At 33.7% G+C, this 72089-nt stretch overlaps 1 protein-coding gene and 2 pseudogenes across 1 annotated transcript; 1 reads left to right on the forward strand and 2 right to left on the reverse strand.

Moving 5' to 3' along the window:
• Window positions 1-3389: 3389 nt before the first annotated feature.
• LOC111094488 lies at window positions 3390-9288 on the reverse strand (annotated as a pseudogene).
• A 7931-nt stretch (window positions 9289-17219) lies between these two features.
• Window positions 17220-36510, forward strand: LOC106558345 (glyceraldehyde-3-phosphate dehydrogenase-like). The gene is made up of 2 exons (XM_038586433.1): window positions 17220-17226; window positions 35805-36510. The coding sequence occupies exons 1-2, from the start codon at window positions 17220-17222 to the stop codon at window positions 36401-36403; spliced, it is 606 nt and encodes a 201-aa protein (XP_038442361.1). The 3' UTR covers window positions 36404-36510.
• A 30966-nt stretch (window positions 36511-67476) lies between these two features.
• Window positions 67477-68825, reverse strand: LOC100855446 (annotated as a pseudogene).
• Window positions 68826-72089: the final 3264 nt, after the last annotated feature.

Consider the following 72089-nt stretch of genomic DNA (forward strand, 5'->3'; position numbering starts at 1 on the left):
CTAATTTGGTTATGTTTTTAAGTGCCATATTTTGTATTTCTAAAATTTTTTACATGCAATTATTTATTTTTGTTGTATTTTCTTAATAGAAAATAAAGGTAGAATAGGTTTATGCTTTGGGACCGTGGTGAAGGAGGAAGTACTGATGTTCTGTGTTGCTTTTAAGTGAACTGATGAGAGGAATGAGTGATAGTGTAAGTCTATTAGGGATGCTATAAGAAAAATATTATCTATTGGGTGGCTTAAACAGCAAACACTTATATCTTACAATTCTGAAGGCGGAAAGTCCAAGATCAAGATGAAGGCAGATTCGTATCCAGGAAAAAAAAAAAAAAAAAAGATTCATATCCAGGAAGGGTCTGCTTTCTGGTTCAGAAATGGCTTTCTTCTCCAGGTGTCTTCAGGTAGCAGAAGGGCAAGAGAGTTCTCTGGGGTCTTTTATAAGAGCACTAATTTCCTTTATGAAGATTCTGCTGTCATGATCTGATCACCTCCCAAGAATCCTACCTCCAAATACCATCACACTGGGGATTAGGTTTCAACATATGAATTTTGAGGGGTCACAGTCTCCAGAATTCTGCCCTGGTCTCCAAAATTCATGTTCTCGTCACATGCAAAATAAATTTATTCCATCTGAACAGCCCCAAAAGTCTTAAGTTATTTCAACAGCAACTCAAAGTCTAAAGTATGAAATTTCACCAAAATCAGACACAGGCAAGACTGTATGTATGACTCATCCTGAGGCAAAAAAAAAAAAAAAAAAAAAAAAAAATTGCTTTTCAGATGTGAATCTTGTAAAGCCAAATACATTACATGCTTCCAAAATACAATGGTAGGACATACATAAGAGAAACATTTCCATCTCAAAAGGGAGAAAGAAGAAAGAAGAAAGAGGTAAAGGTAAGTTTCAAATCTAATGGGGAAAATAATGAACCTCAAATCTCAAAAGTGACTCTCTTTAGCTCAAAGCTCTGTCTTCATGACCCTCTGGGGTTGCAGGGTCACTCCCACGCCTCCGGGGGACAGCCCTATCATGGCTTTCTGCCTGGCTCTCCCCAGTCTGACAGGTGGCCTCATCTTTTGAAATCCAGGTGGAGGCAGACATGAGCCTTGGACTTTTACACTCTGCTCTCTGGTGATGATTGTGGCTGAAGGATGATGCTGAATTGCTTGCTGTGCACTCCTGAGGGGAGGCCATTACTGCACTAGGGCTTACCAAAACCATACCTGGGACAGTGGAGGAGCCTGGTGCCAGAGAGTGAAGGGAGCGTGCAAAGATAAGTGGCAACTGGCATCATGCAGGGAAGTGTGCTGCTGGATCCCAGAAGCATGGCTCCTCCTTTGAAACTGCATTGTTTCCCAGGCCCTTGCATTCTGGGCCTGTGATCCATGAGGCAGCCCTGATGATCTCTGAAATGCCTTTGGCATCGTTCTTCCATGGTCTTAAACAATAGCTCCTGGTTTCTATTGAGATGGCTGACTTTGTATGAGTACAAATCTTCTTATCAAATGGTCAACTGGCCACACCCTTAGTGTTCTCATATTTTGCAATATGGATAGATTGAGAATTTCCCCCAATTTTAAGTTCTACTTCCTTTTTTTCTTAACAATTCAATCCTTAAGTCACTTCTCTCTTCGCATAGTTTACTATAAGCAATCAGAAGGAAACAAGCCAACCTTCAACATTTTGCTTAAAAATAGCTTCAAATAGCCAACCTAATTACCCACAAGTTCTACCTTCCACAAAGTAATAAAAGGCAAACACAAATAAAGTCTCTGATGCTCTATGACAAAGTTTGCCTTGCCTTCACTTTCCAATAATATGTTCAACATTTTCGTCTGAGACCTCACTGGAATGGCCTTTACTGCTCTTATTTGTACCAATACTCTATTCAGGATTACATAAATATTCTCCACGTTTGAGGCTTGAAGAAGCTGTCACCAGGATTGCCTTTAAAGGTGTAGGTCCATGGCAATATAGGCTTTTTCTAGCATAACTACGAAACTCTTCTAGGTTCTATCCTTTCTCTAGGCCCAATGCTGCCTCTTGATCTCTAGTTATTGTTTACAGAAGTATTCCACTTCTTAGAACCAGTATCTGTTTTAGTCCATGTGGGTTACCATAACAAAATACCATAGACTGTATGGATTAAATAACAACAATTATATCTTATAGTACTGGAGACTGGAAGTCAAAAATCAAGTTGCCCATAGATAGAGTCAGTCTATGGTGAGGGCCACACTCCGGTTCATAAATGGCTGTATTCTTGCTGTATCCCCACATGGCAGAAGAAGCAAGGGAGCTCTCTGGAGTTTCTTTTAGAAGTACACAAATCTCATCCATGAGATTTCCACCCTCATGACTTCTCAAAGTCCCACCTCCAAATATCATTACATGGGGCATTAGTTTTTAACATATGAATCTAGGGCAACACAAACATTTTTTTTAAAGATTTTATTTATTTATTCATGAGAGAGAGAGAGAGAGGCAGAGCCATAGGCAGAAGGAGAAGCAGGCTCCCTGAGGGGAGCCTGATGTGGGACTCGATTAGGACTCCAGGATCATGCCCTGAGCCAAAGGCAAATGCTCAACCACTGAGCTACCCAGGCATCCCCAAACATTTGGCTTTTAGCAAAGACAATATTATCTGGCTAGTTACTTACTTTGGTTAAGAAAAAGTCCCTTTAAGAGGTGTCTAGGTGGTTCAGTCAATTAAGCACAAGACTTTTGATTTAGGCTTAGGTCATGAGTTTAGAGTTGTGAGATTGAGTCCCACCTTGGGCTCCAAGCAGAGCATAGAGCCTGCTTAAGGTTCTTTCTCTCCTTCTCCCTCTGCCCCTTCTCTTATTTCTAAAAGGAGAAAAAAAAAGAAAAGAAAAGAAAAAAAAGAAAGAAAAGAAAAAAAAGAAAAGAAAAGAAGAAAAGAAAAGAAAAAAGAAAAGAAAAGAAAAGAAAAGAAAAGAAAAGAAAAGAAAAAGTTCCCTTAAGATCTGTAAAGTAAGGCCAAATGTAATCCATGATTAACCAACACATTTTCAGGAGAAAGTAAATTACTTAAAAATATCACAAACTAGTATTGTAAACTACTGTCTCTGTAAGGGAAGTTGTATATTTGTAAGAAGGTTATCAGAATTCTATAGTTTAAAAGAAAATAACCCATTAATTCATGCATTGAATTATCAATTAATGTAATTGTTTTTTAAAGATTTTAAAGACTTCAGTTTTAAACATCTATAAGACATTCACCAATGTATTTATTATTTTACTTTTAACATTATAAATTTAACTTCAAGTGACAGAAGAAACAAGTTTATGTAATGAGATTATATTTTAGCAGTATGTCTTCGAATAGGGAAACCAAAAAAAAAAAAAAAAAAAAACCTTACTACCACCAAAATAAACCAACCAACCTAATTTATTAGGCATGTCTACATTTTCCTTCACATGATTTTTTTGGGGAAATTTCAGTTTCAAAGAATCAAGTCCTTGGAAACAGAGCAGCTAATCTTTCTAAAACTAAAATCCAGTATCTTAGATGCTCAAAATTCACAAACCCAATTGAAATGTCTGGTTGTCAGCCAATAGTGTCATGCTCAAGTCAGTTTCACACCACAGGGAATAATCTATAACTAATTTTAGTATGTACATTCCAATTCTAAACATAATTAGAGACTACCATTGCTATTCCTGACTGTGTTGGCAATTGTCTTATTGCTGAATTGTATACGATAAATTTTCTTTGGCAACTTTTTATACTATCAAATAACACAACTGGACAACTATAAAAGTTTGAATTAACTAAGTATTTGAAAAATTTAAGACTTCATTGTAATTATTTAAATGTAATTTCTTATAGATACATCTATAAGAAACATCCTAATGTACCATAATGACAACAAAAGAACAACTAATAATCATTACTAAAACTTTTCAGATATATGTACAGGTATAGGATTGAACTCAAACACCAGTGAAAATATTATGATGTTAGCTCTAATTCACTATCAGACTTTCTGTGATAAAGGATAAACATTAAATTTAAAAACTAAAATCTGGGTATCCAACAATTTTTTGGAAGGCTACTTTAAATGGATTAAATATGACCTAAAAATTGGCCAGAATATTTAATGAATTCTCATGATAATACCTCATAAAATTAAGTATACTGAAACTTAATAATTTTTCATTCTTGTTCTATGGAATAAACTTATTTTGGAGGCTTGGCAAAATATTACCAAGAAATTTAAACATGAAAGTCAAGACAACATGCATAAGAACAAAATCACCAATTTAAATAACACATGGTTTCCATTAAATATTACCAGTCCAAAAATCACACAATGTAAATTAAAATAGGTATAGCAGAAAATGCACTCAAGCATGTTCCCATTTCAAAGATAAATGATGGAAGTTTAGCCAGCAAAAATTCAAATTGGCATATATGCAAACAATTGTATGCAAACTTTATTGAGTAAGATATAAGAAATGACTTGTTTCAATAATTTTATGTACAGCTTGTATACATTTTAAAACAAGTAAAACTGAAAACATTTCTATGCAAAAGTCACAATAAAGTCCAATGACATACTAAAAATACTTTAAAAGTCTCACAAAATGGTCTCTCAAAAGAATAACTGAATATGGTATTCAATAAAATAACTGAGTAAGGTGTTCTTCTTGATCGGTCCTTTCTGTATTTTTGCTTTTTTTTTTTTTTTTTTTTTTAAGATTTAAGTTATTTATTCATGAGAGACACAAAGAGAGGGCCACAGACATAAGCAGAGGGAGAAGTAGGCTCCCTATGGGGAGCCTGATGCAGGACTTTATCCTGGATCCTGGGATCACCACCTGAGTCAAAGGCAGACGCTCAATCACTGAGCCACCCAGGTGTCCCAATCATTTCTGTTTTAACTGAAAAGACATCTGCCAATTTATTTTTGGAATTTCAGAACTTCTGACTTTCAAGGCATCACAAGCATTCTTTGCTTTGGCCAAACTGTGTTTCAAAGTATACAACTTCTTAGAAATATCACAAGATCCAATGAATGAAAACCCATTATACCCATTATAAACGACATAAAAATGGGCTCATTTCAAAGGGGGTGTCAATGCCCCATTCCCCATATTGTTCACACACATCTCCATCAAATCTCCAGTTAAAATAGCCATTCTCAGAACACCTTCTGGGAATGACAGAAGGTAATCAACCAGTGTGATTTTCAGTCTTCATGTTCCAAAGTGCTTCCCCTCTGCATCAGAGGAGGGGGGTCTTATTTTCTTTTCATATTCTTCTCTTGTAAATAACAACCATTTAATTTCATCCATACTGATAAGTGACCATGTTTTGATGAAGTGCTGATAGGAGACAGCCTCCACATATTCCTGCAGTCCTGTAGTAATGTCTCTATGGATTTGATGCATGTCTTCTCCTGAGAGCTCCTGGGGGTACTTGTGGTATCTTTTGCCTAATACCATCCAATTTACTTACCGATTCAGTCAATATCTCTTCCATATCAAGAGCACTTGTAACCCTATGTAGAAGAAAAATCAAGCTTTTACTTTGAGTAGTTATATCCCCACTAAGTCTCTCCTATTTGTTGTGTTTTGCATTAAGTTCCTGCTGAAATGATCTGAAGGCCAACATCCCAGGTGAAGATAAATTAACACCCTTCCCTTCTCTTCTCTGATTATATGGGGAATTGTCATGCTTCCTTTCCCTGAACCTCCTGATCCTTTTTGCTGATCATGTTATCACCACCTACAGTGAGATGAGCAGAGAAGGGCCTTGGAGCCAGTGGCGTGCCAAGGTACTGGCTGGAGAGCTTGCCCAGTAGCCCTTTGCAGCTGGCCTAAGTAAACAACTCAATTTATTGATTTACTTGTTAAATAACAAGTACACACACATATACTTGGCACAACTCCTAATGATATAGTGTATTCCTATGACAAATTTTGAAAATCAATAATATTAACTTTAGGAACTGTAGTAAATCTTGGTGTTTGGTTTTATGTTTAAAGGCGAAAGGCTCCTGGTGTTTGGTTTTATATTTATTTGGCTAGGACTTATGCTGTGTTTAATATCTGCTTTAGCTGCAGATGTCAGAAACTAAAATTTCTTCTGCAGCTTTTGTCTCTTTTGTTGTCTTGGATTTTCCTTGACACTCCTTTCTGAATAGGGTGCCCTATCAGGTTCTGGCCTCATAGAATGAATTTGGAAGTTCTCCTTTCTTTTCTATTTTTTGGAATAATTTGAGAATAGGTATTAACTTTTCTTTAAATATTTGATAGAATTCGCCTGTGATACCATATGGTCCTGTACTTTTGTTTGATGGGAGATTTCTGATTATGGATTCAATTTCTTAGCTGGTTGTTGGTCTGTTTAAGTTTTCTATTTCTTCCTGTTTCCGTTTCAATAGTTTATATGTTTCTAGGAATTTCTCCATTTCTACCGGGTTGTCCTTTTTGTTGGCATATAGTTTTTTTCATAATATTCTCTTATAATTGGTTGTATTTCTGTGGTGTTGCTTGTTATTTCCTCCTTCCTCATTTGTGATTTTACTTATTTGGATCCTTTCTCTTTTCTTTTTGAAAAGTCTGGCTTGAGGTTTCTCAATTTTATTAATTTTTTCAAAGTACCAGCTCCTGGTTTCATTGATATGTTCGATTGCTCTGTTGTTGCTGTTTTTGTTTTCAGTTTCTATATCATTCATTTCTACTCAAATCTTTATTATTTCCTTCCTTCTGCTAGCTTTAGACTTTGTTTAGAGGAAAGTCCTAGACTTAGCAATTAGACAACAAAAAGAAATAAAAGGCATCTAAATTGGCAAGGAAGAAATCAAACTTTCAGTAGTCTCAGATGACACGATACTCTATGTAGAAAACCCAAAAGACTCCACCACAAAATTGCTAGAGCTGATGGTCAAATTGAGTAAAGTCGCAGGATACAAAATCAATATAAAGATATCTACTGCCTTCTATACACTAGTAATGAAGCAGCAGAAAGAGTAATTAAGGAATCAGTTTCATTTACAATTGCACCAAAAACAATAAGATATCTAGGAATAAACTCTTAATAAAATAAAGAGGTAAAAGACTTCTACTCTGAAAACTATAAAAGACTGATGGAAGAAATTGAAGACAACATAAAGAAAAGGAAAAACATTCCACACTAATGCACTGGAAGAATATTATTAAAATATCTACACTTACCCTAAGCATTCTATATGTTTAATGCAATCCCTATCAAAACTTCATCAGCATTTTTCACAGAGCTAGAACCAGCAATCCTAAGATTTGTATGTAACCACTAAAGACCCCAAATAGCCAAAACAACCTTGAAAAGTAAAACAAAGCTGGAAGCATCACAATTCCAGACTATAAGTTATATTACAAAGCTGTAGCGATCAAGACAGTACAGTAGTGGCACAGAACAGACACATAGATGAATAGACCAGAAGAGAAAACCAAGAAATGACCTCACAACTATATGATCAGCTAATTTTCTTCAAAGCAGAAAAGAATATCCAATAGGGGGAAAAAAAGAGTTTCTTCAATAAATGGTGTTGGGAAAACTGGACAGCAACATGCAGAAGAAAGAAAGTGAAACAGTTTCTTATTCCATACAGAAAAATAAATTCAAAATGGATGTGAGGCAGGAAACCATCAAAATCTTAGAGGAGAACACAGGCAGTAACCTCTTTGACACTGGCCACATCAACTTCTTCCTAGATAGGACTCCTAGGGCAAGGGAAACGAAAACAAAAATAAAGTACTGGGGTTTCAACAAAACAAAAAACCTCTGTACAAAGAAGGAAACAATCAATAAAATTAAAAAGCAATCTATGAAATGGGAGAAGATATTTGCAAATGATAGATCTGATAAAGGGTTAGTATCCAAAACACATAACGAACTTGTGTGTTCCCCCAAACCAAATAATTCTATGGAATTAAAGAAATAAAAACAGCGGGGTGCATGGATGGCTCAGTTGTTAAGTGACCAACTCTTGATTTCAGCTCAGGTCATGCTCTCAGGGTCCTGTGACTGAGCCCCAGGTAGAGCTTCATGCTCAGTGCAGAATCAGCTTCAGGATTCTCTCCTTCTCCCTTTGCTCCTCCCCTCATTTGTGCTCTCTCTGTGTCTCTCTCTAAAAATAAATAAATAAATCTTTAAAAAAAATAAAAATAAAAACATCACAAGGATCAAAATATTCTGTGTAATCCTCTTGCTTAATATTTAGTTGTATTCATTTGGCCCAATCAATTTCTAGTCAGTCCTTTGTTTTCTCGGTGAAATAGAAATTATACCACATGTTCATTCAGTTTATTACACTGTCAGAATTAAATAAAATGTGTTCAAGATGTTAAGTTGTCTAAATAGGGAAACTGAATTTGCCAAGTATAGCCTTCTCAAATGCTCCCAAACTGAACAGTAGTGCATATATTAATAGTGTTGACATGATTAAGATAACATGTGAAAACACATAGAAAATTATGAGTTTGAAAAATAACTGATGCCATTTTTTTAATCAAGAGTTGTGTTACTCTTATGTATTCTGTGCATATACATTCTTTTGATTGTGAATCAACTTTTAATTAACTACAAAAGAATTCTCTAGTTCTAGTCATGAATCCTGATGAAATAACATCTTAACCCCAGGGGCATGGAAATAAATCAATCTCGCTCCAATGTAATAATCAGAGGAACAACAATTTCTCCACATAGCAGTTAAATCTGCTGTACTAAAAATCTTGTGTGAGGTTTATACAACAATCCTTATTCCCAGCACACTGGACCAAAATAGATTATTTTAGAACTAAAATTTCTCCACACTATATAAATCGGATTTCAATTTAAATTCATTCTAAGCCCATCTATAACTTTTAGATCACTGCTTTTGGGGAGTGTTGATGCAGAAAATCACATTATTTAAAGGGAAATGTTTTAAGATGACTTTAATTTTAAAACTCAAAATCATATATCTTAACAACAGATACTGGATACGAAGCTTATCTCTGTACTCTGGGAGTTATACATTTTCCCTATCTCCTTTTAAGTCAGGGCATTCATTTAACTAGTCAATGTAAGATGTAGTAAAATTCCTGGCTACAATTTATTCACAACCATTCGAAGAAGAATGGTTGATGGATTGATATATTCTGAAATTGTGTATTGAGCTAGAAGAAAACAAATCTGTAAAATATATAAATCTTTTGTCAGGCTTTACAAGTTCAAAACCATTTGAAGCTTTTCTACATCTCCTGATGTTTAAATACCTGTGTGATGACATATTGAGGTTAGAGTTCTCAATGAAGCAGTTCTGTGTATTTCAAAGCACTTGCATTGATTTTATCACTAGATAGCAGCTATGTGACAATTGATGGATTGTAGGGACCACAGTCCATTAACTCTACATGCCTATCTGTTATCAGCAGACTTTTAAAGTCTCCTTATTTTTGATTTGCACTTTTGATATTTACTAAAAAAGGCACACTTTTATTTGACCAATATATTTTATGCTCAAGAAATCAATGATATTAATTACCTAGAGTAGACTTAAGTAATATGTATCCAAATCGATTGGTGTGTCTTAGTACTTTATTTTAACCAATAACATAAAATAAATGTTGATTCCATAAAGAGACAGAGCATTGATTTTTATTTTCTGTTGAATTCTTAGTTCTTAATAAATCATCCTGTTTATTGATAGTATTGCTGGACATGGGGGAATTGTCGGTTGATATGTCATTAACAAATCTCAGAAGGCTAAATCCACTTCCTCACCAGCCCTCTATAATGTCAGTTGAATCTTTAACACAGAGGAATTATTTTATAATAATATAATTTACGAAAAAGATCAATAAATCTAAGGAGGCTGAAGGAACATTTTAAAATCATATTGTTAGGAAGTTTTGAAAATCTTAAGGTTTGGTTAAGTGTGGACAGCACTTTCTTCTACATCATCTTCTATTTCTTCTATCATCAGCAGTTTGATGGCTCTTTTTATACTAAATGCACTTAAAAGAAATCCACAGGATCTAGTGAGAAGGTAGTCAAATTTACATGGTATAAAAATCTAGATGGAGATGCTTTTACTATTATATACTAGCTGAATTTTTTAATCTTCTTAAATCCCAGTTTTGTTATCTGTATAATATGGGTAATTATAGCTATCCTGTTGTGAGAGGTACAGGCTGAGAGGACATAAGGTAGATTCACTGCAATAAGTCAATCATTTCATAGACCATAGTTTCAAGCAAAACTAATTTGGACATTTGATGTAACTGATAGATGTCAAAATAAGATCAGGTAGGAAAGAAAGTCTTTATTGTGGTCACAGAGACATAGTTAAAGCTTTATGAAGACCGAAAGGAATTTTTATGTGTGTGACAGCACAAACGTTCTCAGCTGAAGGATTAGACATATCTCAGAAAAAGTCTGGATTACATAACATACAAAATATAAAAAATAAATAAGGGTGCTATATTTCTTCTAAATTTCAGACATCAGATCTTAATAGTCTCATTAATTGATGAAATGGCATTAATGAGATGTAAATAAGCAAGTATTACATTAGGGAATTTGATATATTTGTATTCTATTTTTTATTAAAGTAATTGTAACAAAACACTATTATTGACAATAAAATATACTTTTAACATTAACCTGGACAATGGCCTATAGTTATATAAATTATTTTAAGATAAAATTACATATAAAGTCCTGTAATAAAAGGACATACAAATCTCACAAGTCTTATGAACTGTGAGTTAATATTAAAAATCAAGTCATTAGGAAATGTTTTTTTAATGTAAATTTTGTATTAGGAAAATTTTTTAAACCATAAAAATTATGGATGCTTTGATGAAAGAAGACCAAACAATCTGATCACAAAAAATAGAAATGTATAGGTCAAGACAAGGCAACCAAAAGTATTTTTGTTCAAAACAAAATTGAAGGACAAATAGGAAACTCAGTAAAATGTTCTCAACAAATGATACATGCTCATTTGTTATGTAGAATATACTTGAAAAAATATCAAACTATTCTTTTATTATTGAACTCACAAATATTATTTTTTGGTAACATGGTTTAACTGAAAAAAGATAATGCTGACAAAGCAGATATCTTGACACATTGCTGGTAGTAGTTTAAAATGGCATAATTCTTCTAGAAAATAATCATGAGCTTTAAACATATTCATGTTAACCAGGCAACTCCCACTGTAGAATCACTCCTAATTAAATAATTCCAAACGTCTGATATAGATGTTTTTGTAAGAAATTGTTAATAAGGGATCCCTGGGTGGCGCAGCGGTTTAGTGCCTGCCTTTGGCCCAGGGCGTGATCCTGGAGACCCGGGATCGAATCCCACGTTGGGCTCTCGGTGCATGGAGCCTGCTTCTCCCTCTGCCTATGTCTCTGCCTCTCTCTCTCTCTCTCTCTCTCCGTGTGACTATCATAAATAAATAAAAATTAAAAAAAAATTTAAAAAAAAAAAAAAAAAAAAAAAAAAGAAATTGTTAATAAAGCCCAACATATTAATGTATTCACTAGTTCTAGGTAACCTCAATTCCTTGAGGAAATGAAGGCAAAATTCAGCATTAAAATTTTGAGGGAAAAGACAAATATTCTAAGTGTTAATTGTTGTTGTTTTTTTTGATTCTTCATTTGTTATGTGGCATATGCAAAATTATCCCATTACCTGATGTTTGTACCTTTTTTTCAAAAAGACATTGATTATATAATGAATAATATACAATTTTAAAAAATAATTCACAGTCTATTATAGGGTAGCAATGAAATCATCTTGTGCTTCGTTGGTCTTACTAGTGACTTTTTCGAATATTTATCATAGTGAACAGTACCTTATTCTATTTGCAAGATGTAATTATTTACTGAACATTAAGTTCTGTGAAGTTCATACTTAGAGCTTCATGTTCAAATAAGAGGGAAAAAATATCTGGAAAGAGAATACAGGGACTGATACATTTACTGATAAAATCTATTTAATGATAGAAAATCTAATGAAAAACAGGTAAACACTGAATTTCTCTTCAAAAATGGGGCTAAAGTTTAAATAATTGATTTCTAGATATCTGCTTATGAACTAGTAAAATACAATATGCATCCAGACACCTTTATAATTGGTGGAAAAATAGCCTTAAGGAAGCACGCTAATACTCTTGTAATTCCTCCATCATTAAATGATACAGATACAGAAAGTCCATTTCTTTCATATTGTTATTCCTTATTAGAAAAAACTTTATTAATCACTTCTTCAGGATATCTTTTTATTGAAGTTCCTATCCACCATTTAACACACTCAGGTTGGAGGTTTGGGAAGCTTTTTCCAATCTTCTGTGTATCGGTTTGAATCTATACTATTCAGTTATCTCCCCATCCTCTCCCAATATGCTCCTCACTGAGATGGAGTACGTGTACCCCAAGTGAATGACACTTTGCTCTATCATTCTCCCAAATTATAGTCACCATTATCTCTCACCAAGACTGATCAAACAGCTACTCATACTGTCTCACTTTCAAGCATGCACTTTCTTTTTTTTTTTTTTTAAGATTTTATTTATTTATTCATGAGAGACAGAGAGAGAGAGAGAGGCAGAGACACAGGCAGGGGGAGAAGCAGGCTCCATGCAGGGAGCCCGACATGGGACTCGATCCCAGGTCTCCAGGATCATGCCCTGGGCTGAAGGCGTGCTAAACCGCTGGGCCACCGGGGCTGCCCAAGCATGCACTTTCATGACCTATCGTCCACAATTTACACCAGTATAATTATCCAGGGATATAAATAAGATTATATCTATCATTTGAATGCTTAAAACATTCCAAGGGCTTTGAACTGCATGTGGAAAATACGTAAACATTTTATATTTGCCTCGTAGTCTCTCCATGCTATAACTCTGACTTCTCTCATTTTATCAACTACAGACACTCTTATTCACTATGAGCTTGTCCTGGGTTGCCAAATTTAACAAAAAAGTAAAGAAAAAAAGAAAACATATACTTAAATTTAAATTTTAGATTTTAAAAACCCTCTTTTTAAAATTTAAGTATATGCCATGCAATAGTTGGAATATAGTTCTAGCAAAAAAAAGAAAAAGGTATTTATCTTTTTATTTAAAATTCAATTTTAACTGAATATCTTGTATTTTATCTTGCAATGATAATTCTAACTCCCAAATTCCTTTATCATCCTCAAAATTGTCCAGCTTATATACAATCACAGAGTTTTTTAACATGCTCTTCTCTGTATCTGAAATGTTCTTTCTCTAGGTTTTCACACATAACAAATGTTAAAATTTAAATGGCAATTAGGCCCCCAAATAAAACATATGTGAAAATTCAAAATATAAGGTTAAATAACCATATGCAGTTTTTTTTCAAAGATTAAAAAAGCCAATTTCACAAGTCTAGGACTCCTCCATGACCTCAAACATATAAAAAGGGACAGACACACACAAAAAGGGAGGATTTTGTGAGGAAAAATTCCTTGAGGAAGGAAGAGAAATTCAAAGCAGACAAAAGAGAACAAAGCACCTGTGGTAGCCTGAATAATGACCCTCCAAACATGCCTATGTCTTAATCCTGGGAACCTATGAATGTTAACTTTTTACAGCAAAAGATGTGATTGAATTAAAGATCTTGAGAAGGGGAGGTCACCCTGGATTCTCCAGATAGGTCCAACGTAATTGTGACGGCCCTTATCAGAGGGACCTGTGAAGAATCAATCAGAGAAGAGAGCAATGCAATGAGAGGGGCAGAGACTGAGAAGAGGTACCACATGAAGGCAGAGGAAAGGGCAAAAGCCAAGGAGTTCAGGCAGCTGGTAAAAGCAGGAAACTGCAGGGCAACGGATGCTCCCCTCAGAACCTTCAGAAGGAAGCAGCTCTGCAGATACTTTGATTTTAGCCCCATGAGACTCAGTCCTCAAGACTATGTAAGGATTAAATTTGTGTAGTTTGAAGCCATTCAACTCGAGGCAATTTGTGAGGGCGACCACAGGAAGCTGATACACCAGCAAACTCACAGTCCCTGCCCTTTTCTTGTTACATCTCCCAAACTAAAGCTGTCCTGCTCTTGGGGGAGAGAAATATCAGTTATTGCTAAATCAGGGTCACCATTTATAGTTAGACCACTGGATGTTTTAATTAATACGTTTTCAACTGAAAGTGAATTAAAGTTTATCTTTGAACCAAAATGGATCAGGAGAGTCACTGGATTTGCAAGTATTCTCAGAGTCTTAGAGTTGAACTTCCAGATCAGTGACTGTTCCTTTTAAAGAAATTCTATTCATGTTGGTCTTAAATTTGACATTCTGCGAGTGGCCCAGTTAAATTAATTCTCACTTAGTCATTCTTCTCTATTACTCTGAGTTCATCTTAAAATTTTGGTGGGGAGAGTGGTTTCAATCCTCAACCTCTTTTTACAACAAATATGATTAAATATTTTGGAATCTCTTAAAAATTAAGCTAAGCAAAATGCATTAAACCTTTTTAGTTAGCCATTGAAACAGTCTTGTTGACCAGAGAAGGTGCTTTTAGGCATTCCTTGAATGATAGATAGTATGTGTATTTCTCTTCAAAAATCAAGCACATAAATAAATGCATCTGGTAGCCTCTCTAGTCTGTTGCTAAGAGACGGCAAATTACGTGGTTTTAGAATTGGGGAACAAAGAAAATTACTATGTTTAAAGCATGTTCTAAAAAGAAGAGAAAAAAGAAAATACAACAGGATTTTTATCAAACACAAGCACTGCAAACATAATAGTATTCATCAGTATAAGATATTTCAATATGAGCACCCTTATGATGAGGGACAGGAGAGGAATGGTAATGATAAGCAGGATGACAAACAGAACTGAGAACATTAAGAAATTCTTATCTCTTTCAAAATCCAGAGGCATAGTACAAGCTTTGCTTTAATGTTAGGAAGACTGGGATCCCTGGGTGGCGCAGCGGTTTGGTGCCTGCCTTTGGCCCAGGGCGCGATCCTGGAGACCCGGGATCGAATCCCACATCGGGCTCCCGGTGCATGGAGCCTGCTTCTCCCTCTGCCTGTGTCTCTGCCTCTCTCTCTCTCTGTAACTATCATAAATAAATAAAAATTTAAAAAAAAATAAAAATTTAATGTTAGGAAGACTACTTACTTGGTTAATTTTTAGCACATTAAGCCAATTTCTTAAAATAGCATGATAAAACATCCTCAACATACCAATTCCATAGAAGTAAGTGAAAAAATTAGCACCTTGAGGAAAGATTCATATTTTGGCTACAGACAAGTGTCTAAAGTTAGCCTAGTCACTTTAAAATTATACAAATACAACATAAAGAATGCACTAAGGATAGGAAAAAAAAATACCATTGCAATTTGTCTGCAGGCTACTATTCTACTTCTATCTTATAAGTATTGGCTAATGCTCAAGACTCTGCCTCATTTGCTCTTTGTATTTTATACATTCTCCAAAGAAAGTCCATGTAAAAACTTAAAGTCAATAATTCACATCTCATTTTATCTCACTTAATACTAAACTGTATTTTTATATACTTAATGAAACACTAAACATCATTTTCTGAATGTTCATGATCATTTTCAATGCAATCCAAAATTAAGCACCTTCAAGAATCTCCTCTTTCTCCTATATTTCTACATTGATTAATAACATTCTCCTTAATCATTTGCCCAAGCAACAAACCAGAAACTATCCTACATGCCATTCATTTTCAATATTTAATCAATTATTAGTACTCTGTTCCCTCATATTCATCCCAATTCTGCTACTTACAAGTTCATCATCTACCTTTGAGGTTATCTCAAATCACTCTTTATTGATCTTATTAACTCTCCTTTTGCTTCCCGTTATTATATAGGACTATTGGCATTTACTGGAAACTGAAATTCTTTACCAAATCCCTAACAATGACTTAATGAAATAGAAACATTTTAATACATGATTTCTCTCTCCTCTGAAACCTATATGTCCACTGACCCTGCATCACTTTAAATTATATTCATTTTCTCAACTTTTCTTCAGTCTGCACTACTCCTATAAAGCCTTTCTTGATGCCTACAGTCACAAGTAAATTCTCCTTTCTCTGTATTTCCACTCTGCAAGTAAATTCTCCTTTCTTTGTATTTCCACTCTGCCTTATTTAAACCTCACATATCATTCAGAGTTTCTGGTTGCAACCAACAAAAATATTATAGCCATTACCACTCTAACACTGCATGGTATTTATCTTGTTATTTCATACTGCACCATACTAATTCACTGATTTCATATTTGCCAGCCCCTGAGAACTGTAATCATTAAAAATACTGGGACAAAAAAAAAATAATAAAAATACTGGGACAGTATTGAACAGAGTTCATGGAAATGCAGTACATGTTCCTTGTATGTATGCTAACTGCATTTTAAAGTTAATCACATGTAATAATTTAGATGAAATGCATTTATGTGGTTCATAATAAGATTAGGCAGAAAACGATTCAGTGTTGGTGGCAGTAAGGTGAACTGGGTACTCTGAGCCTCATTGCACTAAAGTGAAAGTATAGGCCATGTAAATTGCAACAGGAAGAGCTTAATATATTATGAACTTCTCGAGCTGAACTCCAAAATAAAAATAAAAGCAAACTTGGTTAAAAAACAGAATGGAAAGCAGTATACCAAAATAAGAACAAGAACACTAAGGCAGTAAGCAAAAGGATAGCCCTGAAAGCAAGTAACCATTTCATTACTGTTTTCTGAAAATTAAGGTTAAAAAAGGCAAACCTTAGGTATAGTCCCCAGGTATTTAAGATATTGAAATTATTAGACATGAAAAATAAAATTATGTAGGAAATACATGTGGAGACCGAGAAAATTAAGGCCATTCCACTTTAAGTTCAGCATTAGCACAAGTACAGCCATCCCAGGCCCCTGTGAATAAGAGCTAAAATTTACATTACTGCAGTTACAGGAAAAAAAAACAAAACAGCTTTCAGCTTAACGACCTAGAAAGCCCCATATTAGAATGAGGACAGAGCCCAAACCAAGGGCAGGAAGCCCCATATTAGAATAAGAACAGAGCTCAAAGCCCTTGAAAGCCCCATATCAGAATGTAAACAGAACTTGAGAAATTCCTTCCCCCCTTCTGGAGATCCCCTAGACCAGCCCTTAAAACTCAGCTGAAACCCACATCGGGGTCCAAGTCCCTACTCCGCTATGTCGGGTATACTTGGACCCAAGCTCGAGCTTGTAAATAAACCCTCGTGTGTTTGCATCGGTGTTGGCTCCTTGGTGGTTTCTCGGATAAGTAATCTTGGGCACAACATACATACAAAATAAAAAAAGGAATCACATAAAAAATGAGCAAGGAACAAAAGATTATATAATGGCCTACAGAATTTGAAAACTATATAGATGTATTTTATACATGTGAAAAAATTGTTTCTAAGTTCTAAAACCAAAAACTGTAGATAAGACACACACTAGGTAGCTGGAAGTTCTGATGTAACTAAAAAGAAGCACAGAGAGATTTAAATATAGAAAGAGTCAACAGATATTATAGGACATGGAGGATAGAATGAGAAAATGTAAAATTAGCTAATCACAGTCCTAGAAGAGGAAATAAAGATGTTGGAAGATAAACAGTATTTTAGAGATAAAACCTAAGACTTTTCCAGATTTGTTGAAAGATGTGAATCCTCAGATAAGCTGTCACAACACTTTTGGCCTACTTCCTACTTGAAGTTGAACAACTTCAAGTTTTGCAGGCCACAGTTTACTTTTTGTGTTATGACATTACAATTTTTGGTGAGACAATCCCTTAAAAAAATAGCCTATTTGTTTCTGGCCACTGCAATGTACAAGTAGCTACAGTAGTCTACAACTACAGATCCTGTTGTTAAGCCTCAGGGCTTTATCTTATATTTAGCAGTCTCTGTTTCCTGCTCATCCTTCAACTTGTTGTTTTTTATGAAACAAACAACTAGGGTTGGACCTTGTGCCCTTTTACATACTGACTCATTCTATGCTGGCCTCCATCACAGGGCAGAAATTCATGACAGAAGATGTGTTCTAGAAGAAGGTTGGGCCAAATATTTATCTTTTCATAAGACCAACACTTCAGGGTCATAGATTCTAACTCTTGTGCCTTGTGATTTAGAGCAAAAGGCCTCAAACCTCCCAATTCTCCATTTAAGTGGACAATAAGCCACAAGCAACTGTAGCACAACTTTTTTTCCATCCATTACAACTTGCCGTCAGCATATGTCTAGCCTATTCACATTTCTTTTGCAATGTTTTGTTTACAAAAGAGGATCAGCAATGACTTACACATTTTCTTAATTTAACCTAACATTCTCACTAACATTACAGTGTGGTAGGTATATGGTTTGCCTTCCATGATAAAATCAACAAAAATTAGCCAAATGTTTCACCAGGGATAACTCAATACTATAAATATATCAACTCCTCCCAAATAATTCTATAGATCCATTATACCATTGCAAGATTTTTCCAGTAATTAAGTATAAAATTTAAATGAGGAAGTCAATATCTAAAAGTAGTTTGAAAAAGAATATGTTGGGATGGCTAACCTTACCAAATGTAATTTTTAATACAAACTCTCATACTTAATATGGTGCTGTTTTGTAGATTGACCAATTAAAATATCAAGCAATATAGAAACTCCAGAAAGAGATGAACAGATATGATGAACATTGCTTTATTACAATGATAATATTATAAGTCTTTACAATAATTGTTCTGGAACAATTGCTTAAATATCCATAAGGATAGGAACTGCATTATTATATGAAAGTAAAATTAGGTCCTTTTGTGTAATTTATACACAAAATTCAATTCTAGATAAACTTTAAAACTAAAGTGAAGAAATTATAGAACATGTTTATGATCTCAATTTTATAAAGAGCTTCTACAAAGCACACAAAATGAATAAATCAAGAAGGTGAAAATTAACAATTTTGATTGTTCTGAAATTGGTAATTTTTGTTGATAATGGAAGGATAGAGCAGTGTTTCAGAGAAAAGATTTGAAAAGCATAGTTCAGAAAGAATGATATCCAAAATGTTCAAGAAATGCACGTCATTAAGAGAAAATGAGACATCCCAGGAAAATGTGGCCTGAATATATAAAACTACTACTGCACAGAGAATGAAACATGAATGGCAGAATGTTAAATCTTATTAGTATTAGGGAAAAATGTAAATTTTGAAAACATTGAGATATAATTTTTTCCTCTCTAGATTTGTAAAAATTGAGAAATTTGTTAATACCAAATTTTTGCATAGATAAGTAAATAAATACTTGTTTAGTGGGAGTGTATAAGTGATAAAAACCATTTGGAAGTATCTTTGTATTATCTAATAAAGATGAAAACACATAAACTCTAAATACCAGGTATTTCACTGCTGAATAACTTTTGCAGAAATCTTTGTATGAGTATAGGGGCATACAAAAATATACAATGCAGTGCTGCTTATGATAGGAAATACCTGGAAACAAATGTTTTTTAACCAGAGACTAGATAACTGTATTAACAGACCAGATATTCATACCATAGGCTATTAAATATCAGGACAGATAAGTATACAATAGTTACCTAAAACAAAATTAGTAAGATTTAAAAATGCAATACTTTTTAAGAAAGGCCAGCTATGGATGAATACATAAAGTAAGATGCTGTTTGTAAAAGACTGAAAAAGAGGCACAATAATAATTTAAAAACCCATTGTTTATGAATAAATGCCTTCAGGATTAAACTATAATAGGAAGGTAAAATTTGATAAGCAACTACATTTGGCAAAAGGCAGGAATATGGGAAATGGAGGAGTACAGAGATGCATGCAAACTCATCACTAATGTTTTTTTTTTTTTTTTTTAAACACTTTATTATTTTTTTTTAATTTTTTTATTTATTTATGATAGTCACAGAGAGAGAGAGAGAGAGAGAGAGAGAGAGAGAGAGAGAGGCAGAGAGACACAGGCAGAGGGAGAAGCAGGCTCCATGCACCAGGAGCCCGACGTGGGATTCGATCCCGGGTCTCCAGGATCGCGCCCTGGGCCAAAGGCAGGCGCCAAACCGCTACGCCACCCAGGGATCCCATCACTAATGTTTTTAAGTGGAGTTGTGCCTCATAGTATAAATTATCTTATTATACTTCAGAACTTCTATGTATATAATGCATTTTGTTTTGTATCATGAAATACTGCATATCTCTACTGCAATCTTAATATCATTATTATCCTATGATTAATTCTTGTCCCGGCTAGGTACAAACACTGATGAATAGATTTGAAAAGTTTCATGACTTCGCTCTCCTTGATCTCTGCCCTACAGCATTGCAGCGGTTCATCTTTGCCTCTCTTTCACTCCTTTTTCTTGTGAAGAGTGAAGAAAATAAAACAGACATATGGGTCAATTTTTTTTTAGGAATATCACTTAGATATTGCGCCTATGGGAGGGTAAATGCATGAAGAGAGTACACAGAAGAGTTTTGTGTGTAAAGGAGAGAGGATTTACAGTGATACAATGGCAAGAAAAGAGTTCAACTGATTCGAGAAGTCTTTTGAGAAAAGAGAAAAAGAAGATTCCCTAGAACTGCACGGTTCTAGGGATTCAAACAAAGGATATTTTCACCAGAGGTGACTTCAGACTATTTACTCCAACCCCACCAAATGTTTTTAGCAAAACATATTTCAGAGTGCTCTTTATACATCTACTGCTTTGAGATTCCAACACTGAGCTCTGGATTTTCACACTTAATAACAACAAACAAACTGAGAATGAGAACTTTGTTAGAGAAGGTATGTGACTTTCATGAGAGTTCTAAAGCAATTAGTTGTAGACATTTATCAGGATTTTATGGTTACCCAATATTTTTCCTGCTTGCCAATTATTCCACCATGGGATTCCTGCCTTATACTGCGACAGTGATTCTTGGACATCAGCCCTGATTGTTATCCTCTAAGCGAAAGTAGAGTAATCTGCAGCACTGAATGTTCTGTGATGACAGCAACAATGTCCTCACTAGTTCAGTTCTGAAGTTTCAATAGTTTTGCTTTCTTTTTCTTTGTTTGTGTACTCTCAGTGCAGAAGTTGGGTACTGGGGTGGACGACGAATTTATGGAAGATTCACATTTATAGACATTGCAAATTGAATTCCTCAAATTCTATTTCAACCTCCTTATCCTTTGTGTTATTATTCTGAGAATAAGAGGCTGAGAAGTAAACACCCAACATCCAGTCTTCCCTTGAACCTAAAAGTTTCTGTGTTCACAGTTTAGGCTAGTGAGATAACAAACATTTGGGTAGATGGTTTTCCCTTCCCAGGGAAAGAAAGGAAGAAGGAAGCAAAGGAGGATGGGAGGGAGAGAAGGAGAAGGGAAAGGAAAGGAAGAATATGGGAAGGGAAGGATATGAGAAGGAGTAAAACATGAAAAGAGAAGAGAAAGGGAAGAAAGAAATCTTTCTTTGTTGTTGTAGTTCTCCTCTCACCATTTCAACAGCAAAAAAAATGTAATAGCCAGATTGAAACTTTGAAGTTTAAAGTCTTAAGCAAAGAATACAGGAATATAAAAGAAGCTCATTGAGGGAATATACACTGGACACGGAAAGGCCTCCCAACAGATATCTTGTCATGTAAAAAAAAAAAAAAAAAAAAAAAAGAAAAACTTATTAATTATTCAGTCATGTAAAAAAATGTACTTATTAATTATTCAGTCATTGTATATTACTTTTTCCATTGCCCAGGGCCTAACTGAAATAGTTCATGGCACAAGAAGAATAAATATCATGGAAATTGATAATGTTTGACTTTTTATTATATTTAAATAATAATGAGCAATTATATTATTACATAACAAATGGGCACACTACAAGCAGAATGAATTCTGAAAATTACAAATATGTCACCAAGTTTAAATCAAATATCAGATTAAGCCTTCACATTAAAAAAAAATAAACCTTCACATTTAAAGAATTAATAATCCTCACTGTGCTTTGTGAATAGTCTTGATTGATTAATATGAATTATTCATTGTAATTAGAATTATACTCATATTCTCAATCTAAAGTTTAATTTTTATCTACATTTCAAAGTTGTTTTCCAATTGTTTTTAATCCATGCCAACACCAGTAGCTTTTCCTGTTGACACATCCGCTCAACAACTTTGGATTTAAAATTGATATTATAAATATATTGTCTTAGTCTCAATCTGCTCTCACAGACTCTCAAAATATCTGCCTGCCTATCTCAGGTATTCCTCGGAATCAGCCGAGTTCTATCTCTATGGTACTCATGAGGAAGCAAGACCCTGTTTTTCTGCTTCACTATCTTCCTGGTGGTTTTCCATGTGGCTTCTGCCTGAGAAGAACACTGTTCAGCATAGCAGAGCTGTTGCCTGCCGGTAGTTTCAGGAGGCCCTGGGAAAGAGAACAGTAGCTGTCTCTCAGCTCCGAGTTAGCCTTTGGCATGCAGGCACTGAAGATAAATATTGCTTAAACTCAAATCTCAGAAAATATTTGTCAGCTACTTCATATCTTATGACATTAATCCCTAAAGATTTCAAAGAACGGTGTGATTCTGTTGATTGCTTGAAACGGACCTTGCTAACAATTTTGCACCATGTAAATAAGCTTATGGCACAAATCAAGTTCAATTTATGATTCCTTTTGAGGAGAATGTGGTGGTTAAACATTTGCCTGACACCACTGATTCAAAAACCTTTACCAACCCAAACAAACAAAACAAAACTGAACAACAGAAACAAAGAAACCAAAACTATCACTGAGTTTAGGAATGGGAAGGAGATAGCATAGACTTTTGCCATCATTTGTCCATTTTTTTTATCAGAATCTGGTACACATAGAAAAATTAATCAAATAAACCACAACAACAACCAAAAAACTCTATACCTTTGCCTCTAGCCAAAAAACAAAGGATCTTTTTGTAATAACTCATGAAAATGAAAGTCTGAATGTATTAACTGCCCCCAATATCTATAAACAACTACATTCTGAATTATTTGAAATTTATGATATAAAATCAAGAGGTTTATCGAAATAGAATCTGTTTCCCTTTTTGATATTTTTTTTGTAATTAGTCAAATTTTAGGCTGCAACACTGCTGTTGATCTGCCCTTCTTCTCCACATCAGACAGGGCAAGCTGGTAAGAAAATCTGGGTGCCCTCTACTTTGATAGAGGCAGGGAGTTCAGATCTTTAAGCGCCAGCAGGTATGTAGGGATCATCATTTCAACCCTGTGTCCTAATTACCACAGAGTCCCAGAGCCACTTCCCCTTCTCTAACAAGCCATTTTCTGATTTGCTTGGAACCCTGCTCCCTCCAAAACATCTTATTATATGAGTGATAAATACCTTTATATTCTTTTGTTTTGTGTATAGCACCTTTAATCATGACATCTGAATCAAATTAAGGGGGTATCCTATCTGGATGAAATAATGAAAATAATTACAAAGGCTATTTGGGCTGTACTTGATCCAATGGGAAAGAATAGCTAGGGGAAAGTCCATAAGGAAATGTTGACTAGAATGGTATTTATTTATATGGAATCTAACAATCTGTGGGAGAATGCTAATATTATAATTTGTCCATATTCTTTGGTGTAGTGTAAGGTATTCCTTGCTTTTAATGATGCCATTATTTAAATCCTGTGCCTAGAGTCCAGCAAGTGGGAAAAGATGCAGTACAAATAACTGTCCAATCATTAGCTGCAATGTAAAGCAAGAGGCTGTGTCTGACTTGCTGCAGCATTCTATCTTCTAGTATCTGAAACAGTGACTCTTTGAGCAGAATATACAGAGCACAATAATATTAGAAGTAACCATACATATTTTAGGCTTATTTAGAATATCAAGGACTATCCTTTGGCTGAGAACAGAGGGGAAGAAAAAATGTGACAAGGACTGCATTGTATAAGAAGAAACCTTTGAACTAAGACTTGAGAAATGTTTAGGAATTCCAAGAGTAAGGTTGGTAGAAATGAAGTTGAAGCTGGGAAACAGCATTTTAAACTCTGTATATCTTAAACAATAATAACGAGTTGAGAATTCAAGCCAGACAGAATACAGAAAAAGTGTAAGCATAAGCAACAAACTGAATGAATCCCATTAATGTAATGTTTAGGAAAAGTAGACAGAAAAAAAGTTTACTCAGTATTATTTAAGTATAAAATTCCAAACAGCCTTTGAGCAGTTTGCAGTTTGGATCCTGGTTATCTTTGGTGAAAGCAGCTTCATTAATGCAAGGTTCATAAAGGGGACTTCTGTACTCCTAATGTCCAATTTCTTGATCTGGGTGGTGAGTAAACAAGTATATTCAGATAATGAAAATTTACTGTGCTACGTATTATGATTTGTAAAATTTTCTATGTGAGTAATATACTTTAATAAAGCTTACTTTCAAAATTAAAATAAATATCAATAGATTCTGAGTAAAAATACGAGAATGATAAAGTTTGGTTAAGGATTTAATTAATACTGATCAACAGTGGGATACACATTTGGAAACTGGAATGATATTGTGATAAGCTATAAAAATGGTTCTAAGAAGTTTTGATATGTGAAAATTATACACAAAAATACAAAGAGCAGCACAGATATGGTTTAATTTTACCAAAAGTTATCTGTAATTAATGTAGATAATGAAAGGTAAGCAGTAAGTGGTGACAGCACAGTTAGGAATTAGAACAGCTGATAAAACAACCAGACAGTAGTTTATGCGGCAATGCATTAGCATGAGAACAGTGGGAATATATCCTTACAAATCAGGCACTATACGTACTAACATATCTTGCAATTTAATAAGGTTAAGCTAAAAAGAAAGTGTAATATAAAACTACTAAACCTCCTAGCTAATGACACTGAAGATGCTCATAAGAGGAATTTGAGGCCTTAAAAGTTGAAATGAAGGACTGTCAGGACATGCCTGAGTTCTGCTTTTCCTTGTATTTTAGGAGAGTGAGAAAAATTGAAACTGCTCTTTGTTTGGAAAAAGTTCAATTAAATCAATGTCTCAGTGCTTTTGGGGAAAGTCAGCCATTCACTGGATGGTGCTTGGACTCTATTTCAAAGTGGCCCAAAGGTGTTATAAGAAGTGGTAATTAGGTTTATCAAACTGATTTGTATAGACTTTTGCCTGAAGCTATGGCTTATTTGTTTCAATAAACTCAGTGATAACAGGCTTAAGCCTTCCTTATTTTCGAAGGAAAAGTCTCTTGACCTTAATACAACCTGGCATGAAAGGAGGCAAATTCTTCAGCTCTGATCCATTTGAAGTATAGAAATATGCAATTTGAGGTGGCAGTACACTGATAGATTAACTGTATTTCAACATGGACATAAGCACTCAACCCCAGAAAAGACTGTCTTCTCCTTGGCATTGGCAGGAGAGGGTACAGTTTGTAAAATCTGGATGATTGCAGTAGTCTCAATGGCTGCTTTAGGGCTCTTATACTAAGTATTAGTCTTGCTACCTGAATACATACTGCAGTTCTCTAAAATATTTGAGTGCTGTTTTAGGGCCAGTATTATATATTATTTTGTTCTGCATGCTTTGCCTCCTCTAGCAGAACAGTGCACACAGGAAAATCAGATTATGGGGCTCTCTCATAAACCCCACCAATTCTACCCAGCTAGAATTGGGTAGCACCCATCTTTCCTTTTCCTCGTGTCAGAGCAAAAGAACAAAATGTGTGCCCCCTCTTCCTAACTACCAGTTATCTGCATTATCTGCATATAACCTAATTCCTATACATATCTATCTCTATTGGGCATCTTCTTTGGCTGTGCACCCTATTCTACTTGTCCAACCTATGAATAAAATTTATATTTTTATGTAATTATAAACTGTATATATTTATATTTATCTATTTTACAAATGAGAGGAAACAATGTATAGAGATTGAAATTCATATGCTTTCAGAATCAAAAGCAACTTTGTCCAAAAATAAAATACATAAGAAGAAATGTTTAAAAATCTTAAAAATGTATATAAAAATAGAATCTTATTATTAATTTCCTTATGTTATTGACTCTTAAAAAAAAAAAACTTGTATAGCATTGACCTATTCAATAGAAGATAAATTCTACTCACAGGAAGAATTAGGCACCTATTATATATTTTCTTTTTAAAGAAAGTACTATAGTATTATAGTATTATATTATATAGTATAGTATTATATATTATTATATTATATATATTATATATTATTATTAAAGTATTATAGAGTGTTAGTGTGAAGAAGTCCCTGGGAATACTCATCACCCTCTCCACTGTCCCCATGTCCATCACATGCACAAGATACCTAATATTAAGACAGAAGGATCCGCATAGCTGTGGTTAGTTGTGTCACTAAGTACATTACTCATGGGAAAAGACCAGTGTCTATTGAGAGACACTCTCTCAACAAACAAACTCACATCTTCATGGGTTCCAGTTATCTGGGAAAATTGTCACATGCCTTACTTTTTGACTCCTTAACTTACATTAATAAAAAACACCTAAATCTTATAACATCATAAGGCAGATATATAAGCCACTGACAAACATCATGGAAGGAACATTGGAAATCATAAGGGAAAGGTCACCTACAATGATTTTATTTAATCCTTTTACACTGAGTTGCCTTACTGAAGGGTCATAAAAATCTCTTAACCAGTTCAGCTTTAACACTAAAGCTCTACATTAAGAATTTAAAGAAAATTAGGCCATATTATTTTCACATGGATATTATCTGAATATTCTCTGAAACATACATGTATGCATACACACATATAAATATATACATACATATATATTTATTTATTTTCACATAACAACTAAATTGCTTTATAAGTCATATATTATTTTTGAACAAATGTTCTTTCAATACCTACAGAGTATATGAAAATCAAGTATTAATTCATTTATTCACCAAAACATGGGACAGTACTAGACTAAATGTTGAGATTTACAAATATAAATAGAATACTACCATTATATTAGTCATGCTGATTAACTCTGATTATTGTAAGACATAATCAAAATAACTCATTGTGTTAACAAATTATATATTTGTCTCTTATAACACAGTCTAATTATAGTGTTCATGGGAAATATTCCATATGATGTTTTAGAATCTTGGCTTCTAAATTTTGACAACACCAGCTTCTAGGGCTATGTTCTCTGCTATTGTAGCTATAAACCTAAACCTGCTATTGTAGTTATTGTAGTTTATAGCTACAATAGTTTAAACTCATTAAGTTTAAACTAATTTAACTTAAAAATTAAGTTAATCCACTGCACTAGCACATTTTAATTTCTCAACAGCTACCTGTGGCATGTGGCTACTCTATGGGAGAGTACATTATTATCTCTTCTTGAGCCTTTCATTGATATATACATATATGGCAAGCAAAGAAAGACAACAAAACAGAAAGATCATTCAGGAGGTTTTAGAATTCAGACTGAAAAGAACCATTTTACTTTTTCCCACTTTATACTGGTTGGAGTTACATCTGGGCTCAACATAAAAGAATCCCTCTTTCATAAAAGAAAGAGGGATTGTTAATATTTTTATGGCCATATGGCCATAAGGAAAATTGAATCTGTTCCATGAACAAATAACATAGCTACTGCTACAGTCAACTTTTGTAGTCACTGATCACTTACTTCATTTTCCTTCAATGGATAAACTTTACTCACATACATACTGCTCAAGAAAGATATCACAAAAACCATATTGTCTCTGCCTAAAGGCCACATAAGGTTCAGTCTAAAGCCCACACCTGTTACAGAGACAAGTATCTATAAAAATAAGCATCTATCATAACAGGTAAATTAGCTGTGTTTTCTGACAATGTCCTTAAACCCTATAACTATAATTCAATAAGATGTTATGAATTATATTAGAAAGGAGATTACAGACCAATTAAAAATGAAATCATTATTCTTCATTAAAGATATGAATAAAGATTTCCACATAACTATAAACAAAGGCTGACTTTTATTTAAAGTAGAGGGACAGCTCACATTTATTAATGTACTCCTTTTCATCCTCCTACATCTGTAGGTCATGCTTGTAAAAATACTGTTTAAAAATACTACACAAACGTACAGAGAACTTGAGGAGGCTTTTAGATTAATCAAATGAATTGTTGTATAGTGTTAATTTCCTCAATCATCTGTCAACTTTGATGTCTACATTTATTTCTGCTGTTAAAGCCAGAAAAGTTAGACTATAAATTTATTAGTGTATCATGCCTTTGCCTCAGTAAACACATTCTATTATTATGAATTAATTATAAGAAAACAGCATATATATTGTTAAAACTTTTAAGACAGTGATTTTAAAATTAATACACAGAATGGAATGAAACCATCATATTTGCAATTGGAATCCTTATATGAGGAAATATCAAAGAAAAAATTAGGCTCTTTCTTACCAAGCAACAATGAAAAATGCAAAGATAACTCCTCTCAGTTATAGTCCACAGCTGCTCTTGCACATCCTGCAAAATAAACAGTCTCAATTATAAACTTGGCACAAAGAATAACGTTTGTGTGTTATAATCAGTGTAACTTACATGAGCTGATTTTCTCAAGCTCTACGACCAGTAATCTACAGGTAAATAGAATATTCTACATTTTAGGATGTAGTTCATAATTTAGAACGGATTAGCATTTAATATACAAATAACATTACTTAGTATATTTACTTGAAATCTGGAAATATTCAAGAAATAAGAGAATAAATAAAAAGATGAACTATATATTTACATAATTACTAATTTAGTTTCATTAATTCATGGTACTTTCATAACTGATTTCGCATATTACCAATGTAAAATAGTCATCTAAGAACAGGTAATTTTTATACAAATGTAGTCCTTATTTTCTGGAGTTGATTATTTTTTAAATTACACCAAAACTTAATGGTAAAATAAATAACTCTTCATTTAAACTATCTTTTCTTTTTTTTTTTTACTGAAACAAATTCAAACATAGAATAAATTTGTAAATGCAATCACTAAGAAGCATGAAGATTCAAACAGATTAACATGAAATTAATATTATATTGTATATTAACTGGAATTAAAATAAATACTCTAAATGGGGGGAACAAAAGTTCAATGGTATACATTTATTTTCCCCTAATAATTTTACCTCTGAATATCCCTGCTGGACAATATCAAGAATGACATTATGAAGGGCTGATACTACTTACTTAATTCTCTCTTAGCTAGGTCAATGTAATGCTTCTGACCAAGATGTTATGTTTTGGTGAGTGGAAAAGCTCAGGGGATTTTTTTTCTTTTTTTAGCAAATGATGTTAGTTGTCTTCAAATATCTGTTCTCCCCATTTTTATTTTAGTAATGGAAACTATCAACTCAAGTTTTAGTGGCACCAGAAAGCCAGAAAACCTTGAAGCTCAAAATAACCATATAACTAATTTTTGTCAAATAAAATGTGAACAGAAATGGTATGTGCAACTTCTGTGCTATATCTGCAGGATAAACTTGTACACCTTTCCTTGCCTTTTTCTCTCAGCCCAACATCTGAAGCCAAATGTGTTAGTGGTCAGCTCTTTTGATACAATGAACAAAACCCATACTCTGCAAGAACTGTGGGCAAAGAGATGGAGAAATCGGATCTACACTCTAAATAACTTCATGAAGCAGAGCTGTCCAATTTCATCACAAGGCCTCCTCCTGCAAACTTCCTATAAACTTACTTCTCCCAGTCTTAGCTCCACACTCTTTAGTGTCTGTGCCTTCCTTTTCTCCAGACAGTACATTAGCAGCACATACGAAAACTGTCTAGTAAAGCATAACTCACCTAAGAGGAATAGATGAGGAATAAACTAATAGGGAAAAATCAGAATTATCTTAAGTAGGCAAGAGAGAGAAAATTTTGCAATTCAGAGGAAAATAAACACTTCTATAACTAGCAGGGGCAAAATACTTAGAGTTCAAAAAAAATAGCTATCAATTTAAAAAGAAAGGGAATACAGGTAAGTTTTGACATTATACAAGGGATTGGACTTAGAAAACATACTAGTAAAAGTTATTAACAGGGAGGATTCTTAATTTAAATCTACTCAGTGATTATTGTGTATATTTGAAGTTGCAATAGAAAGATTAATTACGGATGGAACTTCAACTAGTATTCCCTCCCTGTGAGAAACTTGGATAATCTTAACTAATTCACATTGGTGCTTATATGAAAATCCTAGAATAGCTACAATTTTGATCACTATGCTTATATAGTAATTGATAATTTTCAAGACTCAAAATATATGTTGAAGTATTAAAGGATAAATTACCTTATATTTTGCCTTTGGCTATACCTAAGTTACTAAATTGGGTCTCTCTTATCCCATAGAGTAAATTTAACCCTCAATTCTTAATTGAAGCATGTACTTGAAGTGTTGAGGCTTTTTATTTAAAGCTTATTCATATCACAGAAGTAATTGTGATTGACTCAAGTCTTGTGGCTTCTCTGAAATTCTGCTTCCGTGTTATAGTAACAGAAGTGTGACTTCAATTTTCTCTTTTGAATTGAGAAATAATTGAGGACAGTTTTGAAAAGGAGTCAAGTGCTTGTTTTCTCTGAATAATCCTGCAATTTTGTGTTTTGAGTGTAGCATGGTGAATGGTGTGTTTAATGCTGATGAGCAAATTGCATTTAAGCCAGAAATGTAAGAAGGGTTTGCAGATAAAAGAAATACAGTGGGTAAAAGCAGATAGAACTAATTAATGTGGATCCATTCCAGTGGAAATTTGTGGTTCTGGCAGTGATTAAAGGAAATATATGGATTAGAACTCAAAAAACTCAAATGACAGAGATGAACCAAGATACGAAAATAAATAGCAACCATAAAGATAGAGGCATGCTAAGCTGCATAACTAGTTAAAATTATTATATGCATTTTATGAAAATGTATATTAGGTTTCTTTTTTGAGCAAGGTATCAGGTTAGAGTATTATTTAACTATAGGCAAATGAAAAGACTGGTGAATTAAAATATTATAATGGAAAAATTTCAACTACAATTTCCTCATTATGTATATACTATATTATTATTTCTAAAACTATCCAAGGACACCTGGGTGGCTTAGCGGTTGAGCATCTGCCTTAGGCTTAGGATGTGATCCTGGGGTCCTGGGATCAAATTCTGCATCAGGCTTCCCGCAGGGACCCTGCTTCTTCCTCTGCTTATGTCTTTGCCTCTCTCTCTTTCTCTCTGTGTCTCTCATGAATAAATTTTTTAAAATATTAAAAAAATAAAACTACCTAGAAAAATCAGATTAATCCCTTAAAGATGTTTCCCCACATCCTTATGATAGAAATAAAACTGTTCATATTTCAAAATTAAAGAATACACAAATAACGAGAAAGAAGTAGCATGTAGTATGTATCCATGCTTTGTTTCTTCATTTTTCTTTGTGAAGATAGGTATGTCTTATTAAGGGCACTGAAGTGGCAATACTCTTTTGAGATACAAGACATTAATTGGAAAATTGATTTGTTAAAAATCTTTGAATTCTTTAATTTTCAGATGATTTGCAATCCACCAAAGAAAAGTAATTGAAATGAAATGCAGAAATATATCAATGACCATAAAAGTTAACTTGAGACTCTCTTTACGACTACCAGATTTATTTTTACCAGATTTTATCAAGTATTTAATTTTAATATATGCATCCCTTATCAAAATAACATGGCCAAATTATTGTGTTTCCTCTCCTTAATCTTACATGTTATATCATTTATCAAACTTCAGAAAAGAATTTTAGAGCAAATAAGCAAAGACGACAAAATGGCTGAACTTTACAGTTAACTGGTTGAGCATTTATTTGAATTAAACATTTAAATGTGGCTAATTAACTCATTAACCTTTACATTAAAAATTCTATTTCACACTGTGTACTACATCAAAGTTCAGATGTGGTTCAGCTGTTACTTAATTGAATCTAAGGCCAAGATATTTTTTCAAAGATTCTCTATTAATTCATTTATTACAAGACCATAAACTTTCAGAACAATGCCTAGATATATTTTACTATTATTTTATTATTAAACAAGTTTCACTCTCAATTATATATTTTTTAATACTTTTACCAAAAACACAAATCCTTTTCTAATGAAGAGGCATAATTATGAAAGCCCCACAGCTTTCAAATATAAACATGATTGAGTCAACAGATTCTTTATTATATAAATTATACAAATTATATATTTCCACTTCAATTTTATAGTCTTGTTTATGTTAATTTTTAAATTATATTCAAGAAAATATAACTAAAGTAATGATATTCCATATAAACAAATATTCATAAATCAGAAGTTTTCTTCAATATCATAAAATTTCATATATTATTATGGTTACTATATTATTATATGGTAAATAAAAACTATTCTCTTTCATAGTTTAAAAAATAGAAATATTGTAATCACAGTTTGGCTTCTACCAAGCATAAAGTTATCTATCTATCCATCCATCCATCTGTATCATTTATCTCAAATATCTAGTTGCTTTTCAGAGTATCTTTTGCCTATATATTTACTATGTGACTGCATCATTCCCTTCAATCTTTCAATAGTGAAAGCATTTAGGATAGTTTTCTTATAATATTTACACTTTGTTATGTTTCGAAAAAATGAAAAAAATAAAATAATCTTAAGGCAAAGATTAGGAAGCTTTTTCTAAATTTACAAGATGAATGAAGTCTGAAAAACACAGTTCTTAAATTAGCTAAATTGGCAGTACAAAATGTGAGAACAATGATATTTACTAGCAGAAAGATACATAGAAGTCTCCCCTCATAGAATATTTTAGCCATACATAATCTACCTAAATTGCTTATTTTTAATAAGTATAGAATGTATGAAACCTAGTTGAATGAAGGATAAATGTAATCAGTACCAAGCATTTCATTATTTTTTTATAATTATAAATGAAGAATCCCTAAATCTGAAAATAGCTACATTTTAAATGTGTCTGCACGTATTCAAATCTCATAACCTGATGCAGTGTTCAAATCTCATAACCTGATGCAGAAAAAAATAAATATTTAAACAAATATTTCTCATGATTTTAGGTTTCAAAGTTTTTAATTTCAGGCATATTTTATCTATGATTGATTCTTGGTGTTTAGCCTTCCCAAGTTCAGTGTTAGGTAAGAGCTAGCTTCTATGAATCAACTTTTATCTTAACACAACTTGGTAGCAGTAAGATTGTTTTCCAGACCTATGGTTCGCTTTTTCAACAAAAAAGAGAGAGTGAAAAATCTGAAAACTAAACTTATTGTGATGACCTCCTAGGCATCCTTGGGATGCCGTAATAAAAATAAAAGTTTACTGGATAATTTTCAAGATATGAACTTAGAACAGGGAGACTGGCCAAAGGAAGAGATAGATAATGAAAAGCATTAAAATAAACAAAAGTAAGCAAAAATTACTATTTCCTCACTGTTCTTGGCATCCCCGTTGAAAAATTTATAAAAAGGAAAACTAAAACAGTCTAAGAGAAAGTAAATATATTTGTTTTCCTTCTGTTAAAGAGAACCTTTTTAATATTTTTCTGGCACCTGATTAGATGTCATAAGTAAGAACCCTACATGTGTCAAGAAGCCAGGCTATCACAGAATGCAGAGGACATTCTATTAAGACATGAGCTTCAATGTACCATTATTCCCATGCAGAAAGACAGGGAATCTTTAAAGCCCCCAAAGCATAAGTTAGAAGATATGGAGATTACTGGAAGTTACAGTAGAGAGTTATAAAACAAGACTGCAGATAAGTCTGTCATTTTAACCTTATATAATAAGGACATGATGCCAGTAACATAGGTTATGTGTAAATGAAAGATTGTGACTTACTATTCTTATATGATATCCACCAAATCTCTGTTTCATCTGGTTTTAATTGTAATTTTAAATGGGAACTTTTGGAATTGCTAAAGTACTCCCATGCAGTAAAATTATACAATGTATTATTCCAGGAGGACAGGAAGTCATTGGCTGAAGCACTTCTGATTCCCTCTAATCATTTTAGTAGCTTCATCTTTTTAGAATATCAGGTCACGGAGACGGACACAAGACTATAGGGATTATTAGGGTAATTCCCCAAGCACTTCAGTTATATCTGATATAATAAAATCTACACAAAAGCCACAACAAACAAATGATGATTGGTAATGCCATAATGAAATTGGCAAGCATCTTTTCTCTTCAATGTCAAAGTACAGCCAAGCATAATTGTAATTTCATGAAAATTAAAATATTATACTAACTTAGCTATCAAATGACTGTCTAAAGTTTTAATTAACCATGGCAAAAAGGCAAAATAATAAAATCTAGTCAAAATATTTAGATTTGTTTTAAATAACTCATATATTATCAGTGACACTATGTTTTTAAATATTTTTCTATTAATCCTTGTTAGTATTATATGTGTTTGGAAGAATTTAGAACACATTTTCAATATTTTGATTGTGAGTTCAAAATTCAATGAAGATTAGCCACAGACAAGATGGAGAACACAGGTTTTCATGTCTAGACATTCTCTAGACCTTCACACGTGGCCTATGTGGCCAACTTTGTCTTGTAAGATCCTCCTTCTCTCAATATGATCTCACTTTAATTTTCAAAGCTCTAGTGAATATGTTATAGTTGCTCTGCATCAGAAACAGCTACCTCTTTCTTCCTCTTTCATAGAGAATTCTATGGCTCTTGGTGATATGAGAGTCATAAAATGCAAGGTGTCTGCATCTTTGAATGTCTGCATGGAAGAAAGCCATCCACCAAAAAGAAACACTTGAACTATTATGTGAGTCAGAAACACAATTTATTTTGTTATGGGAATGCAAACAAAATTTGATGCAGCAGCTGGTTGCAAATGGGGTTCCTAGAATATTAAGTACTTAAGATATGGAACTGGATTTGTTCAGACACTCATTTTGAGTTCAATATCTGGCAGGACCATATCCCTTATGTTCTTTTGAACAAATACTTTGAAAAATATAAATTCATCATACATAAGCAAATATGTATTTGACTCCCATTATATTCAAATACTTAACTTTTTAAAAATGTATATTGAATGTTTTTTTCAATATACATTATACAATTTCATTGCAAATAACCTTTTATACTTTGTTTACTTATGAAGTTAAAGCTCTAATTTTCCTGTGCATTAAGAAGCAATTCCTATAAAGTGAAAATGAGGGAATATTGAGTTATTCTAATCCAAAAGGAAACTTGTGAAAATTGATGTGTTGTGAACTATGGTGTCATAGTTGGTTGCTGGTTTGTGGACACACTCATCCTCTTTTCCTGTAGTAAAATTTCAAAAAAAAAAAAAAATTAAAAGCCATGTGTAAAAAGTGCAAACACATAGTATCCCTTTTATTTTCCAAAGATTTTTTATTTTTTTAATTATTGAGAATTTTTTTGTCCCTCAGTGTAGCAGGTATGTCTACCGATGTGAACCCTCAAAACAGTGAAATTCATTGATTCCTTTTTCCACATTCTCCTCTTTGATGCTGCATGAAGATTTTATCATTATCCTCTTTTTTAAGTTTGATAAAAATATTTCTATTATTACTATTGATTTTTTATCAAGGTGAAGTGATTCTAATGCAGTGAATCAGTTGCAAATAATTATTCTTTCTTAAAGGACAAATCACTATCTGTCTAATCAAAACACAATATTGAGTCTCTCTGCTCCGCCCTGTTCGACCAACCGCCGCTTCTGGTGCAGTGCAAGCCGTGTCCCTGAGACACAACGGTGAAGGCAGGAGTGAACGGATTTGGCCGTATTGGGCGCGTGGTCACCAGGGCCGCTTTTAACTCTGGCAAAGTGGATATTGTTGCCATCAATGACCCCTTCTTTGACCTCAACTACATGGTGTACATGTTCCAGTATGATTCTACCCACGGCAAATTCCACAGCACGGTCAAGGCTGAGAATGGGAAACTTGTCATCAATGGGAAGTCCATCTCCATCTACCAGCAGCGAGATCCCACCAACATCAAATGGGGTGATGCTGGTGCTGAGTATGTTGTGGAGTCCACTGGGGTCTTCACCACTATGGAGAAGGCTGGGGCTCACTTGAAGGGTGAGACCAAGAGGGTCATCATCTCTGCTTCTTCTGCTGATGCCCCCATGTTTGTGATGGGCATGAACCATGAGAAGTATGATAACTCCCTCAAGATTGTCAGCAATGCCTCCTGCACCACCAACTGCTTGACTTCTCTGGCCAAAGTCACCCATGACCACTTCAGCATCATGGAAGGCTTCAGGACCAACGTCCGTGCCATCGCTGCCACCCAGAAGACCGTGGACAGCCCCTCTGGGAAGCTGTTGCATGACAGCTGAGGGGATGTCCAGAACATCATCCTGCTTCCACTGGCGCTGCCAAGGCTGAGGGCAAGGTCATCCCTGAGCTGAACGGGAAGGTCACTGGCATGGCCTTCCATGTCCCCACCCCCAACGTGTCAGTTGTGGATCTGATCTGCCACCTAGAGAAAGCTGCCAAATATGATGACATCAAGAAGGTGGTGAAGCAGGCATCAGAGGGCCCCCTCAAGGGCATCCTGGGTTACATTGAGGACCAGGTTGTCTCCTGCAACTTCAACAATGACACCCACTCTTCCACCTTCGACACCGGGGCTGGCATTGTCCTCAATAACCACTTGGTCAAGCTCATTTCCTGGTATGACAATGAATTCAGCTACAGCAACCAGGTGGTGGACCTCATGGTCCACATGGCCTCCAAGGAGTAAGAGCATCCCAGACCACCAGCCCCAGCAAGAACAAGAGGAAGAGAGAGGCCCTCAGCTGAGGGGGGAGTCCTTGCCCCAACTGAATCCCCCAACACACTGAGAATCTCCTGGCCTCCAATTTCCATCCCAGAACCCGAGGAAGGGGAGAAGCTTGGGAGCCCTACCTTATCATGTACCATCAATAAAGTATACTGTACCCTGCTAAATAAAAAACAAACAAACAAAAAAAAAAACCCACAATGTTGCCATTTCTTTTTATCCTATACTTATTTTTCCAATTTCCTTTCCAAACAAAGTTGATTTCTTAGTGGTCAATAATGCATAAAGGAAAACCTATATGGGATATCTTGGAAAACATTTTACTTACCTTATAAGAAGACAATTTAAAAGAAAAAAATAAGAATTGTGGGTTCATTTTTTTCTTCCAGTTTAGCATATAGGATTGGTGGCATGAAGTATGAAATTACAGCAGCATTCTTATTATATTGAGGAAAAAAGGAAGAATAAAAAGCTAAGAGCCTGAAAATTAAAAAAGTGGTATCCAACAAAGTCTCTTATCCTGTAAAAGCTACAAGTTAAGGTCTAGCAGTATCATACATGTTGCCAAAGAAAGTTTGCTACCTTGAAACAGTAAGGGAAAGAGACATCTTTGTCTCTGGAAGTCTGTAGTATATACTTAAAAGCCTTTTTTTTATAATGTGGTGATTTAGGGGTGGTTTAGGGGTGGTATATGTAAGTAAGAGTCTGTTCTCAATTCGATGATTGATTGATTGATTGATTTTTATCAATTGGATGATTTAGAAAGACAATTAGATTATCGTGGAACTTTGCTTTTAGTTATTAGGTATAAAAATGAAAAAGGGGAGAAGCAGCAATAGGTACCCATGCTACCCAGAACATGGACATATTTAATTTTTTTTTTTTACTGAAGAATGTTCTTCTATCTTTGCTAATATTTCCTGAAGATTAATTGTTTATTTGTGTTTCCTAGATGTTCACAGTCAGATGCAAGCTGCCACCTGTCAGAAGCCAAGTGTCAGAGTCATTTTTGTTTGCTTTGTTATTGTTATTTTTTAAATTGTCTCACTTTCTTGACATGTTAGAGTTACTGACTAGCCTAGGAGCACTTACTTCACTTTCTGTACTGTTATTAATCAAAGAATAAAGAGACTTAGATCTCAAGCTAGGGATTCAGTACTCACTGCCATAAAACCTAATTCATTTCTAACACATATATTCAGCTATGTGAATTTTTTTTAAAAAAAGAAAAAAAAAGAGGGGAAAATCTGAGTTGCATTGAGTCATGAAAACTGGTGATCGAATGTCTAGTGTTCAAAAAATTAATTTCATATTGAATGATATTTTAGTTATGTCAATATAACATCTCTTTAAAAATAGAAATGTGGGCATCCTGGGTGATTCAGAGGTTTAGCACCTGCCTTCAGCCCAGGGCATGATCCTGGAAACCCGGGATTGAGTCCCACGTCAGGCTCCCTGCCTGGAGCTTGCTTCTCCCTCTGCGTCTGTGTCTCTGAGTCTCTCATGTGTCTCTCATGAATAAATAAATAAAATCTTTAAAAAATAAAAAATAAATAAAAATAGAAACATAGGGGGCACCAGGTGGCTCAGTCCCTTAAGCATCAGAAATGTGATTTTTGGCTTAGGTCATGATCTTAGGGTCGTGAGATTGAGCCTTTCATTGGGCTCCACACTGGGAGTGGAGCCTGCTTAAGATTCTCTCTCTCCCTCTCCCTTTGAACCCTGCCCCTATTGGCACACATACTCTCTCTAAAAACAAAATGAAACAAAAAATATAACTCACCATTTCTTTTTTTTTTTAATTCCTGTATAGTTAATATAGAATGTTATAGTAATTTCAGGTGTGCAAAATAGTGATTCAACAATTCTATACATTACTCAGTACTCATCATGATAAGTGTGCTCTTACCCCCATCACCTATTTCACCCATCCCTCCACCCACCTTCCCTCTGGTAACCATCAGTTTGTTCTTCACAGTTAAGAGTCTGTTTTTTGATTTGTCTCTCTTTTTTCCTTTGTTGATTTGTTTTGTTTCCTGAATTCTACATATAAGTGAATTCATGTGGCATATGTCTTTCTCTGATCCACCTATGTTGTTGCAAATGGCAAGATTACATTCTTTTCTATGGCTGGGTAATATTCTGTTATATATATACACACATATATATGTGTGTAGATAGATAATATAATAATATATATATGTGTGTGTGTGTGTAGATAAATATAGATGTATAAATATAGACATACACACATGTACCACCTCTTCTTTATAGATTTCAAGATATACTACAAAGGTGTAATAGTCAAAACAGGTAGTACTGGCGAAAAAAAGAAAAAGGCACTGAGATCAGTGGTACACAATAAAGAATTATAAATAAACCCTAGATTATATCATCAATTAATTTTTAATGAAAGAGGCAAGTATGTGCAATGAAAAAGTCTCTTCAACCACTGGTGTTGGAAAACTTGGACAGCTATATGCGAAAGAATGAAACTGGACTGTTTCTTACACCACACACAAAAAGAAACTTAAAATGCATTAGACCTAAATGTGACTTGAAAACATAAAAAATCCTTAAAGACAACACAAGTAGTAATTTCTCTGATGAAGGCCATAACAACATCTTTTTAGATGTATCTCCTAAGACAAGGGAAACAAAAACAAAAAATAAACTGCTGGGACTTCATTAAAAAAGAAAAGCTTCTGCACAGCAAGAGAAACAATCATCAAAACAAAGAGACAACCTACTGCATGGGAGAAAATATTTGGAAATGACATCTAATAAACAGTATGGAAAATATATAAAGAACTTATACAACTCAACACCCAAGACCTCCAAATAATCCAATTTAAAAGTGGGCAGAAGACATGAATAGACATTTCTCCAAAGAAGACACATAGATGGCCAACAGATGCATGAAAAGATGCTCAACATCACTCATCATCAGGGAAATGCAAATCAAAACTACAATGAGCACCTCACACCTGTCAGAATGGCTAAAATCAAAAGCACTAGAAGCAGGCATTGGTAAGGATGTAGAGAAAAAAGGAACCCTCATGTATTGTTGGTGGGAATGCCACTGTGGAAAACAGTATGGAGATTTCTCAAAAAATTAGAAATAGAATTACTGTATAGTCCAGTAATTTCACTACTGAATTACTGAAATTACAGAAAGAATACAAAAACACTAATTTGAATAGATATATGCACCCCTGTCTTACAAAATTATTTACAATTACCAAATTACAGAAGCAGCCCAAGTATCCATGGATGTATGAAAGGATAAAGGAGAGGGGGCATGTGTGTGTATCTATATATCTATCTACACATATATGAATATAAAATGGAATATTATTCATTCATAGAAAAGAATGAAATCTTACCATTTGCAACAACATAGGTGGATCTGGAGAGTATAATGAAATAAGTGAATCAGAGAAAGACATATACCATGTGAATTCATTCATATGTAGAATGCAAGAAACAAAGCAAATGAACAAAGGAAAAAAGAGAGACAAAGCAAAAAACAGACTCCTAACTGTGGAGAACAAACTGATGGTTACTAGAGGGAAGGTGGGTGGAGGGATGGGTGAAATAGATGAAAGCGGTAAGAGCACATTTATCATGATGAGCACTGAGTAATGTATAGAATTGTTGAATCACTATATTGCACACCTGAAATTACTATAACACTCTATATTAACTATAATGGAATTCAACGTTTTAAAAATGAAAATTAATTTTGCTTTATCAATGTATACTATGAGATATTATAAACATATGGTTAAAATATTTTGAGAGTTCTCAGAAATGACAATTAGGAAAACAGAAACATTATTTGTTCTTTTTTGCAAAATGATATTCATCCAAATTAATCAACCTTAAACATAAATTACACAGCAAACTTAAAAATTAAAGGAATAGTAGGCAAAGGATTCACTGCTCTCTGATTGAAATACCTTAATTTATGGAAAACTGTGTATGATTGTCCATGTGAGTATTAAAATAAAAGAAGGGAAAACAAATTATTTGACTAATCAAAATTAGACTGGAAAAACTTGAATTTTCCAATAAACATTCGCTAAAATTTATTATACAAATGCATTTTGGCACTGTTTTAAGATAATGTGATTCTTTTTTTCCTCTTGCTATGGAACAGATTTTTACATATTACATTTTCTGATATTATCCTTACATTTCTTCCTAATACGATTTTAGAAGATATGCATGCATTACTTCCTCTCTACTTGTATCATTCATTTATTTATTCAATATGTTGTGAGCTTCTGTCTATAGTTCAGGCACTACTTCTAGGCAATGAAGATGAAAGCCAGGAACAAAACTGACAAAACCCCTTGCTCACTAGAGCTCATATCCCAATATAATGCTTTAATTAACCTTTCACAAGTGATGTTTATTGCTTGAAATTTTATAATGTTATTGTAAGGACAATGTGAATACCATACATGTAAGGATAAAAACAGTATAAAGAATAAAATATCCTATCATCTTATTATCATATTCTATTGTAATTATCAGGCCACAAAACAAAATATTTTAGAATAATGTTTCTGGATTTATTTTGTTAAAAATTAGGGTAAATACGTATGATTGGACCCGACTCTTACACATGATTTTTCATACTGTGCACATATGAATGATACTGAGACAAATATCTAAGGTAATTAGAATCAATATAAGTAACTGTTTAAGAATCAATTTTTGTAAAACAGCCTCTCTACAGAATGGGACATTATGTGGTAAACCATATCTACTTAAGGGGAAGAAAATAAGAATATCATACAACCTTAAAATAAAACTTCATTCTTGGCTTGTTTGTTCAGAGAGTGCGTATTGATTCTTTGTTGCTTCAGTAAGATACCTGAGAGACCTATATGTCTAGTATGAAACAATAAGCTTTCAAGGGTTCAGAAGCATTAATAATTTATGTGAGATGTTAGTGGATTATGTAGTTGAAAGGTCCAATTTGGGTAGTGATTGATTATGCAAGGTTCTCAAAGAAAGAGCTGAAGAAACAAATATTCAGCAGAAGCAAAATTTTATATTCTTATAATCAGGAGGAAAGAAGAGGGAAGAGCAATTGTAAGATTTAGAGAAAGCATGTGGTAGACAATTTCAATAGTCATAGCCAATCATCTCAGTTCTTGATGCTCCTTCTCTTGTATAACGCCTCCCTGTCTAGGATGTTCCATGTGGCTGGTTTTGGCTAATGGGAGATTAGTAGGCATCAGGCAGGAAGAGAGTTGGGTTTTTTTGTTTTGTTTTTCAAGTGCTTGCATAGTGGGACTCATCCTTTTGAAGTGCTAGAACTTGCTTTTTGAGAGAACTAACCCTGAAATGGTGTATTGGAGGACGTGTATCTAAGATATCTTAATTGCATCTGGTCCTAGTTTAGATGACGAGATCCTGGTCTTCAGGACTGTCTAAATACCAAAATTGGATGAAAATTTGATGGTTTTAGGATTGGGGGTAGGTTGGTGTATTTTGCGTGTAGAAGGAAAATGAAACATTAAAATCCCCAGGGGAAGGATGTGGTCGGCAGTTGAAATGCTATTCCTTCAGAACCAAGCTTTCCACATTTCATACCCTTTTGTAGTCTTCTTCCACACTGACTGGACTTTTGATATTAAAATGTTTAATGAACATAGAGGCTTGAAAAACTCTTGCTTAATTCCAGACATTCGTAAGAAAATGAATTTTTTTAAAAGATTTTATTTATTTACTCATGAGAGACACAGAGAAACACAGAGAGGCAGAGACACAGGCAGAGGGAGAAGCAGGCTCCATGCATCTCTCTCTCATGAATAAATAAAATCATATATATATATATATATATATATATATATATATTTCTATAGTTGTTTTAAACCATTGTTATTGCAGGTATATTTTTTTAAAGGCACACCTAAAATATATGTAAAATAAAACAGAAAAGAGACACAATAAATCGGCTCAGAAAACAAGGGAGCAAAAAATGAAAAGGATTAGAAAATTGGCAGGGTAAAATATGAAAAAGCTGGATAAAACAGTATTGAAGGTATAAGGTGAGAAAATAGCTTTGGCATGGAGAAAAGAAAAACTTTGTTGTAAGAATAAAATATTAAAGGAGTAAAGATACACAAAATACATTTTGAGTTGGGAATCAGATAAATTGAAGAATTTATGCAATATGACATCAACCTTTTGAGTACAATAAAATAAGAAAAAAATGCAGCATTTGTCTGGAAGCTCAAGGAGCATGAAAAAGATTTGAAAAGCTTTTCTGTGGGATATAAGTAAAAGTCAATATAAAATTAATTTTAAAATACTAAAGAATAAAGAGATTTGCTTATACTGTGATAGACTTAGGAAACAGAATTTTATAATTATTTTACTATAAGTGATGTTCAGCAGTCTAAGAATGAGAATTTGGATGGGCAAGGATTCAGGTGTGATCATTAGTACACCAGTGGTATTAATCTAGGCAAAGAAAAAAAAATCTAGGCAAAGATTTTTATAATTCTTTGTCTTTCTTTTGCATGTGTTAACTATGCTGTGTTTGGGCATGGATCTCTTTGCATTTACGCTACTTTGAGTACTTTGAGTTGATTGAGCTTCTTGGACATGTACACAGATATTTTCCAGCAAAACTAAGGTAGTGTTCAGCCATTCTTTTTTCAAATATTTTCCCTACTTCTTTCTCTCTTTACTCCCTTATTGGTACTCCTTTTTTTTTTTTTTTTTTTTTTTTTTTTTTTTATTTATTCATGATAGGCACACAGTGAGAGAGAGAGAGGCAGAGACACAGGCAGAGGGAGAAGCAGGCTCCATGCACCGGGAGCCTGACGTGGGATTCGATCTCGGATCTCCGGGATCGTGCCCTGGGCCAAAGGCAGGCGCCAAACCGCTGCGCCACCCAGGGATCCCCCTTATTGGTACTCCTGCTCTGTGTATTTCTCCTAGCAAAATCTCTGGGTCATTCCTTAATGTGCTAGGTGGGTTGATACCTCAGGTATTATGATTTCCTCTCTAACTGAACTACAAGACAATTGGGGACCTTGTACTTTCAGCCTGTGTACCTAGGGGAGAATCTCCATCCAACGGGTAGACCCTGGCTGAAGAAAAGAAGCCCCAGACTCTTGGCTACACTCACCAGAAATCTCGTCTCTTCTACTTAAAATTGGAGAGGATGAGAAATACTGATTTCTGCCCCTTCCAGTGAAATACAATTACTCTTAAGTGGGACCCAATGGGAGAGAGATCCCATCTTTTTGACCACACCTGTATGGAGTAGAGTTCTGTGGTTTGCTGAGCTGGGAGACATGAGGATGAAGGGAGCAGGTCATGTTTGAATGCCACAGAATATGTAGGTTTCCCTGAATAAATGTATTTTTTAAAGATTTTATTTATTTAGGGATGCCTGGGTGGTTCAGCGGTCAAGCACCTGCCTTCAGCCCAGGATGTGATTCTGTAGTCCCAGGATCGAGTCCCGCATTGGGCTCCCTGCGAGGAGCTTGCTTCTCCTTCCTCTGCCTGTAAGAGGAAGGAGATACATACAAATAAATACAAATAAAAATCTTTTTTTTAAAAAGATATTTGTTTGTTGTTTGTTTGTTTGTTTATTTATTCACGAGAGACACAGAGAGAGGCAGAGGGAGAAGCAGGCTCCTTGCAGGGAACCTGATGTCAAACTTGATCCTAAGACCCCAGGATCATGACCTGAGCCAAGGCAGACACTCAACCACTGAGCCACCCAGGTGTCCCTAAATGTGTCTCTATTTGCTTTTTTCCCTTAGAACAATTTCCAGGGATTATTTAAATGGTTATCTTTAGTAGTCTTCACCAGCTCTGCTTGTTTTACTAGGGAGTATATTTGTGGAGTTTATCAGGCTGTCATCTGGGAAACCAATCCTTGCCATTCTGGATATCAAACTAAACATATTTTTATTTGAAGAGATGGAAGATATGTTGTTTTAACACACAGGAGAATCTCCAAGTTATAATCCTAAAGTTACAGAGGACTAAAGTAATAAAGAGCTTATTTTAAGCCTTTACTAAAGCATGAATGTGTTTCCCATCTCTTTATAGTAAAAATGCTTTAGATATAAGTAGATGAATCAATAGCACCAGCTCTTTAAGTCTACTGAATAAATAAGTATATACAAAAATAACTGAGATATGGTTAAGGAATAGTTTCTGAATTTGATCAATGTACTAATTTCTACCATGACTGAACATCTTTTATAAAAATATGCTTGTGTTCCAACTAAATTTTTGTGTACTAGAAAACTTTAGCAGTGTCAATAATTACATATGACACATAATTGTATAACTTTTAATTATTCATATTTGCCAATTTTGTATTATCAGCAATTGAACTGGGTTATTTGTCCATTGCTCCCACCGATAAAAACCCATCTATATAATGCCTCAAAAGTCCTGTAAGTTTTGAATGATGAAATATTGTTTATATTGGTAGATATATATCATACAACTGAATAGCATGAAAACTCTCAGTAGTTTTACATAGTATTTATGCAAGAACCAGCATTTATAGATGTGCATTTTTGCTCATGCTCTGGAACTTACTCCAAAATAATTCCAATTACATTGAGTCTTTTATTCTTAAATCATCGCCATGATCACCTTTGTGCATCCATCTGTTGTGATATATGACTCAGTCTGTCTACTGAAATGTGATTGAGTTTATTCAGTTGGATATCAGAATGCCTGTTTAACAGTGTATTTACAGTTCATTTATTTCTGTGCTATCACTGTTTTGTGATTGGCAGGTCCATGGCCACATATACAAAAGTAAATCAGAATTCTACCAAGTATTCCACCCAAAGAACATTAGACTTAGAAAATATTTGGTGTTTGACCTACTATTTTCTTGTAGGTTTTGGTGATATTGTCAAATTTAAATTTAAATACACACACACAGAGAGAGAAGAGTAATTCTACTCTTATTGTATACAAACTTTTCTTGGATAATGGAAATGAAAAAACAAAATCGAAAACAAATCAACTGCAAGCTATGACAGAACTCCAAAGCTCCATGTAAGAAAAAGGGAAGAACTTGAATTTTTAGCCTTTAATAGAAACCACCTTAATGTACAACACTTGATATCCAAACAAATGTATTACATTGAGAAAAGTATTAAAGTAACTATATGTAGATTTATTATTGATATTAGCCATATTATTTTTGGTGATAGCTGGATTAAAACAATAAAAGACAGGAAAGTTTAAAGTGGTAACATATTTTCATGCTTGTAATTGCAATTAAAATGCTGCTTAAACTAGAAGCCTTTGAGCAAGTTTGATCTCAATTTCTTTATTACTAATATGTGGATAACAATGCCTATTTTGACTTCAATTTTTGATAGAGGTTCATATTAAATAACACCTATAAACACATTTTTAACCCTATAGAAATTTAGACATTTTATTATCTTTATTATTACTGCAAAAATGACTTAGCAGTCACACACTGTGTAATATCAGAACCACTCAGTTTCAAGTATGTGCTATGTACATGGATGGTATATATATTTATTTAAAAAATGTTAACTGTGTCCATATCTGCCTTACCTACTATGTTTTAAAAGTGGCAAGTACACAAGCAAGTTTATTGATGCGAATTAACTGATTTATATAATGGTATTTTAGAGTTAGAAGTGAGTCTAATAAAATCCATCCATTCATCTTACTATTAGGCCAATGTCACCCAATGAAGTAAAGAGGATTTGATTTATTTAGGATCATAATATGGGAAGAACTGAGATTAGAATTACGTTCTCCATCTCCAATTGAGTTACTCAGCATAATACCCTCCAGTTCCATCCAGGTAAGTCAATCGGAGAAGGACCATCATCATATGTTTACACTCATACGAGGAACATAAGAAATACAGAAAGGGATTATAAGGGAAAGGAAGGAAAATGAGTGGGAAAAATTGGAGAGGGAGACAAACCATCCTAACTCTGGGAAATGAACAAAGGATAGTTTCCCCCCCTTCCACTGAAGGGGAGGCGGGTAGGGGGATGGGGAAACTGGGCAATAGGCACTGAGGAGGGCACTTGATGGGATGAGCACTGGGTGTTATACTGTATGTTGGCAAATTGAACTTCAACTAAAAAAAAAAAAAAAATTAAGTTTGTTGTGCCCAAGATTGCAAATCCGAGAAACCACCAAGGAACCGACACTGATGCAAGTACAGGAGGGTTTATTAACAAGCTGGAGCTTGGGTCCAAGTATAGCGGACACAGCCACAGGTGGGTTCCAGCTGGGTTTTTATGCGCTGGTCTAGGGGATTTCCAGAAGGGGTGGAGGAATTTCTTAAGCTCTGTTTACATTCTGATATGGGGCTTTCAAGGGTGTTAAACTCTGTTCTTATTCTGATTATGGGGCTTTTAAGGGCGTTAAGCAGTTTTTTCCTGTAACTGAAGGTAAAGTTCAGCTCTTATTCACAGGGGCCTGAGATGGCTATACTTGTGCTAAAGATGAACTTAAGGTGGAATGGCCTTAATTTTCTCGGCCTCCACAGAGTTCTCCAAATTTTCTAGTCAAGTTCTCCTTTATATTGTGGCATTGTAATCAAATGCATTTTATTTTGCAGTCAAATTACTGGTAGCTGTGTTTCCTTGCTTTATGATCATAAATCCTCCTTCACGGGAATTCCAGTCCTGACTATTACTTAATCAGGTAGCCTATTTCTCTTTCAAAACAGCAATCACGAGGTAGCATAGTGGGGGGAGTTTGGTTACGAAAATTGTTCAAATGTTTATTACATTTTATACAGATTAAGATGGTGTTGTCCCCAAGACTGCAAATATGAGAAACCACCAAGGAGCCGACAGCGATGCAAGCCCACAAGGGTTTATTTACATGCTCGAGCTTGGGTCCAAGTATACTCCACACAGCAGAGCAGGGGCTTGGTCCCTGAAGTGGGTTACAGCTGGGTTTTTTATGGGCTGGTCTAGGGGATTTTCAGAAGGGGTGGAGGAATTTTTTTTCATTCCAATATGGGGGGGAAGGATGGGGAAGTTTCTTAAGATCTGATATGGGTTTCTCTGCCAAGGGCATTCTGAGCTCTGGTGTCTTTCTGATATGGGATTCCCTGCCAAGGACATTCTGTATTTTTTTCCTGTAAAGTTCAGCTCCTATTCACAGGGGCCTAAGATGCTGTACTTGTGCTAATGCTAAACTTAAGGTGGAATGGCTTTAATTTTTCTTGGCCTCCACAGATGGCAGGTATTTGAAATTGAAGAAACAGTACAACCTGAATTTAAACAGGAAGACTGTCTTTGCGTATCCTTAGCCAGGAAACAGTTCCTGGATTGTTGGAAATAAAACAAAAGTTGGGTTTAAGATTAGAGATGGAACTGTCAGTACAGTAGAACATGACCATTGCAACTTTGCCACAATTATTAATAAAACCCCTCCATTTTGTACTTTTTAGTGCAGAAGACAAGGAAAGGATGCTGCAGGAAGAAAGGTATAAAGGATGTTACACAATTAGTTTCACTGAAATGAAGGAAAAAAATCAAGTTAAATCAATACAGTGATGATGTTGGTTATTTTGCCCTTTTTATCTTAATAATCTACATAGGCAGGTTGCTGCAACTATTATAAAATGTTTATTATATGCCAGTCACTGTTTCTATTTAGTGAAGATTAAAAAAAATAAATAAAGTGCCTACCTTTCAGGATTCATAGCCTACTGGAGATAATGCATACACAAATGATTAAAGCAACAAACTAGAGTTTAAATAAGTTCATGAAATTATGAGTATTGATCTTTTTTGAGAAAGGTGAAAAAATACTACTTCGGAAGGGATCATTTGGCCAAATACGAGTATAATACAAGTAGAAGTATTCTTTTAAGTCAGGGGAAAGAGGCATTTTTATGCAGGAATAACAGTTTGTACATAAGTGTAAGCAACAAATAAAGCTATTTGTCTATGAAATAACTCAATTTAGAGGTTCTTTTATTCTTCCGATGACAATTGTGATGAATTAAGCTAAAATGTTGTTCAGTTTTCTATTCCGTAATGAATTTTGTCAATCAAAAATATATCTCTTGGTAAAAAAAAAATCAAAGTTCCTACACAAAATGAAAAACAAATGCTTCTGTAGTGACGGATTCAATGTAGAACTTTCAAAATCTTCAGGTTATACATGCAACCGCATAACTAATAGTAATACACAAAAACAATCCTGATTCCTTATAAAATTACTTTTTAAAAATCATGTAAGATCAATAAGCTCCAAAATGTAAGCTCATTTTGTGCAAAAGAAGGCAATTTTCTGAATTGATAAGTGTATTTTCCCTACCCTGTTAGAAACAAGTTATTGTGTCATTGCTTAATTTTCAGTCACTTGAATTAATTGAACAGTGCTTTATCAATATTCATTTTAGTCTAGTTTGTGATTAGTTATGTCAATTGCTATTGCTAATCAGTCTAGAGATAAAAATCAAGGTTTCTAAGAAATGTACATACTAAGCATTGTCTTCCTTTCATATCTCCCACCAGCAAAATAAATGTTTAGAAAGTACTACATTAATTCAGTACCAAAATGTCATGTCACGGCACTGAAGACTAAATATTCAAACATGAATCATAAAATATTTAAATTGATAGAATAAAGCATAAATTTCCCTAATCTGTTACATTTTATGATATGTGAATATATTCCAATGTAAAAAGCACTTTGAAATTTTATTTGTACAAACTAGATACAAGAGAGAAGTCCCTTTAATACTTGAGCAATGTGCATACATACACCTATCAATGTAAAATAAGTTATGCATATTTTTACAATGTATTTAATTCTCTATATACATCTTTGTGTTTAAATATGCCTTATGGGATTTGATTTCCCATTAAACATTTTAATATTTGGAATAATGTTAAATTTTGAAAATATACATGCACATTTTCAGTTGTCAGATTTGGCCTTAATCTTAAATCTACTAGTACTCTTTATTCAAAAGCTCAAATAAATTCTATGTGTATAGTTTGCCAGTAGTCCTAATTGTTGCAAATAAAGTAAAAATTGTCTTGAATACATGAAGAATACTCACCACTACTGCTGCATTAAACCTATTGTAATGCTAATTTTTTGGATTATTTTAATGCTACTTTCTGTAGAGAGGATCCACTTCCAGTTTCTCATCCCTTTCCTCAAGGAATGTTTATATTACCAGCTTTTTGGAGTTTCAAAATGTTTCCTGGGGCATGTATTTTACTAGGTTCAACTACTATAACTAAAGATATCAACCTAAGGATTCCTAGGATAGAAATAGAGAATAATAGCCCTAAATGAAAGTGTAGGTTTATGAGATCTTAAATAGGATCTATTATAACTGGTATCTTCACTGTTAAAATGAGAGAAGCGGAGACAATCTAAAAACTCTTTCATGAAATAATAGAAATAGATAATTTAAAACTTGAATTTAAAAATAGTCATTTTATGCATAAGAACCTATGTCTGCCCAATTAGTTACTGGTAAAACTAGGTAGAGACACTACCCTTAAAAATAAAATAGTTATTTATTTCATCAGCAAACTGAGTTTATTTGGGGATAGCAGAGGGATTACAGTTCAGGACATGCAAATATGGCAAATCATAGGCAATTCTAGAGAAGAAAGTAAAAGAACTTTATAGAGAAAAAGGAGGAAGTTGGGAGAGGTTGTTTTGAACAAATTCTACTGGAGGAAAGCTAGAGTTCAGTGTGGCAATGGTTTCTCATTGGCAGAGCTGTGGCAGTGTCTCAGTGGCTAGGCTGCCCCTGGGCAAGGAGAAAATATTCCTTTCCCCTTGTGGGGTACTGTGAACCTCTCCCTGCCCAGAAATGTGAAGTATAAGCTGAGATGGAAAGTTCAATCCTAAATGTCCCCTTTGCAGGGCTTCTCTACTCTGTTCTAAATGAGATTTCCGTCTATTAATTTTCATGGATACAATACTAGAGCTTTTAATTTATATACTTGAATTATAAGTTAAATAGTAATCAGATCAAAGAAAAGTAATATTAATAATAAAGGCTCTGAATCATTCTGGCTTCCACGGTAAATCTTCTAAATCTAATGGGATTAGATTAAATTTTTAAACATGATTCACTACAGAAGCAAAACTCTGATAATTATGTCTTTATAACCACCAGTTCAGTTCTATATTCTCAGCACTCAGTGTGTCACTAGAGTAGATATCTAATCAGCCCTTCTCCAAATCTAAATTTCAATTTTAAACACATGAACTAGAAGAAGGAAAAAAAAAACTCCAAGACCTAAAAGAACAAGGTTTAAACAGTTGACTGTTCTGGAGCAAAATAACTGACCAGTTTTTGGTTTTATTTTATTTTATTTTATTTTTTATTTTTTGTTTTTTATCAAGAGCGGAAGGGAGACCCTATGTTGACAAAAGAAGCTACAGATTTCTGTGGATACTGAAATCCTATAAAATTGGTATCTTTCCTTTTCAACTTTTAAAAGTCTTTTTCAGGTAAGAAATAAATTGAGTTCAGATCATTTTTGTCAGAACACTGTTTCAAAAAATGAGTGAATGTTGCATTCTCAGCTCTGCCACTGCAGAGCTTGTTATAGCAACCAAGTTTGCCCAATTTTGTCATTTAAATGTTGCTGTTAGGTTGTGATAGATGGAAAAGAATTTTCAAACTGTGTTCAGTTCCCTGTTAGCTTTCCCCTCACTCAGAATAGTTTTCTATGTACCCAGATCAGCAAATCCAGTGACTTTTGTACAGATATTTATTTTGTTATCCTTCATAATTACAATTTTCCTCTATCTCTTGTGCTTACTGTTGACATCTCAGTTTAAATAAAAGCCAATGCTAGTATCTGTAAGTACAATGATAGAATGCATGCAACATTTTGTAGAGTTGACTGCAGTATAAAATTATTCCTGTGTGTGCTATGAGGCATAGTGTAATATATAACTATAGTTTTTAACCTGGGTAGGCTATCATATGCTTTAAGCACAAGCTTCCTCTTTCATAGCTACACAAGAACTTGATTGTCAAGAATCAAGAGTTTATATTGAAAAAGTCATAAGAATATAACAAAAAAGAAATAGACTTTAATTTCATATTTTACTGTGTTTTCCTGTATTGATTTTGTCACAGAAATTTTTTACTGCGCAAAAAAATGAAAATTCATGATCAATGATATTTAATATACTCTTTCTGATTTTACTATATATAATGTCAGTCATAATCAACTATTGTACTAGGAGTCAACCGATTATAGGCCCCCTTCCAAGCCCTACCTGATTGCTTTATTACTTACAATCTGCAATAATGCAATGTATGTATTTTTAATAAAACAGCATGATGAGAATCTGCACATAGAAATTATCAATATACATATGGAGAAATAGGTGTGAAGCAGACCAACTAAAGTCCTAAGAAACTGTGCAACAAGAACGTTAACTAATGCTTTAATTATCCTGATAAAAATAATAAAAGCACTAATGCAGTTAAAATAACATGTTGAATTCCTACCATACAACTGGGCTTTACCATTTAAAAGAGTGAAAGTAAATTGCTTAAATAGTAAATAAGCAAGACATGGGGCTACTTGTTTATGAAAACACAGATGAAAAGTACATCATATGGCTTCATTCATATGTGGAATATAAGAAATAGTGGAAGGGATTATAAGAAAAAAGAGGTGAACTGAGTAAAATTAGAGAGAGAAACAAACCATGTGTTTTCCTAACATCTATATCTGAAAATGTGCCCTGTGACACCAGTCCCAAATTCCACTAATTAAGATCTAGCTTAGGTACTATCTTATATGGTTTTCTGCTATATTTTTTTCACTCTCAATTATTTCTTTTTTCTTTCTGAACTTCTCTTGGAAGTTCCTCCAAGCCTTCAAAGCTCTTGTTTACAAGCAGTCTTATATTACTCTCATTTCTAGTTTTGGGTATTTTCAGTATTTTTAACAGCCATTTGTGAAGAATGATTGTCTTGAGATTCTTAACATGACTCATGGTCTTGAAAAGGCCATTCAAAATATTCACTTTTCCTCATGCTCCAGCAGATTTTTTTTAAGTTCTTTGAAAAGTTTACCGTTATCCAGGGAGCAAAAGAAATAGCTTTGGTTACCTTTTAAAGAGTTATCAGCTAAGATTACAGTGTTCCCGCTCATCAATTTGCTTTCCTACACTGATCTCTGACTTGAAACTTTCAGGCTGTCTTGAAGGTCAAGTAACAAAATAGCACTATTCATTATAGGGAACATCACTCCTGCCCTTTCGTTTGGAGGACCCTGCTGTTCCATAGGTATGACAGTAAAAGGAGGGGCAGGAAGGCTCCATCTGCTTCTGACCTTTGTAAGCTTCATTTTAGTAGAAGCAAGGATTAATGTAGAGAAATGTCTCTTCTTTTGAAAACATCTTGTTAAAATTTCAAAACTCAAAAAGGTGTCCAAATGTTCTATTTAAAGAACTTTAATTTTAAAATTAAAAAAATATATTATACATTCACTAGAGGCCTGAACTGTTAGAAATTCAACAACTCTCCTCTCTCATGGAAAATATTTGACTTAATATGCTCTTTTATATCCTGTTGTCAAGATAACTCAAGCATCTGCTTTATGACAGGACTTCAATCAGCATGGAGTTAAGTATGACTATCCTCTATTTCTTTTTATAGAACGGATTAATTGTGTTTTACATCTTCTAAGTGACAATTATTCTGATGGATTCCTCTCACAATTTCTGTCCTCTGCAGGCTCGGCTGGGTGACAACTGATGTTCTTTCAACAGCATAAAAATCTGACCTATAAGAACCTGACCTGAACTGGCTTATGAGCAAGAAATGAAATTTCATTTTATGTGAATCATTGTGTATTTTTACTCTCTTTGTTTTATTACAATAGCCTACTCTACTTAATTTGTTCTTATAAATTGGGTTAGCACAGTGTTTTAACCTAGAAAATAGCATTGCTCATTCAAATATGAAAGTTAGCCACTTACAGTATTTATGATTTTGGAATTAAATTTTAACAGCTAAAAGCTCATATTTTATAGATCGATCTTAATAATTCCCTAATATAAAATTATACTCATAATCACTACATTAATATGCAAGCAGAATTTCCCTGAACAATTTCCTGAAATGTGTATCATAAAAAGAATGGAATCCATCAGATTAATCTTTGAGTTATTTTTCATGTACATCTTACCTTTTTCTAAAAGTTTTGCTCTATTATTTTATTCTTTGGTTGTGATATTTTTTCTCTTTGAGTTCAGAGATAACATTTAGTTGAGTTCTTTTCCAAACAGATTTTTGCCTGGTTTCTAGGTTGTTGCTACATTTCCCTCTGGTCAGCATTCTTCAGTCTACTGACATTTTAGAAGTATGTAACAATATCTTGAGCATAAGTGGCTCAGAAGTTGCACTACAATCATTCTTTATATTCTTCCTAAAGGAAAACTGGATACATTCTTCAAAATTAGAAATCTTAGTCTTGTCCCTTGCTTTGCCCTACAACCCCTTTTCTGAAATTCCAAGACATAAAAACTAGTATCAAAACCATTCTCAAACATTATGTACTTTGTAAAAGTGTATTTTTTCCAAAGGCAACTATATATCTATCTGAAATATCATAAAATAATAACCAATATAACCTAACTATTAAAGGAATCTGGGGCTTAACTTCCACTTTTTAAGTATAAGATAAAACATTATCACAATTGAGATTCAATGATGAATTTAGAATTCATTACTGACTCATTTTTTAAGAGATTTATTATTCTGTCAAGAATAAAACTAACAAAAATATGAGATAATTTCAAATCTGTAAATGAAAAGAAAGTCTGAGGTGTTTTTTTTCTTAATTTAATATAAATTGGGCAACAGTACTAAAAAAGAACCTACAGCAAGCAAAATAAATTTAACCTATTCACCAATATCTTTATATTTGATGTCCATTTTATTTTGACAGGGAAAATGCCTAGATTTGACCTTAATCCACAACTCCGTTGAATTAAACAGGGGAAGGAAGGGAATTATGTGGGAATTGTATGTACTTTGTGGAATCAAGGTGTGAGGAAATAAACAGGAAGTTTACTTGAAGAAACTGTGAATGTGTGTATGATTGGTGCATCTGTGTGCAGGAATAAATTAAAGAAATAACAAAGTTTAAAAAAATAAAAAAAAGATAACAAAGTTTGATTACATTTCTTTTATGAGCTAATTTTTTTTGTCTGTCACTTATAAGAGATGGAAGAATTAGGCTGCCCTGATGAAACTATGTAACAAAGACATAGAAAGAAAAATGTAAACTAGGGAACTTAGAGGCAGTCTGTAAAATAAAGGAATATATACTGGAAAAAATGGAAGTAGAGTATGTACAGAATAAGAAAGTGATAAACGAAAATGATGAATGAAGACAAATTAAATAATATGAGTTAGAATAGAAAAAATAGGAAGAACTTGGAACTGCATCATTTTCTAGCAATTAAATCACTATATTATAAGCCAAGCATAGATTTACAAATATATAATTATAATGTCGGTTTATGTCTGATAAGATTTAGAAAAAGACTACATTGACTAATAAACTTGTTTTCTTATTCTTAAATACTGGGAAAACATCCATTTTAAAATTGCATTTATTATTATATTCTCTTGACAATCATCCAAAAGAAAACAGCAAAATGAGAAACAAAAATAAAACATCAAATTCAAAAAACCCAAAAGTATCTAAAACTCTGAATCCCAAAACAGGTGAGGTTATTTCCAAAAGCTTTTGGAGGTCAAATAATGTGTGCAGAAAAATGCAGATCAGCATATCCAAAGCTACAGATCTTAAAAAAGCTTCCATAGCACATTTCATCAAGTAAATAGCACACTCTGAAGTGTAAAGCAACAATTTTCATCTTTAATGATGGAAAGCAGTGCAAAGACGCTGTGTGATTTTGCTGGGTTGGTAGCTTGATGGTCAGGGGCTACAGGAACGAACATATGGGCTGTTTTTGTGTCTAGAAAGGAATATTATGTTTCAGCAAAGGGGAGCAGAGATATTCTGTGTTGTCAGCAGCCTTCTGGTGCTAAACTTGACTGACTGGTGAGATATCAATTCATACTCAAATAACTCTAACATATGGGGGAAATTCCAGGAACACAAACCTAGATTCCACCCCATGATGAATCATTGGATTCAAAAAAGAGAAAGAATTCAAAAGTAACAATAATAGATGTAAACAAGGCATATAAGGAAATAGAACCAAAAAATGAAGAAAAAGAAAACTTGCCAAATACTCATCGCAAAAATGTTGCCGTGGAACTGCTAAAAGTTATCACAAAAAGATCATGGTTAATTATAAAACTTTTGAAGTCATCATCTTAGTTACACAAGAACAATAGATATTTTCCGAGAGAAAAATAAAGGTAAAATGAAAATAAAATGTTAATTTTCATTTTCATCAAAAATGAAAATTTTTAGATGTTTCATAGAAATAAAGGCTAAGTGGAAACAGAACAAATGTAATATACATTGTTAAAATCACAGAGGAGAAAAACAGAGAAAACGACTAAAAGCTGGGCAAAATAAAAAGAGGATAAACAAAAAAAAAATTGAACAAAATACAAAGAAAACTAAAATAGTGATTTTCTAAGCAAGATCCAATACACTCTTAACTAATATCTCTTAGTTGGTCCAATCAAAATAATGGAAAAAACATTTAGAGATTTAGTTAATAGAAAAACCTTTCACATATAAGAGAACACTTCAATATACTTCATTAAAGAAAATGCTTTATTCTAGGAACAGTTGACTTAAAAGTATCTACTATAAGATAAACTCTGGTAAGTTAACTGAATTTCAAATTTCATAATATATATCATATATATATGAATGCTTTGGGCAGCTAGAAAAAAAATTTTTTTGATTCATCTATCAGGTGAAAAAATAGGCTGACCAACTTTCCACAGCAATACTCAATGTTATAATGATTGTGAAAAACCACCTATATAATCTTCAAGGAAAGAAAGTGTGACCTAATAAATTTATAGATAGCCAAACTACCATTCAAACATGAATGAAACAGGGACAAGGGAGCAATATTTTTGAACTTACAAGAAACCAGAGTTCCTAGGAAGTTCATCTGAACTGTAAGTTCATTTTGAAAAAATTCTTAGAAAACATATATCATCCAAGAAGAGAAAAATGGCAAGTGAGCAGTCAAGGGGCATTGAATCTATTTAAGTGCTTTATTGAATAAGAACTAAAAGAAAAAGGGGGTATTATAGTTACAGAAAATAATGTAACTTTTTAGAACAATGATGAACTGCAAAAAAATAATATGTAAGATACTCTAAGTATGCAATTTCCAAATTTTTAAGAGCTGAAGTAGATATATATATTATTTATGTACCTAAATAATACTTGAAGACATAAACATAAATCACATTAATAACAGACTTTAATAAAGCAAGAATGCAGAAAGAGTAGAAATTAAAAATCTCACAGAAAAAGGAATGATTTTTTTCAAAATATACCTTACTGTATCTTTTAAATTTTGACCTATAGATGCAAATAACACCCATTCAAAAGGAAGAGAAAAATGAATGAACAAATAATAATCAGCTAATTAAATAACTAAATAAAATTCCTAATTTGCTCTGGAAAAGTATGTATGACAAAGATCTCTATTTGGTCAAAAGGCCTTAATACAAAGTATTACAATACTTACATAATATCCCCATGCTACTAGCAACCTTTAAAAAATACCTAGCTGTGGTTTAAGGTTGATGGAGGGTAAATTTGAAGTTATTTTAATATTGTAAACTGAAATGTATTACTCACATAATGTATAGTTAAAAGTAGTGAGGTATTGCTGTAAGGATACCTGAAGCTATTCACTTACTTTTGTTACCTATGTATTTATATTCAGATAACACTTTATTTCACTGAGGGATGAAAATATCAGAATTTATTAAAATTTTAACATTTTACTTTATTGCTAACACTCATTAAAATTTTCTTTATAAACTTTGTTTATATATATATTAGAATCTGTTTAAACTAGTTATACTTTTCTCCTTGATTTACATAAATAAAATGCTTTCTTAAAAAACGTGGTATGTTCACTCTCAGTGTATACACAATAAGATGCACACGGATTTCTTTTACATCACCAAATATTGCTGGTACATTGGTATATCATGTAGTTACATTTTACGTGTTGGTGACATAAGAATTGTTTAGCTCAATTCTATTTTTCTGGTGGAACCAGTAATATACACTGGACTCCTATTTCTGAAAATGAACTTCACACCATAAATTTGTATCACAATTGATCTTAAAATATAATAAAATAAAAAAATAGAAAATTATTTCTCAAACATTTCAAAGGCAAACACTATATACTTATATATTTGAAAAAAACTTCTTTTTAGAGGTGTTTTTTAATTTTTTAGAGGTTTTTTTTTAAAAAAAACTGTTTTGGCAAAGATTTCTAAAATTATCGATGCAGTGAATTTTCAAATAAAAATGTCTAGTTTTTTTAAATGTCTAGTTCTTTGTTGATAAATTCCTCATAATAAATACTGGCAAAACTTTTTCATCTACAAGCTTTTGTGCTGCATACCAGAAGTCATCAATATTGAAGTTGTTCTAGCAATTTTATGTATAGGAATTGAATGGCTTATAATAACAAATTCTAGGGGTATAGAGAGAAGAGGTTATATGAAGCTTCCAGAATCAAAGTTTTAATATGTTATAAATATTTAGTCATTACTGTCAAATTATAATAATCCAAAAGAAAACTTACAGGGTTTTGTTTCTATAATATGTCATAATTATGTATCTATATAAACTTGTTTTCCTATGTTTAGTCACAACATGAACTGATGCAATTATTTCACTGCATCTTTTTTGAAAGAGCTATTATGAAATACCTATTTTTTTTTAAAGATTTATTTATTTACTTCAGTGAGAGAGAAAGAGAACATGGGTGGGGAAAGGCAGGGGATGAGGGACAGAGAAACCCAAACAGACTTTAGGCTGAGCTCAATCTCATGACCCTGAGATCAGATCTAAGTTGAAACCAAAAGTCTGATGCTCAACTGACTGCCACCCAGGAAGCTTGATATACATATATTTCTAAATCACATAACTTAAGTAAAATTGATGTTTTAGAGTAAAATCAAGAATGCAATTCCCATAAAAAGAATTGTTACCTGTTTTGTTCATTGACCCTTAAGTAGTGTCCTATAATCAAATATGTAATAACGCAATGAATGTTTGTTGAAATAAACAAGAAAAATTTCTGAGCTCCTGGGAAAATGAGACTTAAGAAAGACTAAAGTACTATTATGCTAAATCCATAAAAGTTTTATAGATGAAAAGTTTGGTTTTCATTACCAAAGCAAATACCTATAAACATACCTACATATACAATAATGCTAAAAATAAGACAATTTTCTATTTTCCCAATGAAATATTTCCAAAAACAAATCTTTGGCCAATTTTACTATTTAAATTTGAGATATGAAAAAAATTAGTAAAATGTCTATTTAGTTAATATAAATTATGTTTACCTAATAAATAACATTAGTTTTATGATTACCTTCTAAAGAAAAGTTGTTAAATCTTTTAAGCTAATCTTTAAAGATCACCATATTCTTCCATAAAATACCTTTGTAAATCAAATGTCTATTATTCTAGACTGTACATTGTTCATTTCTAAATTGTATAAAAGATAGCACTTTTGGAATCTATATGTCATTTATGTTCAGTTTGTCTTTAGCTTTAAAATTCCCAACAAACACTGTTTTTTTAGTTACTTAGGTCAGCTCCTATCCCCCTCCCTTCAGTGCACTTTTTTTCATACATTTTAGCACAGTTAAAGTCATCTGGCACAATAACATTCCACCCAAGAATCCCTGACATGATTAATTTCATTTTTTCTTTAGTTTGTGTAAAGTGAGGTTTTGTCTTTTGTGATATGCTGTTCTATGTGTTTTAATATATATATAGAGTCATATTTCAGTACCATATAGAACCATTACTGCCTTCACCCTATGTGAAACACCTTGTGTTTCCCTTTATTAAAAAAATTTATTTATTTATTCATGAGAGACAGAGAAAGAGAGAGAGAGAGAGAGGCAGAGACACAAGCAGAGGGAGAAGCAGGCTCCATGGAGGGAGCCTGACACGGGACTTGATCCTGGGTCTCCAGGATCAGACCCTGAGCTGAAGGCAGAGCTAAACCACTGAGCCACCCAGGCTGCCCTGTGTTTCCCTTTTATAGTCAACCAGCACCCTCTGCCTCAACCCCTGAAGACTACTGATGTGTTTTTTATATAAATGTGATTCTATAATATGTGTTTAGTTGAGACTGTCTCCTTCCATTTAACAAAATGCATGTAGGATTCATACGTATTGTTGTTTAAATCAATAGATGATTCTATTTTACTCTTGAGCAATATTCCATTGTATGGATGTACCATGGTTTGTTTGGATATTCATCTGTAAAAGTCATCTTGATTATTTTGAGTTTTTGGCAATCATCAATAAACCTGCTAAAGGGCAGCCCTGGTGGTTGAAGTTGAGGGGGACTACAAAAATACAAAGTTTATCATTTTTCATATCTGGCATTTATCTTCACCAAAGAGTTTATTCAGGATTTAATTTTGATATCTGAGTTTCTTTCAGAAATTCCTCATACTAATCAAACAATGCCGACCATTCCATGTTTGAAATTTTGGTCTTTGTTTTTAGGAAGCTCTCAGATGGATAATTTTGTCATATAAAAAGTTGTCTAGAGTGCCCATTGTAATTCTTAACTATTCTACTAGGTGGATTCATGCCATTTTGAAGGATTATAATGTTATAAAACATTATAATGAAAGTACACATAAGAGAATTCTGGGAAATTTTGAAAAAGTATGGACTTAACCTGAGACAAATCCATGAGAGTCTGGTAAGCATTATTATTTTTCTAAGATTTTATTTATTCATGAGAGACACAGAGAGAGGCAGAGACATAGGCAGAGGTAGAAGCAGGCTCCCTGTGGGGAGCCTGATGTGGGACTCGATCCTAAGACCCTGGGATCAGGCCCTGAGCCAAAGGCAGACGCTCAACCACTGAGCCACCCAGGCATCCCTGGTAAGCATTATTTAAATATCCTGGTTGTGAATTCCTATCTCTGGTCCCCAACCTGAAAGTTGTCTATCAGTGAATAGAAGCATAGAGAAGAGATTTTTCTGACTAGATTCTCATGGATAAAACAAAGAAAGATTGTGGAATGTTCTCCTAATGTTTTGATAAGTAACTCAAGGCAAAGTTTCTCCTGTAAGAAATCAGTTTAAGAGGACATTTTTACTCATTAGCCCTCCAGTCTGCATGAAGACAGGGACATTCTGAACCAAGGGTTGACCTTCCTGAGAACCATCTTTTATACATTCCCAACAAAAAAAAAAAAAATGAAGAGGAGAAATACATTAGTAATATGGCAGATTCCACCAGAGATATTTTAAATCTGCCCATAATAAAAGAATCTCTAAAAAGAAATACCCTCATTTCTTGGGAAGAAAATACAGGGTGTGGTGAAAAGAAATTGATCAGACTCAATCCTGCAATTATTTCACCATGACAAACCATATCTTCATAAACGTCTAGACCCTTGTGGCAGGAGACTCAAGGGACCAACAGACCACAGAGCTTCTGAGTAAGTCTCAACTGGATCTTGATGGGGTCTCTAGGACTGTTGATGCCCCTATAAATCATATAAAATGATGAAACTGCCCACGTGAAACTGAATTCATTAATCTTATTAATGTGTTTATCTTAGTGGTGATAGTAAGAGAAAGGTATTTTATATTGGGTTTATTATTGGGATAATGTGAATTAAAGCACAGCATTTCAGTCAGGGGAGTATTAAAATTACTTGTAAAACAACAGTTTTATATTATTGGATACAGCTAAGCAAGGGTCTTGAAGTAATTCTTCATATGCATCCCACCTGTGCTGATTATCAATTTATTAAGATAAATTGTTTTACAAGAATTTACTGGTGCAAACAGTGATATTCTATTGACACAGGAATTAAGAAAAGATGTGTGGCCTCTATAGTTTTTACCATATAGCTAGAAGCAACTAAACTAGGGGTTAAGTTGTACCACACAAACCAAAAAAATGAAGTTAGAATGTTAAACAGACTACAATTCCTAAGGGGTCTTAATAGGGTATAGTGAGACATCTGGATTTTATTCTAATTGTAATGAGAAGTCATTGGGGGAGATTTTAATAATATCAATAATTCTGCAAAGAAGAATACAGGGGAAAATCTTTAAGGTAAAATCTGGAGACTACACTAACCTGGAATAGTGCATATATATGAATAAATAAGTTTAGGTCTGCTCAATTTTAAGGCTCTCTGGACAGCTGCCTTCACACTTATGACTGCCTCAGGCCCCTTGTTAACAAGATGTTATACAATTTACCAAATACTTAATTGTTGTACTTAGGATGATCCTCTCAATGCTGAGGTATCTGATTCTCAGTTTTTGTAATGCATAGGTTTCTTCCCTCTGTGCTCATTTCAAAAAAAATCCAATTACCAAATCACATTTTAATCAGACACTAATTTTTACTTTCTTCAAAATGTCTGCTTTCCATACATAGATAGCCGATCTATAAGAAAATTAAGTAGACTTGAATAGTATCTTATTTTCAAGAAAATAACGTAGATTACAAAGAGAAAATGCAGTAGTGTGAAACTATGCTGTGTACACTTAAACCTTGCACTGGTCTATTAAAGGAGTAGTTGTAGAAAAAAACTTTATGAAGATAGAAGTACACAAAATGTCTTAATTTTTCCTTCTTAAGCTAGTTTATTCTGAAGATTAAACCCACAGTAAAACTGTGTTATAACTATTTGACAAGTTAAAATTTCTATTCATCCCAATTTGATGAGGAGTGGTCAATAATAAATGACAATATTGCTACTTAAAATTATGTAATTTATTAATCTAATCCAAATGGCTAAAACTCTAGCTCTATCTACAGACATTTGATAGTTTTTGAATAGCACATCTAATTGAGAGTCAGAATGTTACAAGCATTTGCAAAATTTCTGCTCAGTAGGTATCTTTTATTTTTTTTATTATTTTTTTATTTTTTTAGTAGGTATCTTTTAAGAAAGAAAAAAATGTGAACAAATTCAATTATTTGAAAGTTTAACTATAGCAGCAACACATGATTGAAGTATATCATCCTAATTTTTTTATTACAGATTGTTAGAGTATTCCTTAGATTGTTATTTTGAAGAATATTTACATTGCATAACATAAGTAAGAAAAGCAAATTACATAATGTTCCTAGAGAAGTCTCTTGGTTCTCTAGTCCACTCTATTTTTATAATCTATTTTCCATTTAAAATAACATTTCCTCTTATTTTTTAGATACATTTAAAGCATAGATTTAATAATTAGTTAAATTTTGTACTCTGAGTGAAATGGATATCTTATCTTGCATTATTTTTAAAAAGAAAAAGTTTATTTTAAAATCCACATAACACTAATCAATTATAATTCTTCAGGAAAATATTTTGAAATAATTTTCATAGAGAAATGTACATTAATCTCAAATGACTCTCATAACACATAAAATTGATACAATGGTACAACAATGGTTCAAATTTTCTAAAGTACATTTTGTAATGGCAAACTCAGACACTTAAAAATTTTATAACCTTCCTAGGGTTGATTGAAAAAAAACAATATATCACTTTTGGTTAGAAAGAGAAGATTACTTAGAAGGTGATGATAGTAATTACATGAACACATCTGAATGAAATGGATCAAGTAACAGACTCTTTTCCTGCAACCTTCCAATTTAAAAAAATATATATTTAAGGCCTGTTTTTATAGGAAATTCAGTAAATTTGTAAGTTATTTCACTAAAATATGGTTTTACCAGAAAATAATTTTATAGTTATATACAGAACATGTACTTATTTCTGAGTTTTTAATCATAGATTTTGAAAGCTCAGTTCACCAAAATATATCATTTTCTAATATCAATAAAACAAGACCTTTTAGAATTAAAACATCATTTGCTTAGTCTCTTGTACTGAAGTCTTTTAAAAAACATTCCGTGTATGCTCAAGGACACAGGCACATACGGTCATCATATAAATGGATAATTGAGTCAATCAAAAAGTCTGCTACTTACAAAACAATCATAAGAGAATATTATGAAAAACTATATGCCAACAAATTGGACAGCAAGAAGAAATAGATAAATTTCTGGAAACATATAAACTACTAAAATGAAAACAGGAAAAAAAACTTGAATAGACCAGTAACCAGAAAAGAAATTGAGTCATTAATCAAAAAACTCCCAACAAACAAAAGTCCAGGACGATATGACTTCACACGTGAATTTTACCAACATTTAAAGGAGAATTAATACTTATTCTTCTTAAACTATTCCAAAAAATAGAAAAGGAAGGAAAACGTCCAAATTCATCCTATGAGACCAGTATTACTCTGATATCAAAATCAAATAAAGACATATATATACATGAAAAGATGCTTATCATCATTTATCATCAGAGCAATTATCCCTGATGACCATAGATGCAAAAATTCTCAACAAAATACTAGAAAATGGAATTCAAAAATACATTAAAAAGATCATTCACCACAATCAAGTGGGATATATTTCGGGTGGCAAAGGTGGTTCAATATTCACAAGTCAATCAATGTGATACATCATAGCAATAAGAGAAAGGTCTAAGAACTATACGATTATTTCAAAAGACAAAGAAGAAAAAAGCATTTGACGAAGTACAATATCCATTCATGATTTAAAAAAAAAATCCTCAATGAAGTAGGTTTAGAGGGAACATAACTTGACATAATAAACGCCATATAAGTCACAGCTAACATCATCCAGAGAGCTCTTACCCTAAGGTCAGGAACAAGACAAAGATGCCCACTCTCACCACTTTTATTCAACATAGTGCTGGAAGTCCTAGTCCTAGTCCTAAACAAAATAAAAGGTATCCAAATCAGTAAGGAAGAAGTAAAACTTTCACTATTTGCAGATAACATGACACTATATATAGAAAACTGATATAGAAAACTTGATGGACTCTACAAAAAAAACTGCTAGCACTGATAAACAAATTCAGTGAAGTTGCTGAATACAAAATCAATTTGCAGAAATCTGTTGCATTTATAAACACCAATAATGAAGAAACTGAAATTAAGAAATAACCTATTTACAATTGCACCCAAAATAATAAGATATCTAGGAATAAATCTAACCAGAGATGAAAAACCTCTACTTGAAAACGATAAAACACTGCTAAAATAATCAAAGATGACACACACATTCCATCTTGATGGATTGGAAGAATGAACATTGGTAAAATGTCTATACCATCCAAAGCAATCTACTCGTTTAACACAATCCCTATCACAATATCAACAGTAATCTTCACAGAGCTAGAACAAACAATCCTAAAATTTGTATGGAACCATGAAAGACCTGGAATAGTCAAAGCAACCTTAAAAAAGCAAAGCAAAGCTGAAGCCATCACAATACTGGACTTAAATTTACATTACAAAGCTGTAGTAATCAAAACAGTTCAGAACCAGCACAAAAGTGGATTTACAAATCAATGTGACAAATAGAAAATCTATAAATAAATCCATAATTATATGGTCAATTAATCTTGGAGAAAGCAGGAAAGAATACTCAATTGAAAAAGACAAGCTCTTCAACAAACAGTGTTACGAAAACTGGGCAGCAACACACAGAAGAATGAATCTGGTCCACTTCCTTACACCATACACAAAAATAAATTCAAAATGACTGAAGACCTAAATGTGAGACTTGAAACCATAAGAATTCAAGAAGAGAACACAAGCAGTAACTTATTTGACACATGCCATAGTAAATTTTTCCTAGATAGGTTTCCTGAGTAAGGGGGGACAGGGGAGCAAAAATAAACTATTGGGAATACATAAAAATAAAGAGTCTCTGCACAGCGAAGGAAACGATAAACAAAACCAAAAGGTAACCTATGGAATGGAGAAGATATTTGTAAATGATATATCCAATAAAGGCTAGTATCCACAGTACAGAAAGAACCTCTACAATTCAACACCCCAAAAATGAATAATCCTAATAAAAGATGGGCAGAAGACATGAACAGATATTTCTCCAAAGAAGACATGCAGATAGCCAACACATACATGAAAAGATGCTTATCATCACTTACCATCAGGGAAATACAAATTAAAACCACAATGAGATATCACCTCATATTGGTCAGGATGGCCAAAATAGTTGGTGAGAATATAGAGAAAAAAGAACACTAGTGCACTGTTGGTAGAAATGCAAATGGGTGCAGTCACTCTGGAAAATACTATGGAGGTTCCTCAAAACGTTAAAAACAGAACTACCCTACCAACCAATGACTGCATTACCAGGTATCTACCCTAAGGATACAAAAATATTGATTCAAAGGGATATATGCATCCCAATGTTTATAGCAGGATTATCAAGAATAGTCAAATTATGGAAGAGCCCAAATGTCCATTGACTGATGAATGGATTAAAAAGTGGTATATACATACAGTGGAACACTACTTAGCCATAAAAAAAGAGTTAAATTTTGCCATTTGAAACAATGTGGATGGAGTTAAAGAGTATAATGCTAAACTAAATAAGTCAGTCAAAGCAAGACAAATATCATAAGGTTTCAGTCATATGTGGAATTTGAGAAACAAAACAGATGAACATAGGGAGAAAAAAAGAGAGAAAGGCAAACCATAAAACAAATTTTTAACTATAGAGAACAATTTGAGGGTTGCTAGAGGGAAGGAGGGCAAGGCAATGGATTAAATGGGTGATATGTATTTTTTTTTCCATAAATAGGTTCCTTATATTTCAGGGATTGAAATATAATATCAGCACAGAATAAGATTAAAAGTGTACTTAGATAAACACGGGGCCTCCTGACATGTAAAAAACAGTACTATTGAATAAGTGTTAATATTATTTTGGGTAATAAATACCTTAAAAATACTCAGAATAAAATGCATCAGAATATCAGGATTAAAAAAGGCAAAAATTTAGAGTCTAGTTTACACCCAGCCTTGCAATTTTATAGATAAATAATGAGGCCACCCATGATAAGCACTGAATGTTGTATATAAGTGATGAATCACTAAATTATTTTTTTGTGTGTGTACACATTTAGTTTTATTGTAACAAAGCAACTTGTACACTTTTAACTTTTAACGTTTAAAACTGAGCATCTTTCCTTTCCAGTGAAACAAAAAGAAAATTTCAAAATAAACAGGAACAAAATTACAATAGAGAATGTCAATTCCAAATAAGATCCTACAGGTTCTGCTGATTCTCCCATCGAGTGGCAGGGCTCAAGTCATCATTAGGAGAGTTTTATTTTAAAAGTGTCATCTTAAACTGCAAGGATGTCCATTAAACACAATTAAACATGCCAAAGGAGAAGCCATGTTGTCAAAATGCCCACTTAACCCACCCAATCATCTCAAACCCACCCTTTGCAGACCTTCTATAACCTCATTTTTTATTTATTTTTTTTTATTTTTTTAAACAAGAGAAAGTAGACAGGTACATGTTGGTAAATGCTAACTGTCCATATTCATATAGAGACACAGTGTAATCTCTGAGCCCAATATACAGAGAAAGGAGGAAAAAAGCTAGAATTCTATGCACTACTACACAGGGACCTAGCACCCTCCAGCTTCCGGCAGAGCTAAGGGAGCAGAAGGTTTTTCTTTTTTCGCACAGAGCACGGTGGTGTTGATTCCATAAAGTTTTTGTTGAGACAGGAAGTAATAAAAATGAATTTGGAACAGAAAGGGGTAGAGATTCTTTTCCCGCTGTATTCTGCTCAAGGTATTTCCCCTCAAAATAAGTTGAGAACAATGGTATAAAGGGAGAGAAAAGAGACTTCAAAAAAGGGCAAATGAGCACAAGAGGAGGGGGAAAAAAGAGGCGCAACTTGCTCCCAGGGACTGGAGAAAATTAAAAAAGGAAGGTTGGAATCCATCAGTGTTCCATTAGTCATCTTCTCCTTCATCCTCCTCTCCTTCCTCCCCCTCATCATCATCATCTTCTCCAACTACATCCTCATCTTCTTCATCAATATCTTCCAATCCTTCTTCATCATCATCATCATCTCCTTCTTCTCCTTCTCCTTCTTCATCATCCATATCAGGAACCAAGTACCACTGTAATGGATTTGGCCAAATATCATCTTTGAGGACGTCTCCTAACTCATCTGCACCTGCATCAGAATGGTCAGTAAACCAGGAAAGAAGCTCTCTGGTTCCTCGTGCTGTCTCTTCCTGCTGGCTTTATTCTGCGTTTGACTTGAACGTTATACGTTATATCAAATCCTTTCCAGATTTCCATTTGATTTCAGTGGACTTTGAAGATGGATCACCACTCTCATTCAGATGAAATTCTTTATTTTTGAAGTAAGGGTTTTCATCAAAATAAAAATCTATTCTGTAACCTGATTTAATATCTTCAAATTCTGTCACTTCAACTCTTGTCAAATAATGCAGGGCTTCTTCATCCTCCTCCCCCAGCAGTGCAGACACTTGTGGATGGTTGACAAATGTTGTTACCCCAAAATTGGGGATTTTGGCGATCAATTCCGGCCTCTTCTGAAAAAATGGTTGGCAGAGTTTGTTATATTTCTGTTCTACTTTCAAAATCTCACTGGCTTGTTCATTAAGTCTGTCTATTTCATTTTGTACTTCATCAATATGTTCTATTGCTTCTTGCTATTCTTTTTCTCCCTTTGGCAAATGCTGAGAGGTCGATATCCCCTCCGGCTTGGGGCCGGGAGGCAGCCTTGGTTTCTTCATTTGAGGTGCGACTGAGGACTGGTGCTTGGGGGCCATGCTGTGAGGAAACTCCACGAAACCGGGAGAGGGGCATGTCAGGAAGAAGCTCCAATTACTTGAATCACTAAATTCTACACCTAAAATAATATTGCACTGTATGTTAACTGGAATTTAAATAAAAACTTGAAACCAAAATAATAATAAAAAAAACCCACAATGAGTTATCTCTTTATACCCGTTAGACTGTCTAAAATCAAAAAGACAAAAAAAAGTCTTAGTGAGGTTGTGATGAAAAAGGAACCTTCTTGCATTTTTGGTGGGAATGCAAACTGATACAGCCACTGTGGAAAAACAGTATGGAGGTCCCTCAAAAAATTAAAAATAGAACTACCATATGATCCAGTAATTCCACTACCAGGTATTTACAGAAAGAAAACCCAAACACTAATTTGAAAAGATACATGTGGCACCCCTATATTTACTGCATTATTTACAATGCCCAAATTATGAAAGCGTTAAGAGTATCATGTTAAGTGAAGTAAACTAGAGAAGGACAAACACCATATAGTTTCATTTACATGCGGAATTTAAGAAACAACAAGCAAAGGGAAAAAAAATGAGAGAGAGACAAATCAAGAAACAGACTCTCAATTATAGAGACAAACTTATGATCACTAAAGGAGAGGTGAGCAGAGTGATGGGTTAAAAAGATGGGGGTTAAGGAGTGCACTTATCCTGATGAGCTCTGGGTGATGCGTGGAACTGCTGAATGACTATATTGTACACCTGAAACTAATGGAATATTGCATGTTAACTAGCTGGAATTAAAATGAAAACTTCAGAGAAAGTTCTACCTGTATTGAAAAGCTTCTATTCATATGACCAAATCAAAATATGAAATTGTTAGGAAATATTCAGATTAATGGAAAAAAATAACCCAGTGTTTTGATGAGTGTGTCTTTTACATTTTTTATTCATCCTAAACATTTTACATTCTTATGAAAATTAAAGATGCTTTTTTAACTCGTGTATTTTATTAGCTTCTTTTATACAAAATTGATGGCATCTGATTCAGGATCTCAGGAAGCATGCACAGACGGAATATAATATTACAATTTGGTGAGCTGCTATTTAAGAACCAAAAGGTCCCAATGGAAATACTGAGGGATCATGCAGTAATTACAGGAAGCTGCTATCACACCTAGCACTGGAGAACATAGAGAACGGTTTGAAATTATTAAAACTCTACAATTTGAAAGAGCATTCCTACTGAGATTCAGACTACTGAGGAGGGGGAAGTTGTGCTTGGCACGGGTACATCTGAGGAGTGTGTTGGGGCTGATTCTGGTAGAGAAGGTGACTGGAATCAACTGTGTTGATGGCACTGATGGAGGAGTAGGCAAAGGGAAAGGAACGTGTTTCTTCCTTCTCCAGCATACCACTGTCCCTTTAGAGGCCTCAATCGGCAAAACCTCAACAAGAAGCCAGCATCATGAAGAAAAATATCAGAGGACAGGTCTGAAACTGAGAAACAGGAGTTAATAAGCAGTAGAGATAGAAAGCAAGTAGTGATTTCTAACATTTATCAATTTTCAGGAGTTCATAATAGAATATAAAGTACGTTGGAAAATAAAAAATTAAATCATATTAGTATTGTAGGTTGAGTTCCCTGAGAAGTAGAATCAGAGATGGCCTTTAACACACAAAATGTTAAGGAGAACACTTCAAATCAAAACTTGTTCAAGGGAGGAAAAGAAAATAGGAGAGGGTGGAGAGAAGCTGAGGAGATAAAACCCTTAGCTAATTCCAGAGTGAGCACTGGAACTAGCATTAACCTTTGGTTGTCCCAAGTTGGGCCATGATGGCCACATCTTTAACCTCTCTAATTAGTCTGTCATTAAATGTGGTCTGTCTTCAGGAAGGATGTTACCTTATGCAATCTTTGCAACTAAGGCTATCCCTAAGAAGGCTGAAGGTTTCTAGCTGCCTGCCTACACTGCCCCAACAATTGAGGCAATAGTCTATCACTGGAGGATCTAAGTGATACCCTTAGTGTCCAAAACATCAGAATTAACCACTGAAGTTATTTGTAATTATTCCACCTATGCAAGAAATATAAGATTTAAATATGGCTAAAATAGTGGCTACATATAAAATGGTGGCAACACCCAAATCAGGATGAAGAGAAACTGCATCACTCATGCATTGTTTGTAGGAATGTAAAACAGTGCAGCCAGAGGAAAATAGTATTTCCTTATAAAGCTTAACCTACAATTACTATATTATCCAGCAAATACATGTTAGCACTTATCTCAGAGAAATAAAAACATATTCAAAGAAAAACCTACAGCAACTTTATTTGTAGAAGCCAAAACCTGAAAATGCTCAGTTTAGATGGACCTCAACAGGTGGATGGTTAAATAAATTGGTACAAGTAAACCATGTAATACTTGTCAGCAGCAACAACAAAATGAACTATTATTACACATACTCACATACATTAATCTCCAGGGACTTATGCTGAGTTTAAAAATGCCAATCCCAGAAGTTTACATACTGTATGATCCCATTTATGCAGCCTTTTTGAAAGAAAAACATTTCAGAAATAGAGGACAGTTTAGCGCTTGCCAGTGGTTAGGGACCAAGGGCAGGAAGGTGTGAGAGGGGTAGATCTAAAAATGCAACACAAAGATCATTGTTGTCTTGGATCTGTTCAGTATCTTGACTGACAAAGGGCTACCTAAATCTATACAGGTGAAATTGTACAGAATTTATTACACACACATACACATATACATATATGAATACAAGTAAATCTGGAGAATTTGAATGATTGGTGGATTATATTAATTCCAATATTCTGGTTGAGCTATTTTAAGTTTGTACAATGCTATCATTGGGGGGACAAAACGAATGAGGGATTTCGTTGCGTTATTTCTTACTACTGTATGTGAATTTACAATTATCTCAATAATAATTTCAATTTAAAATTTCTAACAGATACAGATAATAATGCTTATATTTAGACATGGGAAAAACCACTGTGAGGTTGAGTAATCAGAAGAGGGAATAAAGAAGACATTAGATCTTAGGCATTAGGTCATTTGTTTTGTTTGATAAGCAGAAGCAGGAAAGCACAATACACACTTGAGCACTATAGCAGGTATACACCATTATAATGATAGATTTTCTTCCCTACTTCTTGGATGAGGCCATGAACTCCTCCTGGAAGTCTGAGTCTTATTTACCTTATTCATCTTTGTACTCCTAGAATTTAGCCCTGTTATCTGCATACAGTTCCTGATAAGGAAGTCTTTGCTGATTAAATGTGTGATT

This window comes from Canis lupus, chromosome 38 (assembly GCF_011100685.1).
Source record: "Canis lupus familiaris isolate Mischka breed German Shepherd chromosome 38, alternate assembly UU_Cfam_GSD_1.0, whole genome shotgun sequence".
NCBI classification, from domain to species: domain Eukaryota; kingdom Metazoa; phylum Chordata; class Mammalia; order Carnivora; family Canidae; genus Canis; species Canis lupus.